At 44.6% G+C, this 69535-nt stretch overlaps 8 protein-coding genes and 1 pseudogene across 9 annotated transcripts; 3 read left to right on the plus strand and 6 right to left on the minus strand.

The window, feature by feature from the left end:
* The first annotated feature begins 312 nt into the window (after positions 1-312).
* Positions 313-3620, plus strand: LOC133921296 (glutamine synthetase cytosolic isozyme 1-1-like). The gene is made up of 11 exons (XM_062366109.1): positions 313-477; positions 1069-1108; positions 1286-1389; positions 1488-1536; positions 1971-2077; positions 2159-2246; positions 2349-2477; positions 2564-2638; positions 2727-2818; positions 2907-3066; positions 3149-3620. Exons 1-11 carry the CDS (start codon positions 404-406, stop codon positions 3299-3301), a joined length of 1071 nt encoding a protein of 356 aa, XP_062222093.1. The 5' UTR covers positions 313-403; the 3' UTR covers positions 3302-3620.
* A 4264-nt stretch (positions 3621-7884) lies between these two features.
* LOC133921297 (uncharacterized) lies at positions 7885-8844 on the minus strand. The gene has a single exon (XM_062366110.1). It carries the CDS (start codon positions 8538-8540, stop codon positions 8142-8144), a length of 399 nt encoding a protein of 132 aa, XP_062222094.1. The 5' UTR covers positions 8541-8844; the 3' UTR covers positions 7885-8141.
* Positions 8845-16106: 7262 nt separating this feature from the next.
* LOC133921298 (plasmodesmata-located protein 6-like) lies at positions 16107-17350 on the minus strand. The gene has a single exon (XM_062366111.1). The coding sequence runs from the start codon at positions 17113-17115 to the stop codon at positions 16264-16266; it is 852 nt and encodes a 283-aa protein (XP_062222095.1). The 5' UTR covers positions 17116-17350; the 3' UTR covers positions 16107-16263.
* A 4707-nt stretch (positions 17351-22057) lies between these two features.
* On the minus strand, positions 22058-23925 carry LOC133921299 (probable peroxygenase 5). Its single transcript, XM_062366112.1, has 6 exons — positions 23697-23925; positions 23491-23610; positions 23308-23393; positions 22757-22851; positions 22551-22676; positions 22058-22463 (listed from the first exon to the last, which is right to left on the minus strand). Exons 1-6 carry the CDS (start codon positions 23785-23787, stop codon positions 22319-22321), a joined length of 663 nt encoding a protein of 220 aa, XP_062222096.1. The 5' UTR covers positions 23788-23925; the 3' UTR covers positions 22058-22318.
* A 2453-nt stretch (positions 23926-26378) lies between these two features.
* On the minus strand, positions 26379-28140 carry LOC133920380 (probable peroxygenase 5). 2 transcript variants are annotated; one of them, XM_062365001.1, is made up of 6 exons: positions 27993-28140; positions 27755-27895; positions 27527-27612; positions 27162-27256; positions 26941-27066; positions 26379-26845 (listed from the first exon to the last, which is right to left on the minus strand). In XM_062365001.1, the coding sequence occupies exons 1-6, from the start codon at positions 28066-28068 to the stop codon at positions 26707-26709; spliced, it is 663 nt and encodes a 220-aa protein (XP_062220985.1). In that variant the 5' UTR covers positions 28069-28140; the 3' UTR covers positions 26379-26706. The 2 variants fall into 2 exon arrangements, with proteins under 2 accessions (XP_062220985.1, XP_062220984.1); XM_062365000.1 differs by having other exon boundaries at positions 27755-27898.
* Positions 28141-31716: 3576 nt separating this feature from the next.
* LOC133921300 (nudix hydrolase 18, mitochondrial-like) lies at positions 31717-32900 on the minus strand. The gene is made up of 2 exons (XM_062366113.1): positions 32383-32900; positions 31717-32250 (listed from the first exon to the last, which is right to left on the minus strand). Exons 1-2 carry the CDS (start codon positions 32761-32763, stop codon positions 32149-32151), a joined length of 483 nt encoding a protein of 160 aa, XP_062222097.1. The 5' UTR covers positions 32764-32900; the 3' UTR covers positions 31717-32148.
* A 10044-nt stretch (positions 32901-42944) lies between these two features.
* On the minus strand, positions 42945-44859 carry LOC133920807 (uncharacterized; annotated as a pseudogene).
* A 4945-nt stretch (positions 44860-49804) lies between these two features.
* On the plus strand, positions 49805-52004 carry LOC133920381 (uncharacterized). Its single transcript, XM_062365002.1, has 2 exons — positions 49805-50486; positions 51671-52004. Exons 1-2 carry the CDS (start codon positions 50181-50183, stop codon positions 51857-51859), a joined length of 495 nt encoding a protein of 164 aa, XP_062220986.1. The 5' UTR covers positions 49805-50180; the 3' UTR covers positions 51860-52004.
* Positions 52005-64242: 12238 nt separating this feature from the next.
* LOC133920382 (GDSL esterase/lipase At5g37690-like) lies at positions 64243-66276 on the plus strand. The gene is made up of 6 exons (XM_062365003.1): positions 64243-64615; positions 64726-64853; positions 64941-65071; positions 65148-65256; positions 65350-65599; positions 65743-66276. Exons 1-6 carry the CDS (start codon positions 64324-64326, stop codon positions 66000-66002), a joined length of 1170 nt encoding a protein of 389 aa, XP_062220987.1. The 5' UTR covers positions 64243-64323; the 3' UTR covers positions 66003-66276.
* The last annotated feature ends 3259 nt before the right edge of the window (positions 66277-69535 follow it).

Consider the following 69535-nt stretch of genomic DNA (forward strand, 5'->3'; position numbering starts at 1 on the left):
CTACCGATAAAGGCTGCCGCGAAGAATAATATATTTCGCCACGCCAACCGCTTCTGCTAGACTCTCAATACACTGACAGCGTGGTCCCACAGAATTCGGTCCCATATGTCATTGAAGAGATTGGGTGTTTCTCTGGGGTAAATGGTGTAACATCTCGCACCTACCGCGGAGATGAAATAACCGAGTTAAATATACGCGGAACTCGAAAAGAGAGATCGTGCTACGGTATTCGCACACTTATACGTATATTGTACGTATTGCTGCGCCAACTTGTTTCCCTGGGTCGTCGCCATTATAAAGCCGCCCTCCTCTTGCCGATCTCTTCGTCTCACACAACACCTCTCCTTCCTCAGTTCCTCCTTCCCAACCCGTGTGCTTCACTGTGCCACCGCAGCCGCCGGCCATGGCCTGCCTCACCGACCTCCTCAACCTCAACCTCTCCGACACCACCGAGAAGATCATCGCCGAGTACATATGGTACGGCGCGTTGTCCTGTTCTGCGCGTTACGCTTTTTTCTCTCTCGTCACTCAGGATCGATCTTTGCTGGGTGCTGGTCGCCTTTTCATGGCGTTTCGGCGTGCAAAAACGGGTTCTTGGCGACTGTCGCGTGGAAAGGAGGGATCTTTCGGGGGTTTCGGGAGACGCGCTTCTCATAGATTGTGCAGATTTGTAGCCTTTTTTTTTTTTTGCTCGTCTGTTTTCTCATGAATATTTGACTTCGGTTTCGGATATGCTTCACGAGAGAGATGGAGAGATGCAGTTCTAGTACTCTTTTGCTTGTCTTGTTGGGGAGGATCTCTGAATTTGGCAGCCTCTGCTTGCCCCCTGGTCCCTCACCGCATATATGGTGTTTCTGAGTTGTCACTGACCACGGTCAGATGATCTGTTCTTTCCCTAATCGGATGTTTCACCAGTCGAATTCCTATTATCCCCGTATTACAGTCAAAGATACAGACTTCTGTTCATAAGCACGTCTTAGATTACCCTGCTCCGAGGACATGGTAAAAAGTTGGTTAGTTTGTTTGTGATTTGATCCTATCTTAATGTGTGGATTTTTTCTGTTACAGGATCGGTGGATCTGGCATGGATCTAAGGAGCAAGGCCAGGGTAAGATAAAGATTCCCAGTACTAGGACCCCATGGTCCTGTTTGTCATGACTCAGCACTTATCACTTATCTGTGAAGTCATCCACTGAGCTGTTCTTTGGCTTATATATCAGAGCTCACTACTCTACTGGTGAGTAATTCCTTTTGTTACTAAGCCATATCGATCTGGTTGGTGCAGACCCTCTCCGGCCCGGTGACCGATCCCAGCAAGCTGCCCAAGTGGAACTACGACGGCTCCAGCACCGGCCAGGCCCCCGGCGAGGACAGTGAGGTCATCCTGTAGTAAGTGACATAGCCGGCCAAGCTTTCTAACATCATGCTTTTATTTTTACCAGCAAACATGGAATCATTCTTTTTCTTGTGCACGTGACTTCCTGCAGCCCGCAGGCTATCTTCAAGGACCCATTCAGGAAGGGCAACAACATCCTTGTGAGTGTCCACTTTTATCATCCAAGTGATCTGAACCATATGTTTCTGTGTTTATTACTGCTGCAGTTCACTGAGCCAACTCAGATCAGTGCATGAGTGCATCTCTGTGAAAAAATTGATGTCTTCTTTTCAAGTCAACTATTGGATGTGAAGTAAAAAAAATCAACTTTAATCTGGCTCATATAGGTTGAATTATTTTGATGCAGTACTATAGATACTACCGTTCCTGATGCAGTCTTGCAACTCTGAATCTTTGTCTAGTTATGCAAATTATATAAATGGAGACTCGGTGTGGTGAGCCTAGATATTTCTGCTCATTAGGTGTGATTATCCGGTGTACCTAACCATAGTTGAGGAATCCAAGTGGTCATTTTCGCCACCTTCTAATAATAGAGACTACTTTTAGGCGTTCCCTAAATTCGTTTGACCTGCAGGTCATGTGCGATTGCTACACCCCAGCTGGCGAGCCGATTCCCACCAACAAGAGGCACAACGCTGCCAAGATCTTCAGCAACCCTGAGGTTGCTGCTGAGGAGCCCTGGTATGCAAATCTCCACCAAATACGATCATGACACCGAACCGATCTTCGCAGGGTTGACCGTATTGTTCTTGCAATTGGCAGGTATGGTATTGAGCAGGAGTACACCCTCCTGCAGAAGGACACCAACTGGCCCCTTGGGTGGCCTCTTGGTGGCTTCCCTGGTCCTCAGGTACATCAACTTCTTTGGTTTGCTTCCTTAAGACTTGCTTCATTGATTCGGTCCTACATCTGTTGAAGTGTCACCCCACTGATGTCCATTTCTTGTGTTCAGGGTCCTTACTACTGCAGTATTGGCGCGGACAAGTCATTTGGGCGTGACATAGTTGACTCCCACTACAAGGCTTGCCTGTATGCCGGCATCAACATCAGCGGCATCAATGGAGAAGTCATGCCAGGACAGGTAAAATATAGCCCTTTACAAGTGCCCCCTTTTTACACTGAAATTACCATCTTTCTGACCACGGTAACATTGTGTTTGGTTTTCAGTGGGAGTTCCAAGTCGGCCCGACCGTCGGCATTTCTGCCGGTGACCAGGTGTGGGTTGCCCGCTACATTCTTGAGGTATGGAATTGCAATCAGGATTCTAGATTTCTAGATTATCTCACATGGCATGATGCTAATTAGTTCCCTTTTTTCACCCTGTCAACAGAGGATCACCGAGATCGCCGGCGTCGTCGTGACATTCGACCCCAAGCCCATCCCGGGTGACTGGAACGGTGCTGGTGCTCACTCAAACTACAGGTAAAATGCTGGAACAAACTGCTATGCTATCCTTGCGTTCACTTCACTAGGCTAATTTGCTGATCGCTGTCGCGTTGCATTTATCCAGCACCAAGTCCATGAGGAACGACGGTGGCTACGAGGTGATCAAGGCCGCGATCGAGAAGCTGAAGCTGCGGCACAAAGAGCACATCGCAGCCTACGGCGAGGGCAACGAGCGCCGGCTCACCGGCAAGCACGAGACCGCCGACATCAACACCTTCAGTTGGGTACGCGCCGTGCACGTGCTCTTCTTCCTTGATGAGCCCGAACTTTGGTCCTGGTTCTTGTATCCTAACTTGTGCTGTGCAGGGCGTGGCAAACCGTGGAGCGTCCGTGCGCGTTGGCCGGGAGACGGAGCAGAACCGCAAGGGCTACTTCGAGGACCGCCGGCCGGCGTCCAACATGGACCCCTACGTCGTCACCTCCATGATCGCCGAGACTACCATCGTCTGGAAGCCCTGAAGAGCGTTCCGGTCCTGTCCCTCCTCCAGCTCGCCGTATCATGTCAGTTGGTCCGGCGGTGCTGGCGATTGCATTCCTGCTAGGCTTTGGCGAAAATTTCGTCTTGGATTCATGCAAGCGTCTCCTTTCCGTTCCGTTATATGCTGCTGCTGCTGCTACGTCTACTACAATTTAGTTCGGTCTGGGTCTGGTCTTTTCACCTTGAGTGATGATGGTGGCGAGTGGTGTGCCAAAACATTTGTTGCTTTGCCTCCGTTTGATTGGGTGGTCTTGTGTAATCCGATAATAAAATGGCCGTAACACGCCGGTGGTACCTCAAGTTGTTGCATCACAGGTGCTCGTCTTTTACGTGCGCTGCGTTAGTGGTGTGGTTTTTTAATCGCGGAGTGCTTGCTCCGCTTCCAATGGCCGTGGCTTTTCGCGTCGCTGATGCGAGAATCGTCTGTGCGGCCAGTGGGTGGCAGCATAATCGTCACCCAGCTGCTGGAAAACGCGTTCAAAGTTGATGGATTTTCTGGTGACGAACTCACTCGATTGGTTGAGAGACGAGTCACGGAACAGCTTAACGCTTGTCTTCTAGCACAGGAGAGCAAGAGAATCAATCGTAGATTGCTATGATGTAGAGCCGGCGGTGCTGTCGTGCCGCGCGCACTGTATCACCAGGTTACCGATAAGATTAATAGGTAGGAATTAGATTAGTTAGAGATAAAATTTATTAGTTAGTTTTAAGATAAAATTGGTTAGTTTAGATGGTTAATATCGGTTTCTATATAAAGGAGGGTATAATATTTATTGTAATTAAATAAGAAGTAATAGATATAGTTTTTAGTCTGTTATCTAAGTCTCTTTTATCTTTGTTTGGATAGCTTTTTATTTGTTTTTAAAAAAGTCAGAGCTATCCAAATAGCTGACTTTTAATCCTAATTTTTACTAGATTTTAGCTGGCTGAGAAAACGGTTGTGGCTAAAATAAACTAAAAACTAAGAAATAAATTTTAATTGGCTTTTCTGGTTTTTGGTTAGACTGAAAACTAAAAATTTATTATAAAAATCAATAAACACGGCCACTACTTACTCAGCTAGAAGCTATAAAATTACAACCTATTCAAATAGACTCTTAATATATTATCTTTTTCTTAACCGTCAATGCTGCCCAACTATTCTCTACACGGATGCTTATATTGACATCGCGCTTCCGCGATTCCAGTTTCTAAAACTGTGTACGCTTTTCACTCCAAGAATGGTGTCCCACGAGGCCACAACCAAGCACTACATTTTTTTCCTTTCAGATCACGCCCACGTACTGCTACAGAACCCATCACTCAATGACACCCACACGAACATAATTCGTAGGTCGATAGGTCGGATCATGTGGTGGAATAGTTTTATGCGTGCAACTTAGTCCCTGTTTGTTTCAGTTTCGGATTCTGATTTTCAGTTTTTATAATCCGAAGCTGAAACAAACAGGCAGCTTTTGGTTATAGCTTTTTAAAATCTGCTGGTTGGATTGTGAAAATTTGAGAAGCTGATTTTCCTCAGCTTTCGATAGATTGTGAAAGTCTATTTTACTAAACTGTCCATTAAATTTTTTTAGAATCTACAGTCTAAAAGCTTTTCATAATCCAGCTTTTCACAATCCAACTTTTCACAATCCAACTTTTATAAACTACTTTTCAAAATTTCTAGCTGAAACCAACAGACCCTTACAACACCAGCACGCTATATCGTCTCGAGCTCTCAACAAGACAACAGCCAGCAATACACCTACTCCTGATACCATCGCAATGAGCCTTCTTTTTCCTGACGCTGATTCACAATGTTGACCTGTGGGCACTGGCAATCTTCACCAACTCCGGCAACGTTGTACGGGTGCAACGCAACTAGCTTCAATGGCGATGCCATCTTCTCTCAGCCTGATCAAAGCCTGACAATATCTGGGATTCTGGGCCCCTCACAGCACACTAAAACATTCAGTACTTCACCCTTGCACGTCTCAGAACTGAACTTCGTTTATTCAATGCCTCAACTCTCAACAGCATTAGTGTGAAGTACGACTATTACTTAGTCAAAATACACAGCGGACTGGCCGTAGAAGCAGAAGGCCCAAAAGGTGACCAATGGCCGCCATCCTTTAGTTGCCTGAAAGGGCGGATTGGCCGGCATGATCAGACGCCATGGTCCATGGATCGGAGAGAAAGCAACAAATCAGCAAGTGCCACTTCGTGCTGCGAAAAGCTAATCACACCTTGCTGTCTTGTAGTTCTAGATTAGCTCTAATCTTATCTTAAACTACACGGATTCCGAGGAAAAACAACATCCATTATTCCATTAGGCCTAGTTTGACGGGCTGGCCCATCACCGCCCATCCAAACAAGCCTTAATGTTGAGGGTGGATTCCAAAAAAAAGAGGAAAGGCCTATACAGGGTTTGCGATTCCGAACGAACATATGTAACAACATATGATCTGCAAAGGTAACAAAACTAAAAAAAGTAATTGCCTTTAGTAAAAATTAACATAATGTGTCGGACAAACATTGCTTTTAAAATTTACGTCTGCAAATGACTTTCCATTCTACTAGAGGATTTATATGTCGTTCCACCTTACAGAAGATTCTAATTGACCACTGCTCTATGTGGAACACAATGCACTGACCATGGGAACGTATTATACATTAAGTAAACAGGGCAAACCTATTGCCGCTATTAGTAAAAGCCTTATGCGTCTCAATTCTCAAGTTCACAACAATAGACTAGTTCACTTTCGAAATGACCTATTTTTCACATGAATCCTGTAAAAAAAGTCTGAAGCATTGAGCAATAAGAAAAATTATGGACAATTCAAACTGTCATACTGCAGATTATGAATACTTGCCGTGCAAGAAGGATATCATTCTAGACAGTTTTGGTACACACCGTAAAAATCTCAGTTATTAGTAATTTAATCTCACCTCTTACGCACCGTATAATTCTCAACATGTGCACCGTTTAGATGTAGATATGTTAAAATGTGTACTCAGATCTCTAAAGCTCTAGATTCATCCCTCAAAAGTTTTTCTTTGGGGAAAACCCAGTGGAATCGGATCAGCGTGCCAATCGGCCTGATCGAAATCATCTAGGATCAGCCCCTAATATTCCTCCCCGTGAAGTTCTGGTGGGATGTACAGTAGATTCGTGCGCACCACGGGAGCTAGGCGGCGACGCCGAGCCCGGACTTCTCGGCGAAGAACTCCTCCACAACCTACCCCGTCGCTGCCGGAGTCCCGCCCAACGCGCCTCTCAACTGGTGACCGCCGGCCGGGTTGTGCGCGTGTGCCTACTACCATCGAGGCACCAAGCAGTTCCTGGGGGATCATCAATCCATGACGGAGACGGGAAATGAGATTTCTGAACGGGCTTTCACGTCTTCCAAAGCCCCTAATCGTTGGAAACCTTCCTGCTGTGTCTCGACCATGTTTTGTGTTGCTTGGAAGCTTGTGGAATTTGGGAATGAACCGTGAGTATTTAGAGCCAGTGTTCAAGAGGTGGAATCGTTCAAAATCGCAGACACGTTACACTGGAGCATTATGCAACAGAGCACAGATGCTTCCGGCAGGACAATCCGCAGAACACACCGAACATCGAGGGATGATAACTGCTTCAAAGCTCTGGACACTTAAAAACAGTGAGCACCACATACAGAACGAGAGAAAATCACGAGCACAGAACTACGAAATGGCTTAACAAGGTTTGAAGACGAGCTGTGAGCTTCATCATGTTCTGTTTACCTTCAACACAAACCACATGCATCACCTCGCTGAAGGGCGCCGCTCAAATTTCACAGGCATCAAAATCGTTCCGGAAACAAGATGAACAACTAGAGAAACAACTGCACCCATATACAGTGCTGAAGCACAAGAGCAAATGTCCTTGTACCCAAGTTTGTTTGCAGCAGATAAGTTTAATTGACTCCACACCCATCTATGGCAGCAGTTGTTGTAGAAGAACAAGGATTGCATTCCAATGAACAATCAGGCAAACTGAAAACCTTACCAAAACAGTTCTACAAGAACATCAAGAAACTAGGTTGTCAAGAAACTAGGTTGGACCATAACTTATGTGCCGAGAAATCCAGTCTACTTCAGGAAACCGGTAGATAAACAAAAGTAATATGAGAGACTTCTAACATGATCCTCCCCCTAATTCATCTTTGTCCACCAGTCATGCACAGGCACCTTGACTAACAGAATTTACAATTCCATGACTTCCCACCTTGATTACCGATTTCCCTACAACCACCCACCTCACACAAATGCATTCCTCCATCCTGACAGAAATCTATTCACCACAAACTCGAATTATGGAATAACTAGATAAGCGTCCAAAGAACTGTTACACATACTGAGGATTTCATTCAATACAAGTTGTGATCAGCCGCCAATTTGAATGTCAGATTCTTCTGAAGAAGCACTAGCTCATTACAGCATGAGATCAATAGCATGATAGCACAGGTCCAAGCAACAACCACTTATAGTTCTCCTGTGCTAGATTCTCAAACATGGCAACTACGACATCTCACGATCTAAACATCCTCAAACATTTCCAACATCTTTCCAAGAGCATTGTTCTAATTTTAATATCATAAAGTAGAGAATTACGCGGATTAGATCTGAACCAGATACTACCACCAGCTCTCAAGTTTCGATCGAAATCTCAAGCATTCAAATTACAAAAAGAAAACCAGGAGCCGATAGCAAGCATGAATGCATGATAGCCTGTGCCCTCTCGGAACATAAACAGATAAGGAGAAGAAAAAAGAGACCACTGGACGGGATGCGACGCAATGGATGCGACACCAGAACAGATCAGTCGTCCCTCTTCTTGAGCTTGTCGACGCGCTGCTGCAGCTGGTCGAGCCTGACGACGAGGTGGGTGACGGAGAAGAGGATCCAGTAGAGCAGCAGCGCGGCGGCGATGAGGAGCGCGTTGCGCTGCGACTTCATGATGGACTTCTGATGGCGGAGGTGCTCAGAGGGGGTGCAGGAGTGCTCGTCGTCGCAGGTGGGCTGCGTCTCGTACTTCCAGTAGATGTCCATGAGCAGGAACAGGCAGAAGGGCACCACCGACATCATCGGCCTCAGCGCGCTCCGCACTACCGAGATCATGCCCCGGCGCAACCCGTCGAGGCCGGGGAGCGTCAGCAGCAGCAGCATGATCGCCTCCGCGCCCGCCGCGTAGCCCAGCACCACCCACTCCAGCGCCATCGCTGGATCGAGCCTGGATTTCGATTTGGGAGGGGAGAGGGATTTGGGAGATGGGGATCAAGCGGGCGTGTGCGATGCGTTGTGGGATTTCGCCTTTAGCGAGGGGAGCGGAGAGGAGGGCGGTGGATCGGTGAGTTTTTGGGTGGAATTGGTCTATGGAATGAGGTTGTTGAGGGAAGGGAGGGCTTATGAGAGGTTCTTGTGCACGCGGTGTAGGCAGTTCGGGTAGATTTGGATGGACGACACGTTCGAGGAACCGACGGCTGAGTCATGGTGTACGGGTCTGCGGGAAGGGGCGAATGGGGAAATCCGCATGCTCTTTCGCACGTACGCCCATCGTCGCCGTCCATTTTTTTCATTTAATATTTATTTATCTATTATTTTTTAAAATATTCATAATTGTTTGTCATCGATTTCAGTACAAATTTGAGTACAGATGAATGGTTCTGATAAATCATATGTTTACATAGTTTAGTAGAATTCTCGTGAAATCCTCGTGGAGGGGTCAGATCTCGCGAATAGTGACATGCGGAGACTTTTGTTTGAACACGTCGAAACTAATGCAAGTAGAAAGTAGAAGAATAGGGATATTAAAGGACAGAGAAGGAACAATAAATTATATTACTTGATGAATAGTAATTTACACATTTATATGGGATGAAGAGATGCTAAGGCACCTGTTGTGATGTCGATTGCCTCTAACAGGTGTCTCTTCATTACTAACTGCTAATTACATGATAATTGAGTATTATATCTATTTACAACACTCTCCTTGATCAATTATCCTAATGTAAATTTTTAGTTAAAAACTTCTCTAAAATACTATAGGAAAATATGAGAAGAAAATAATAAGTTGATATGTTAATATACTATTAAAACTCCTTTAAAATATAATAAAAAAATATAAGAAGAAAATGATATGGCATATATTGGTTATTATCTTGTTGTAAACTCATATGAGAAAGCTAGATAGGAAAAAACTCATTGATGAGCTTAGAGAACAATAATTATGATCTATGAATCATATTAAAATCTCCAAAAAATTACTTAAAAATAGAAAGAATAAGTTAGATATTGTCTCATTAAAAACCTCATATGAGAAATCGCATAGGAAAAATTCATTAAAAAATGTATAATATAATATGAATAGATTATTATTTAGGGATCAACTCCATCTAAACCTTACAAATCTCGTAGTCATCGTATACCAATTCCGTGAATACTTTTTTGAATGCGGAAGTTGGTAATGACTCAGTGAATAAATCAGCGAGATTATGTAAACATATGATTTATCAGACTGATATGTGAAAGTAGCCACTAGAATCTATTTATGATTCCTACGAGAATGCAATATCACCATGAAATTTGTTTGTGATCTGGTGTCACAGGGATCAATTATATAGCTAATATCTAGATATCCTATTATGTTCATGTCTAATTTTTCTGATAGAATAAATCTAGATCTTTGGTGTCATAAAGATATCAACCGATATCGTCTTTCACTCCCACCTAATAGAGTTGTTGGTGCTACACTATTTGAGCTAGTAAGTTATCTGCAAATACAATATCAGGTCTGTTACGGTTTACAAGATACATAAGTGTTTTGATGGTACTAAGATATATAATTTTTTGTTCAATATCTTTTCATGGTCAATCCAAGATATATATGGATCTTGATTCATATTTAGGGATTGAATAACTATATGTGCTTTGATGGATAGGATTGTTTAATATCATTTGGATATCGGTGGACTGATGGATAAATATTCTTATGGAAATATGCTCAAGTTATAGACTTAAGTAAAATTTGGTTTGTCATGTGTGGTTTGGAGATGATATAAATCCAATTTGGGATTTCACTATGAACACACGTATGCAATCATCGTGGTTGGAGTAACCCTTCTGCAAAAGGAACTCAATAAGTCGGGTGTACCATATTATTTCCGATTGCTTTAAGCCATATTGTATTTTTTTAAGCTTTACACAATACATGTTCCGGTTTGCGTTTGGATTTAGAATGTTTAGTCCTTCAGGGATTTTCGTATATATGTCCGAATCAAGTGACCTATATAGGTATGCGGTCACTGCATTTATCAACTACATAGGTTGATGATTTTGAACTGCCAATAAAATTATATATCAGAACGTGATTCCATTCATTACTAGATAATATGTCTCATTGAAATCAATATTGGGTCTCTATAAGAACCCTTGTGCTACTAGTCCTGCTTCATATCTCACCACCTCTTTGTTTCTATTCCGTTTGTGAATTAAAACCCACTTGTATCACATAGGGAAGATGTTACGAGGAGTATGTATTACTGATGTGAATAACTCTCTTTTGAAGACCGAGCATAATTCTATCTGGATTGCATCCTTCTATTGTGCCCAGTCCGATCGCCTGCAACAACTCTGCCATGGTCTTAGGATATATCATTGTGAAGGTCATTTGCAATCTTTGTGGAGAAGTAAGTGTCAACAATTGTAGTCTTTCGGTCAAATGACTCCAGAATTAATATAAATGATAGAAATTTTATCTACCCTTTTTGACCAATCATGATTTACCATTATGATAGAGTTAGTGTGTTCCGATATCCCAACATCAATGTTCGTGTGCACAGTTGGATTGGGATGTGGGTGTTGGTTATCCACCGGATGTATAATATCCATAGGGTTGGGGTGTTGTTCAACTTAGCGTTGATTTTCATTTACTGTTTTGGAGGAGGGATTTCGCTGTTTCCACTGTAACTTGTAAGAAGTTTTATCCTTTGTGACTGTACCTTTTCTCCTTTTATTTTGATTTGGGAGTTGACCTCTAATTTAGTGGATTAACACGTTGATGGTAGTCACCAAAAGTGGTGTAGAAGGCACAGTAGTGGGTGACTAATTTGGTGTTATGAGCATAATCTGTAAATATTGTAGTAGATGCCATAATCTCACCACATTGTGTTGTACCAATATTAGTTGAGGCAATCTCTTAAAATTTTGCATTAAATTCCACTTTTAATTAAGCGCTTGTGCTTTGATGAAGCAATTTTGGGCTTAAATCAAAATATGAGTGAGGAAAGTATTAACTTGCAATATAAAGTAAAATGCAAGAATTTAAAACTATGGAAAGGTAAAGATAGGTTTTTGGGAATGCGGGGGCACAAACACATTGAACATGTTGCAAATCTAGTACTCATGAGGTATAGAAATACTTATTCATAAAAATACATAAACTGGTATAACTATAAACAAATACAGGGGCTATAACAGAAATAATACGTATAATACTATTTATATGAGCTATTTAATGGAACTCAGGGGGGCAAATGGAAATAGCCAGTCACTGATTTTATTTTATTTTTATACAAACATGTAAATATGCAGAAAGATTATGGCTTTTCTACAAAATGGTTGAATGCCTGTTGCATTTTGGCCTAGTCGAGTGGGCTAAGCCAACCTAGGCCGTAGCCTAGGCAACCTTTTTAGCCCAAGTCCCAGGCATGCTCCCCCTCCCGCCCCATAGAAAAGAGGAGGCAGCCGACGGTTAGGGTTTGCAACCCTAATCGCACCCCACCGTGTTGTCGCCACCTGTCGAAGTGCCGTCGGGATGGAGGGTCGCGCCACAATGTGTGGAGGGCGAACCGATGCATGCTCGTGGCCGTGCTCTATGAACGCTGCCACCGTAGTTGGGCGTTGTTGGTCGGAGCGCCGCCTACCGAAGTTGGAGCGGACGCCGGTTGGCAAGAGATAGAGCGGTCGCGTCTTCTAGGACGGAGGTCGTGCCACCTTAGTGAGCGGCTTCGATGCGAGCACGTCGCCACGCCGCGTTGGGGGCCACTGCCAGAGAGGCGCTAGTTGCCGGTCGTCGTTGGGTGCCACGGACCGACGGATAGAGGCCACGTCGTGGCCATGGGCGTGCAGCACCGATGCAGGCACATCATCACACCGCGTGGAGCACCGTTGCCGGAGATGGAGCGGCCTCCATGGACCGCCATGAAGCCGTGCCGGAGTCACATTACCGTGAAGCCGCATCTGCCGCCTTTGCCAGTGGGGTTGCCAGCCATGGGGGTGGTCGAGCCCCTTCCCCTTTCTTACGCTTAGGCGCCGTCATCGCTGCTGGTGGTGTGTTGTTGAAGAAGGGGGCAACACTAGTGCAGGCAACCATGGTGAGCGGTGGGCTAGAGCCAGCCGCTGTCGTGCTTTTTTTTTTCTTCTGATTTTCTTCTTTCTCATTCGCGGAGCGAAGAAAGCGGGCTTTGCCCCAGCCACATGCAGGGCTGCTGTTGCGGCCAAATTGGTGATGAGCAGCACCACGGTGTGTACGATGACGGGATCGACGAGGGCGTGGACTCGGCATAACGACAATGACGAAGGACGAAGATCCAGGTATGCCGTGTATTCCATGGATCAGTGATGCCATCGTACTCACCTTGGTTGGATGTTGAGATCGATTGGCCACTATTCTTGATGGTCAAACTCAGTAGTGGAAGAACCAGTGTGGCTGATAACGCATTGCAAGTAGAAAGTAGAAGAATAGAGAGAGATTAAGAGATAGAGAAGGAACAATAAATTGTATCACTTAATGAATAGTAGTTTACATATTTATAAGTGGATGAAGGAATGACAAAGCACCCGTTGAGATATCAGTTGTCTTAACAGGCATCTCTTCATAAGTAATTATTAATTATATAATAATTGAGCACTATTATCTATTTACGATAGAAACAGATCATTTATGTAGTCGCAGAAACAAATTGCTGTATTGTTGTTAGATGACTCGTAGGGATTAGCAGACGATGCAAAGAAAAGGGGAAATTTTGCTTCGTTGCTAAGGTTGGAATCTCAGCACGGCCGTACCATGTAGCACCAGTAGTTTCGTTCGATCCTCCGAGAACGTCTTTGCGTCAACGGTTTCATGGCTTCCCCAGGACAGAAAAGGAGAGTCAATTCCAGCTCGACGTGGCGAAATGACTCGCGAATCCCTCCAAAACCATTTGCCAGGAACATTAAGATGGTGGTTAGCAGTTCGATGGTGGTTAGCAGTTCGATGGTTGCCAACTTGCCATCCGCCAACCCTCCGTCTCAGTGACTGCTGATGGCCGTGCGTTTGGTTTGGGCCGGGCCTGATATACGCAAGTGGTTATCTAATTGGTAGATTTAGGTCACTGTTTAGCTTATTTTTCCTTTAGCTTAGTTAGTGAATATTTTGTTTATGTTTTAGAAGTTTTTTATTAACCTAATAATCTAAAAAATATAGAACTTGCATCACCACACCCTTCCGCCGACCGCCATACTTCAAACGGTCAAACGCCGGTCGGCCCACCTGTCCGCCGTAAATCGACCCGGGTCGTCGTGCGCCGGCCGTGGCCGCACGGCTTGTGCGCTCTGAGCTGCGCGGGCACCGGATACGCTTCGTGCTGCCCCGCGGCTTCCGCCCGCCGCACGGGGTGACAAACCGTCAACTGTGCCGGTGCGCCCTCTCCCCAGCATCGCTCGCCTGCACTGCGTCTCGCCGCCACTCAGCCGCGTGTGGCACAGGTGCACGGCCCTTCCGGCTCTCCACCAGCGACGCGGCTCCACCTTCCGCGCTAGCCCGACACACATTAGCGTGTCTCCCTTTCGCGCTAGCCCGACACACCTTTCGTGATTGGCAGCTTCACGAAGTCACTGGACGTCGAACAGGCCAACCAACAGAGAGCTGCCCTGGCCCGGCCGGTCTTCTCTTACCCAGCATGTTAAAGCTGTGCACGTACGATCGAAGTTTCCTTGAACAAGTATCAGGTACGGCGAGCTATCATCTGAGCAAAAGTTTCTCGGCTGTCCATGGCTGTCCATGGCTGGAATCTCTTCGCGTCAAGTACCGTGCAGTGGCGTGTGATCTTTTAGCTTTGTCACGGCGAAGCATGGCGCTGGTGCCCGTTCTTTTGACCTATATGAGGGTGCCAAAAAAAAGAGCCCCAAATGATAAGAACAACGACAGGCAAAGCAAAGGCGGTGTTCGAGCAAAAGCCACGGCCGGTTGATCCAATCATGGCAAACTGGCGCACTAAATCCTGCAACCAGCCTTTCTTTTCTGCGGCATTCCAAAGAAGCTGAGCTCACTCTGCACGCCTGCAAATGAAAGATTAGAATTGTGTAACAGTGTAAACAGCAGGAAATCATAAGGGCGAAGTACTTCACCGAAGAATCACCAGCTCTTCTGAAGGAGACAGAGGTGATAGAAGGAGCTACTGCTGCCATGAGACCGCTGCTGATCGTCAGTATCGATCCTTCGATTTTTTTTATTGAATTTTCAATTTTTTACTGAAAAATGATACTACAACAATATGGGACTCAAGCTAGGATGACATCTAGTGCAATACTAACTTAATTCAAAGTAGTGTCAAGCCTAGTAACAAGTTAAAGTTCACGGCTACTACCAGAAGCTTGCAAAAAGCAAAGCAACACACTGCTATCGTACATTGGATACCACTATACCAGAGAGATATCCCTTCATTTCAAAATCTAATCACGCAAAAGCAGAATTATTTGGATCCAGTTCGAGATATTCTAAAACTCAGGTGCACTTAGTGACACCAATAAAGTGAGTCCACATCAAAAGCTAGCAAGGAAAGCTCAGAGCAAAGATAAAGCCAAACAAAACTAAAGCTATTTTGATCACTTGTGCCTGCTATGAGTACCTTTGAGCACAGCAAGCATGATGAGTCGTTCAAGCTTCAGACCAGGATCATTACGGCCTTGCGTTGTATCTATGTGCGTTCAAATTATTGGCGATACTGGAGATTATAAACAACTGCATGGATGCTTTCTCTCCGCACTGAAAATGTTGTTATGGATGCTTTCTCACCGCACTAAAATTTTTGTTTTGATTTTACATGCGTCATTCGCATTATGGTTTTGTGTGGAGTAGTCGCAATGCAAGTTCACTCATCTTAGTAGTATCTGAATGTTTTCATTGTCTGCTTCAATGATTTAGTTTTTCTATATGGTTAACGACGAGCGAATATGATCAAGGACGCCTCGTTGTGCCACCCTAAATCATTGACAATCTATCACTATGAGAGATCAGATGTGGGCTAGGGTCATGTTTATGCCAAACTTGCTGCGTAGATAAATCGCATGGACAGCCAAAGTTAATGCAAATTCTGATCTGCATGGTTGTTTGCAGGAGCTATAAGGGTATGAACAATGTTATGTGCTTATGATCAGGTATTTAAGGAGAGAGAGTATTAAGTATATACATAAAAATTGTAATTTTCAATACAAACAAAGGCTATATGGTTTAAAATTGTTAAGTATCTTGTTAGCACTAATATAATCAACGTGCTTAAGTAAACATCTTGCCCTTCATCAAAGTATTTGTGCTAGTATAGTTGAGAAAAAATATCGGTTTTTTCTATAAACACCTCCTCTAAACATCCTATTGTACATGCTTTAGACTAATTAAACAGTTACTGACTGACATAATGGCATTGCCACGACTAATGATCAGATCTTGATGATTGTAAGTTGTGATAAAAACCTATGTAAAGAGGAATTCATGCAAAATTACATGCTCACAACATAAGAAATTTACAGTTACAAACTTGAGAAGCCCAGTTAAGCTACAAGAACATCCTTTTTCTTTAGCACAAGAGAAAGCTAAAAAGTGTACTGCGCCACAATTCATACATGCATGATAACTAAAAAAAGCATAGCTACTACTCAAGCGTCAAGTCTCGAAGTCACAATCCCACTATAGCTTTACGGCAAGTGAGACATAAGCCAAGGAAACGAAGAAACCGGTGGCGAAAGCATGGACTAGCCCGAAGCCATGTCCATGCCCGCCGGCGCTGTTGCTGAAACCTCCGCCCCCGTTGGCCCAGAAGCGCGCATAGCACTTGCCGAGGTAGACCTCTCCGGCCGTGGCGTAGCCGCACCCGACCTTGAGCTGCCCTGCCGCGGCCGAGACGCAGTCGGAGCACGACTTGGCGCCGAGGTCCCCCACGCACTGAGACATGGCTTGCACGCCCCCGGAGCCCCCGGCGCGGTACCCTCCCCCGGCCGGCGCGGCCGCTGCCACGAGCGCGCCGAGCGCCGAGTCCCGCATAGCCACCCCGCTGGAGTCCCCGGGCGTGCCGCCGCACTTCTTGAACAGCACGGTTGTGTCCTGCTTGCCCAGGAACGAATCGTTCCCGTAGCGCACGAAGCATGCGCGCAGCTGCACCGCCCCGCCTGTGGCCCAGGCGCAGAGCGAGGAGAGCCTGGAGATGGCGGAGCGGACGCAGCCGCTGCAGACGGAGGCGGGGAGGTCGGAGCGGCACTGGTAGAGGCCGACCACGGACGAGTCGGCGGCGGACGGCGGGGTGAAGTTAGCGTAGGGGGTGTAGGGCGCGCTGTTGGCGACGGAGGTGAGCACGGAGTCCACGCCCGACGCGTACTGCGAACCGGCGTCGTAGCGCCCCTGCGAGCACCCGGCGTACACGAACGCGGAGTAGTCGTCGGCGCAGGTGCCCGTTCGCAGCAGGAGCAGCATCAGCGAGAGGACGGGGAGGAGCGTTGTTGCTGCTGGAACGGGCGTGGCCATGCTTGTTCGCCTTCTTGGCATGCGCTTGCTTTCAGTGAGCTTTTACGGGAGAAGTCGAGAAGGCGAGCGAGCCGAGCCATGGGAGCGCAAGAGTTTTTAGAAGCAGCGCCCGTGGAATGGAGGAGTCGTGGGTTGGGTGGGCTACATCGGTAAACGTTCGTGGAGGCAAGCAGGCTGAGATGGATCGAATATGTTGAAAGGCCCAGCATTTCTTCGTGTTTATCGTGGGCAAAAAGTATATTGGGATGGTATCAGGTTTTAGGAGCACCGATTTCGTTTCTGCTCCCTCCGTATTCAATTCAGTCTGTTGAAATGGGTGAAACGAAACTCCAAGAGGTTGAGTTTTCTACTGCAAGCAAATCAGGTGCTTGACATGATTCTTGGACTGCCTGCATTAGGCTCTCTGTCGCCTACCACCTCGATTGTACGAAACTGCACACGTTACACTTTCAAATTTAAATTGCATTCTGAAACCTTGTTTTTTTTCCTCGCCAGTTCCGACTTCCGAGCAGCTACCCGCTACGTTGTTGAAACAACTACCTTCTCTAAGCTTTTTTGGTTTGTGTCGTCGGGCCGTCCGGAATCATCCGACCCAAAAACCGAGCCTAACAAGTCATTTGGTTCGGGTCACGTTAGACGTTGTGTGAGAGCATTTTCAAAACACTCTCTAAATCACATTCCATATATTCTTATATAGGGAGTTATACCTAAAAGATTCTCTCCTTAAATCACATTCATCTTCAACAGATATCCGATATATGGTGTGTGACTAGGAAATCACTACGAAGACTTTACAAAGAATCATCCTAGTATATATCACTATCACTCCAGGTTTTATCGCCAGGGTATACGTGAGTCTAATTCCTAGTCAGAAGCCCCCTCTTATGCCTTGTGAAATCTAGAAATTAACTTCCCTTATCCACGCCTGCAATCTGGCACACACGATACTGGAAGAACCTTAATTAATCATCTAAGCCTATACATATCGGTCTCGTGTTTGTACGGATCTTCTTGGGTTGTCGCTCCATGAATCAGTTCTTATTTAGATCACTTGAGCAAAGATTAAACCATCGATATATCTATGATCACCTTCACAATCACCTATTTGCTCAAGGCCTAGGGTTTGTGTTGCTTTATCAAATCCATCATCATATTAACCATCATGATTATATGTTCATTAGTCAAGTATATAACACTTTTCAATATCTCGACAGCATGGCTAAGCAAATCTATACAAAGACTCATACCAACCACCACTTAGGCTTCAAGAAATGTAAAGGAAGATCTAGCGTAAACGCTAACATAGATGACTACCCATCAAATTAATATTGCATGCAATTTTATAAAATAAAATATTTTTAAAATATAGATTCAAGATGATCAAGGACACTTGCATTCTCCTTATTGTTGCTCAATGTACTCTAGCTCTTGGTCTTAATGTTCTTCAAATTGATTAAGAACGTTGTCGACTAATCGCACAATTACCGATAAAGAACACAAACAAACATACTAAGAACAGAGCACAAAATAGAAGAATAACAAGACAAAACATATCTAGAAAGATAGAACTCGGGAAAACAACTCTAACGACGCAAGAATTGCTGAAAAAGGAGCTACGACAAAAAAGATACGCTAAAAACAGGATTAAGGTTTAATTTGGAAAGAAAAGGACTACATTTGAAATAAACAGAAAGTTTAGGGATTTTTTTTATAAAAATAGAGGAATCTATTTGTAATTATATAAAAGTTTAAGGGCTAAAGGGTAAAATATAGGGGCTGTTTTGTAAAAAAATGGAGAAGTCCATGGGCCTATTTGCAAAGTTGCTAATTATCAGGATTATTTGAAAATATTTTTTATTGAAAAACCTTCTTTACTGCATGACTGCAAACTTGGCTAACACATAGGCTACATGTGGGATAGATCGAGTGACATGGTCGGTGATGTGGATGTCCATGTGGCAAAGGTTGTTGACTAGATTTAAAGAGGACACATGTCGGTATGGGGTTAGACACTGAAGAGGTATGATCTTGATCTAATCTAGACCGTGTGCTACTGATCAAACGACTGAGATAGAAGGGCAGAAAGGCCGACGGCACTATAGAGACGGCGGAAGCGCTAGGAGGCGACAACGCACAGACGGGCTTCCGTTGAAATCGAGCTTCGGCGGGCTAGGTACTCCGGTGAGTGGTGGTTCACAAAGAGGGAAGCTCGGGAAATTCACCTAGGGCGTCTGCAGGGCCGTAGGAACACCGAAGAAGCTCGGCGACGTGCATCGACGGCCACCGACGGTAGAGCTTTGATGAGAGGGCTTTCTGGCATCAAAAACGACTCAGTGAGTTGGGGAAAAAGATCGACGAGCTTCAAGGAGAGCGTAAATGCACATATTTATAGGTGGGGATGCTCTAGGAGTCTGGGACGAGTTCGACTACGATTCATGGCGGTGACGGCACAAATCCGAGCTCGAACTTCCTCATTTAAATGTGGATTCGAGGAGATATGGCTGACAATCGAGCATGGGGATCATAGAGACTATATCCCGCGAGCTTCTAGAAGATCCCATGTTCGGTTTGGGCGTGGATTCGGCGGCGATGTGATTTGAGCTCGGTGGCACGACAAACTCCGGGTTGGGGACAGATCCGACCAGTGGGTCCCACACGGCAGAAGCACGGGCGAAGGCAGAAAGGCTTAAGCGTCTTTGGCTGTGGTAGGCGGAAAACAGAAGGGCGCAATTGCTGGCTTGGCTGGCTCAGGCACGCTGGTGGGCTGCAGCGCAAGGCTTGCTTAGGCCGGCGCTGCTAGGCTGCTCAGTCGACAGGGCCGGGGCGGGGAGAGAAGGGGAAGAGGAGGGAAAAGGCTGGCTCGGGCCAAGTCGAGGTGAGGGAGGAAAAGAGTCAGGCTAGATTTAGGTTTGCCTTTTTCTTTTTCTTTTCTTTTTTTAATATATTTCTATTCTAAAATAAATCAAAACAAAAGAAGACAAATAAACTCCAAACAAAAAACCAAAGAAACCCTACATGCATATTTTCAGCATGAATACATTCAAACAAATAATAACCTAATTCAAATTCAAATTTAAATTCAGAAAATAGGCTTTTTCTATTCTAATTATTCAACCTATAATCTAATTTTGGAAAATTTTAGAAATTTACGAAATATGGAAATCAGGGTGTAACACAGAGCCAAGTGACAGCGCTCATCGCCCGCCTCGACGCACTCACCACTGATGACGCCGCGCTCGCTACCGCCGAGCGCATTGTGGCGCAGGCCGCCCTTGCCATGCCCTTCGCACTGTAGCGGATGAGGTTGCCACTCTCTGGTGATGATGACGGTGCTAGAGAGCATGAACTCCGAGCTTGTGCACAGTCAGACGAAGATGAGATTGAGGCCAACGGGTGAGGCCTAAGCTGTTGGGTGGATAGGGAGTGAGGAGGCATTCCCCAAAAGAAGCTAGCGACAGAGGAATTTTTGGGCTTGGTAAGGATAAGGGGTGAGATAGAAAGACTTTTAGAGATGAGTTTTAATCAAAATCTTTATAGAAGATTATTTAAGGGATCTTTTAAAGATACTGTAAATGTATAAATGCTATGACGATAATATGTTCCTGCATTTAAAAAGAAAGTAGTCTCGCAAGCTGACCGGCAAGTTCATGCCCGCGACCCACAGACCCAGTCGCTTCTCAGAAATCAGCGGACGACGCTGTCCTCCTCGACTCAGCGCATCTGAGGAAAAAAAAAACTCAGAGAGCGGGGTCGTGCTCGTGCTTTCACGAGCGCTACTCCATCATCCTCTGACTTCTTCTCCTTGTTTGCTTCTGCACTCATCTCTGCACTCATCTCCTAGTAAAGATACACGAAACCTTCTTTTCGATTAGGATGTGTCAAGTTTCCTGCAAAAGATTGAGGATATTTTCGTGTGTTCTCTGGTGATTTCATCTAGACATTCTTCACCCATCCATGGATTGTATGCACATGACTTTTTTTAAAGATCTGGGCATGATTTGTGAAAGATCGGTGGTAATGCTATTGGATTTGGATTCCTCCCCATCTGCTAGACAGGTTCCTATGACGTACTGCACGCCCAATCCCCGTCCCCTTCTGCTGGCATCTCCAACTCTCAATTGGAATCTCTCGTCTCGTCCCCTCTGCTGCCATCTCCAACTCTCAATTGGAATCTCTCGTCTGGAAAGGTCGAACTTGTGTTTTGGCCCTTGATAAGCGAGGGTTCTATTTGGCTGCGATTACAAAATTTTCAGATTCGTGATTCCCATTTCAGTTTATTTGGTGTGTTTGAGGTCAGATCTTGGTAAATTTTTTTCTTTTGGAGCTCTTCACAATCCGCTCCAGGTGCTCAAGAACAACGGCTTGAGCTTATTGGCTATTTCATTTGCTGTGTTCGTGAGATCGATGGCTGGAACCAGTTGCAGCTTTGATAATTGGATTGTCTTGTCAAAGTACAAGGGCTTTGTTTGTGAGAGATCACAGTTTATGTTGTCACTGTGTACAGTTTTTATGTGAAAAATGGTCACGAGATCACTCTATTCCTCGTTCCTCAAACCAAAACAAGGTGCAAGACCACTTCATTATTCAAACCAAACAAGGTGCTAGACCACCCCATTCCTCACACCAAATAAAATCGAAGGACCATCCCATCCAACAAAGGATGATGCCATGAAGGACCAACTAATCCTGGATGGGATCCCCTCTTGACGCTGAAAGTGGCATTGCCTTGATACACGCAATTAGCCAGCTAATGCCAACAAATGCAATCAGTTAACAACACAGGATCACGGATGATTAGATGAACAAGATGGCATCTGAACAGTCACGATCTGCAACAAAGTGGAAGTTCTCTGAGCAGACAGACAAGTACGGCAAGATAATGCTGCAAACCTAGTTGGCTTCCAGCGTACTAAACGGGTTTGCTTACAACAACGACAGAGACAAGCATCGATCACGGACGAGAAACGTCGAATATGCTAATCCATTGCCAACCACTTGCACGTACAGAACCATCGTACTTTTAGGATGATAGGAATATAGGATACCAACAAACAAAATCCATTCGTCATATCTGCAGATTTCGTTCACACCTGTCCACACTTGTTCACACAGCTAATACAGGTTGCTTGACGGCATATTCAGAGTCCGGTCGTTATCTTAGTCGCATCTGCTTGCACCGGTAAGTAAGAAAACGAGGACGGAGATGCTCCTCTCGGTTCAGTTCTCACTTGTCACCAGATGCCTTCTCCTGCACCAACTGGTGGAACAGGCTCCCGTCGTAGGCGCCTCTCGCGACGTCCTTGCGGAGGAGGCCGTCCTTGTCCTTGCCGAGGCTGTACAGTATCTTCCACTCCGACGTTGCTCCGACCCTGCAAGACAGAGCGAGACACTGAGGCTATAGGAATAGGAGCACTGATAACTGTTGAGGTGTTACGAATTTTGGACCAGATGATTACCATCCTTTGTAGTCACCAGGCACTCTGTTCGCGAGGAGCAGCTCGTCGATCTCATCTGATGTCAGAGCGTCAGGGACAGTTTTCGCGTGCTTGGCGAATATCTCATCGAACTTTGCAGGGACAAACCTACAGAATTGTAGTGTCAGGCTGTTCGGAACCTACTGAAGGAGAGCTGATGGCCGTCAAAGAATCGATGGCTTACGTACCTTCCTTCAGCGTCATAGGAGCCTGTATCACTTCCATGGATCCCCTTGTGGATGTTCTCTATGTAGATATCCAAGCGCGATGACGTTGCATTTTCCTGCATTTGTACCGTGATCTAACACCATTTATTTATATTTCATTTGCTGAGTGCGTACAAAGCACGAGTACGTAAAGCATGTGTCTCCATGTAGCCGTTGGCCAGCTAATCAGGTAAGCAAATCATGTACTAAATCACAGGCCTGTGCTGTCACAATCTGCAGCTGGAACCACCATGAATGATGAATCTTAAGGAGCATCTCATAATTTGAGTGACCATAGTCTCACCAGATTCCATGATCAATTGCCGTACTACTACTCCTGTCTAATACTGTCGAGAACTGAACTTTCATGGAGTTGCTAGACTAACATAAAAATGGCATGATCAGCTTTTGTGCAGTTCAACAGCCTAACCAGGCACCTTAACTCCGAAATAATAAAACAAAGACGTAAAAAAAGATTTTTTTTTTCTAGCTGCACACGCACAGAGAGAAAGGGGGAGGGGGAGTGGCCGTACAGGTCTGGTCATGGAGCCAAGGGCGCCATTGATGAATGCAGCGCTGATGCTGGACATGCCAATCCCAAATCCGAGGGCCCGAAACGCTGCCGCAACGCCCAAACGCGACCGCATGATCAGGCCAAGAATTGCTGCGAACAACGAGCATCAAAGGAGGAGGGAATGGGGACAAAGAGAGCTCACCATCGTACGTCTCGGATAAGGAGACGATGCCGTCGCCATCGCGGTCGAAGAACGACGCGTGCTTCTGCAGCGCCGTCATGCCGGCGCCCTGAGCGTCGCCGTACGCCGCCGCCCGTCCCCCTTTCCGGAGCCGGAGAGGGGCAAGTAAGTAAACGGGTGGTTCGCAAAGCAAAATCCGACTGATGTCCCGGAGCCAAGGGACTTACAGAAGAGCATGGCGAAGAGAAGAAGCAAGGGAGGCACAACCCCCGTCCTCGCCGCCGCAGGGGACGACCGTCGTCGTGGAGTGCTGCCCATCTCCGGCGATTTCTTCCCGATCCTGTCTCGTGCGCTAATTGACAGCTCTCCCCTTTCTGCCCGGCCCTCGCCCCTCGGGGCCTTTAAGTACAGGTGGACAGTCTCGGAGTCGCACGATAGCTGAAGTGGAGAGACCCGCACACTTGAACAACTGAAGCGTGCCGTGCGGTGTCCTCGCGCCCCAGGACCGGCAGCTGCGAATGACTTCGATCGACGCCACTCTGTCCTACAAGAATTTGGATTTTTGGCGATAGGAAGAGTGGGCTTCGCAGATTTGTTACTCTAAAAGTTGACTTCGCAGAATTGTCACTCAAAACATTATCTTCTTGATTTTCATATTATTATGTCAATTCATGATACTAATGGCATTTAAAACATTGTTTTAAAATTACATAATGACAAAAAAATCAAGGAAGGAATGTTTTAAATGGCAATTCTACAAAGCAATGTTTAGAGTGAAGAAAATACAAATTTCTCCTGTGAAAATGTATCTGGAATTTATTGAGCGATTTTTCAATTGAGGAACATAGGTTCAAATCCCTGAAATTTTGTTCAGTATAATTGCGAACATTCAAGCGATTAGATGGGACACGAAACTGAAATCTCAGGTGGTAAATGGACGGAGCCATTGTTGTAACTGGCAGAATCAAGAATGGCCCTTTGCTCTTTCTCAACTCATACTCAAATACTACTCAATTCATACCAACTGTTAAATGCAAATGTAACATCCCAGCTTTCAACAAAACCTAGATTACTACCGACTCTCAACAAAAACCTAACAAATTCGAAAATTATAATTTTTTTGATAGAGGTTCTCTGTATCTACTGGTTTCCTAGATAGCAAAAATGTATTTGTCATATGCAGGGTATATATAAACGGAAAATAAACATAACAGTCTAAAACTAGTACTGAAACATCTCACGGACTCGTTACATTACACCAAAAACATCCACGAGCTACAAACTGACAAGATAACCAAGTACGATGCTAAAGAGTTATGAATACAACTATAAAATAATTTAAGTGTGATCACTTACTACTACGTGATGCTATTCCCCCTTTCGAACATATCATAAGCAGAGGTACCTAAAAACCAAATAAAACACAAGTGTAAGTAAAAACACTCAGCAAGTATAGTTATGAAACCGAAAGAACGGACGCATCAACAACGTCAAAGAAGAACGAGAAACACTGAGTTTTTTTCCTTTTTCTTGAAAACAGCAAGAGGACGATAGTTTCCGTCGATATGAACCGTCCTGAATTTTCTTTGCATTTACTGGTAAAGTCAAACAAGCAGGGCCAGCACTCACTCATAGGATCATGAACAAAAGAATCAAATTACCTGATAACACCAGACTATGAATGATAGATAAAATGGAACAATTTGAAACTAGAATACTGACATAAACTCATTCTTGAACTTGAATCATATAAATAAAGGAAAATTCAAAAATTGAATAAACACATTGAAAGAATACACTTGTCAAGCAAAGCAAGGTAATCATGGGTTTGTCATGCACTTGCCTTAACTGTGGTGAGAAGTTGGTCTCGCACTGCTAGCACCGACGCTTCCAAAACTTGAGGAACAAGATCGTACTCAGAAATTGTCCCAAACGACCACGTGACTAAACGTTGGATGTCAGAACTTCTCTCTCTAACCGAACCCCAAAATCCTGAGTGTACCTTTTTTTTCTCGGGAATTCAACTAACACACATGGTTGCTTGCTGACCGAGCCGTAACACTCGTTTCGCTTAACCAACGATAGCAAGGGATTACAATTGAAACATCTTTAGAGAATTTCCTACAACTTTACGTTTATGACTTAGGCGACATCTTACTCTAAGTAGGTCGAAAACCGATAATTGAGTTACTGCGTCGAGTAAAACCTACTATATAGCACACTGTTTTGAACGTTTCTCCGAATCGAACAATATCGCACCACTAGAACGATGTCGATGAGACCTACAGCTGTCGCTTTAAACATAAAGCCAAAACTGGCTCCACTCATTACCAGCCTTCGAATTTACTCTCATGACTAGACGGTCAAGCTTCCACTCTCGCGTCCAATGACAAAATTATCAACCAAGCTATCGCTAAGCATCTAGGGATTACAAAGATATTACCCTCGCTGCGTGAAACATGAACTGATGACAAATCTGGTGAAATCTCCAGAAAAATCCCCTTCTCTCTCCTTTTTCTTCTTTCTCTTTTTTTTTTCTTTCTTTTCTTCTCTCTCCTTTCTTCTGTTCTGCTCCTCACTACTCGGCAGCATGACTCAGCACTAGCGGCGCGGTCCCGATGGCGTCGAGTGGTAGTGACAACGGTGGGAGGGGGGAGGGAGGCGGCCGACGGCCAAGCTCGATGGGAACGACGCTGGGTCGGCGACGGCGCGGCAGGATGACCGAGCGATGGTACGACGTGACGCAGGCGGGGCTGCGACCGGCGGTTGGCGGAGCAGCGGTGGCCAGCCGACGCGACAGGAGGCAGCGCGACGGAGCCGAGCTGCGGTAAGAACGGCGTCAACCTGCTACGCAACTGGCCGGGCAAAGCACGACGTGACGGTGTCATCACAGACGATGACGATGGCGTCACGACGATAGGAAGCAGCATGTTACAGGCGGAGACGACGCGGTCGGCACTGATGACAAGCACGGAAAGCCAAGGACGGCGGCGACTGGTGCAGGGGACGACGGGCAGATGAGCTAGGATTAGGGTTTGTGGTATGGCCGATCTGGGCTCGGGGCGATGGACAGGTCAGCCCAAGACCCTTTTATGCAGCGGCCGACCACTCGGTCGGTTGCATTTTTTTTTTTTGATATTACAGCAAAACAGGGCCTTACTAGTATTGACCAATTTTCTTATACAGGTACATATATAATCAGGCAGCAACTAAATCATGCTTGTTTCTCGGACGCAATCAGCCCTTCTTCCTCAGCGCCGCCAACTGATAAAAGAGGGTTCCATCGTAGACGGCTCTCACGGTGCCCTTGGGAAGATACCCGTCCTTGTCCTTGGCGATGTTGTACAGCATCTTCCACTCCGCCGAAGCTCCGAGCCTGCATTACCATTTGTGGCCAAGAAGAAAGACAGTTAGGAAAAATTAAAGGGCAATACTATCTTGTTAGCTTCAGTTCAGACTAGTAGAAGTTACCATCCTTTGAAGTCCTTGTCCTCTCGGTTTGCTTTGAGCATCTCGTCGAGCTCGTCTTTCGTCAGGGCATTGGATACATTTTTGCCGTGCTTGGCGAACATCTCATCCAACTTCTCGGGAACGAACCTGTAAAATCAGAAAAGTCTAGCCGATTACACATTGCAATGACCAAACATTTTAGTCCTAATTGCATTACGCGTCGGAGGCATATATGTGCGTACCTTCCTTGAGCGTCGTATGCGCCTGTATCGCTTCCATGGATCCCTTTGTGGATGTTCACAATGTAGATATCCATGCGTGACGAGTTCGAATTATCCTGCATGCGTTTGGATAGAAGCGAAAACTTTATACTAGAAGATTTTATGGAACATCACTGTAAAAGAAGGGTAGCAATTGGTCAGATGCTAAGCATGTCTACAGTAAGGAAAAACTGCAGCATTAGAAAGTGCTGATCCGGAACATAAAAATGTCATGTTATGCGTTGTCGTCTAGAAACAAGCAAGGCTTCCCTGCAAGCCACAAGCTAACCAGAACCAGACTCCATATCAAGACGATAGGGACGTTGAGAGAGATAGAGAGAGTGTACAGGTCTGGTCTTGGGGCCAAGGGCGGCGTTGATGAAGGCAGCACTGGCTTTGGCCGTGACGGTTCCGACTCCAACCTCCTTCAAGCCTACCACAATCCAGAGACACACATCACGAACATAGAATGCATGGCACGATGGCACAGCGTGAACGGAATCTGCGTGCATGAATGCTCCATATGTAGAAGCGCGCAAACAACGACGGCGGAAATGGAGAACGATCGAGCTCACCTTCGTACGTCTCGTCGAAGGTGACGATGCCGTCGTGGTTGCTATCGAAGAACGCCGTGTGCTTCTGCAGCGCCGTCATGCCAGCGTCGCCTGAAGGAGCGCCGACGGGCGCGGGCGCGGCCGCGGCGGCCGCATGACCCCCTTCTTGGAATTCACGAATGCAATTATGCAACAATAAGGGAACATGCCGTATGGATCAAATCTAACATGCAGTACTGCGTCTCCTTGTCTTACGTACCGAAGGACGCGGCAAGCACGAGCAGGAGCGGCACGGCCGCCCCCGGACACGACGACCGCCGTCGCCGAGCGTCCATCGATCGGTCTCAACTCTCAAGACCTCGCCGACCGCTAGTCTCTCCCTCTCTGTCTCCTGTGACGCTGCGTTTTCCTCGGCGGTGTGTGCAGCTCTGTCCGGAGGTGCGCCTCATTTATAGGATGTGGTTCGGCACTGGGCCAGCAGCAGCATGTGAGATATCCTCATTCATTTTTTAATTACATGTGAGATATCTTTATTCATTTTTAGATTGTATGTGAGATATTCTCATTCATTTTTTAATTACATACGAGATATCCTCATTCATTTTTAGATTGCATGCGAGATATCTTTCTTCATTTTTAAATTACATGTGAGATATTCTCATTCATTTTTAGATTGCATGCGAGATATCCTCATTCATGATCTCATACATTGCCAATGCACGGGTGGTTGGCAAAGGTAGATTTTCCGTGTAAACATGGGGAAAACCATTCACCACGAATTGGATTTGGCTCAGTTTTTCGGTGCTGGTAGAGTTAGCGGAGAAGATCGACGGGTCCCGCTCCGAGACAGGGAGAAGCAACAACAGCTGAAGGCTGAAGCCGAGAAATAGCAGGGGCCAGGAGGTGGCTTGTCCCTGCGACACGGGCCATCACCGTTACTGAGATGGCCGTTCCATTCGTGTGCCGCTGCCTTCCACGGTTCGTTGATCACTTTCTTGTAGCGCGTGCAAATGCAAAGTCACCGCTTCACGTTTCGTGAACTTTTTTCATATATTTTTAAATCAAAAAAATTATAAATATATACGCTCATTTTAACAAATTGCAAATCTAGATTTTTTTTTTACGGCCATTTGAAGAGCGAGAGGAACGGGCAATGGGTTTAAAATAATAAAAAGATTGCATTCCAATGCTCTTCAAATTCAAAACACTATCAAAATAGCCATGAAAAATTATAAAATTTTTATGTGGTGTGGAGGATGCTATCATCTAACTCTACAAAAATTTCCAATGGGCGACGTGAGTCTTGATATGTAATTTTTCAAAATAAGCGTATATATTTATATTTTTTACTTTAAAAATATAAAAGAATAAAAAAATCCACGTTTCGTTCCCCCGAACTTGGTCTATTTGTATGTGGGCCGAACTGACACGACGGACCTAGTAATTGGACCCAGGCCTGCTCGTCAGCTCTTGCATACTGGTAATTGGCCCGATTCTCTCGAGCCCGGTCCATTGGAAATAAGATGAGCCCGTGCTGCCTACGACACGGCAGAGACGGGCCGACTCGTTCGAACTCGCACAGCCCACATCGGAGGCCGGCTCGGTCCAGGCGCAGCGGGGGCGGCGGCTTGGTCACAGCCGTCGCAGCGTCGGTGTAGTTGATGCGCCAACCGCGCCGCCGAAGACGCCGTCCTACAGAGTCGCGTTGCGTCTCCGGGACTTGAACGTGTCAAGTGGCCAGTAGGCCGGGACTAGGACCGCCGGAACTGTCTTCGGAACCACCCACACACTGTCGCCGAGCTGCCTTAGCTTGAGCAGGCTCCCTCCGCCGGACCAACGACGCTTCCGCTATGAATTGAATCAGCCCATCTGAAGCGTCATCTGGCAAAAGACGCTGACTGCAACGACGCGAACATTTCGTGCCACGCAGCTCTGCCAGTGAAGGCAGACTCGTGACGGAGCTGCTGGATGTTCACTCCTGACGAACAGTACTACTATTTGGAATCGAGATTGTCAGGAAGGAGAAGTAGAAAGATATTCTTGACGTGAGCGTGATCCTTCTGTGTTCTAATGGCAACCCGAATAATCTTTTTACTACGTCGAGACGCCATCGCCGGCGAGGCGGTGACGCGCGATCGATTCGTCTCGTCCTTCTTCTGTATCCGCCAGCAGCACACACCGTAAAAGCGGATGTCATCGAGAGGAAAAACCGCCGGCGCGCGCGGATAAACGGCGAACCCGCTAGCCAGAAAGAGCTCGCGCACACGAGAGCAACAAACATGATTTTGTCACTGATACGTGAAGCTGACGACTCATGCTTATATGTTACTTCTTTCGTTTTATAATGTTTGTTTATAGTCTCGGGATTATTATCTTAAATTATTTGTTTATTACGGTAATCAATGATGTTTTATAGTTCATTTTACTGCTATGCCCTTGAGTGTATGCATGCATTTACTCGAATGTTGGTGAGTTATTTATTTTCATCTCTGCATTGATTAAGGATAGTATGGTCATCTCTATGTATTTTTTTCACTCAATTTTAATATTTTTTAGTCTGTACGTAATGGTGAGTATAGATAAATATTACGAAACAGAGGTAGTAGTTATAAAATCACGATAACGTTGCTGTTACAGCAACCCGGTTTGAGCAACAACCGAAGCGCGCGCCCCCGGGTCTCCTCGTCTCGCTTCGCGTGAAATTTCCGGCGGCGACAGCTTGTTTCATCGATCCGGCGCTGCGCAGGCGAAGACTCGTCGCTGGTTTGTGTTTATCTCTCTCGTCGCGCGCGCGCGTCACCTAAGGCTTTGACAAACTGCGCCCGCGCACACATGGACCACAGCCACTGGCGCGCGGATCAATCATCGCCCGATAATAAAAACGCAATAGTTTTTACCGTCCCGGGCGTCACCCTCCTATTGTCCCGGGCCCAGCCGGGTCCAAGTCAGTCTCCGCAAAATAAAATCGGAGGGGCACCATGGACGAGCGGGTGACAGGCAGCGCGGGGTCGCCGTGAGCGCCAGTAGTTTACTCATTGGCGCAGAGAAATGCGGGGGCACATGGCCGGGCCGTTCTCACCGGCGGGCCACGCTTTAGAAAAATCGCGAGCACGACGTCTCGGCGTACAGCTAGCTAGGTGATGGGCATAGGCACGGCGGGTGGGGGCGGCAGCAGTCGCTGCTCGGGGACAAGTCAGTTTCTGTCACGGCGTGGTTCTTGCACGGGATGGATGCTAGGATGGCAACGGGCTAATTCCCGGAATTCTTTCTCATCCCTGTTTCTATTCAGGGAAGATTTTTTTCATCCTCACTTCTGCGGAGAATTTTATCAGGATTGAGTCTCCAATAAAAATATAAGATTGAATTATATATGATTATTTTTATATATTAACAATATGTATATAATATAAATAAATAATTTATTGATGTATATGAGAATAATTAATACGAAATATAGTAGGTTAGATAAAAAAGAATATAAATTATTTATTATTTACTCTGTATAATATAATAGTTGTATATATATACATGATATCGGGATATAAAAGCTAGCATGAACACGTTCCCACTCATACCTATCTAAGTTCGTGGGGGATAAAAACTCCTCATTCCGTCTTCTAATAGGGAAAATTTCTGTGATGAATCAGGGATCAGGTCCCATTGACATCGCTAATCCTACCCGACCATTAATCGACGAATCGCGAAAATGTGTCTTTCTGACCTCGAAAGCTGATTAATCCGTTGCCATGCTGTTTGATCTACTGCTCTAGAAGACTAGAACACCTGCTTGCTTCGATTAGCTGGAGTACCTGTCACCTGTAATGTAAGACACGTATATGTGCTTTCTCAGTAATGAAATGGAGCTTTTTTTTAGCCTGTTAGGCAGCGAAATGCTACATGGAGAGCACACACAGAGGAGCTTCAGATGTTGCCGTCGTTGAGTGAGCAACTTGACTGCTTAATTGAGTAGTAGTTATGAGTAATTAGGTGTGAAACTTTCTTGAACAGTTGCATTAATTTTCACCTCCAAGAAATGGTTGCTACAATTTACACTTCTGTTACTCCAAAGAATCGTGAATTGTTTTGCGCCGCTGTTCGTGTCATGTTCAACTTTTCTTTACATTTTCTCTTTCTCCAATCATTTCCTCTCTAAATTCATGAAATTATTTGCCGCAACGAAGACTCTACGCCTCAAGAAAGCACCGCGAGCATCGAGCCACGCAGCACGTCGCGCGTCATCTCTCCGGTAAGGGCGACCAGATGTGCTCAATCCGAGACCGGCGACGGGCGCCGGGCGGCCGGCCTGCCGCTGTACCGAGAGAGACATAACGTGCGCACGACACCACTGTTCGACCGTGCTCCCAATCCTTTCTTGCGAGAATCGTTCGCGAGCTCCGTCCCGCTTGGTGAACCAATCACAGAGCAGACTGCGGCTTCGCGTGCCGGGCGACGAGCTGCTGGAGCGCCTCCCGCATCCACAAGTGCGGGCATCCGTCCATCACTTGCTGCACCGTTGCCTGTTCCATTCAATGGCAAGCGCGCGGTTAAATGACATGTTCTTGAAGTATTTTGCAATGAATTTGCAGCTGGATGTGCTGCGAGCAATGGTGTTTGCGTGCGTGCGGGATTGATCTGTACACTGTACTCACCCAGGTGCGCTTGCGGGAGGCCATCTCGGGCCACTGGTGGAGCTCGTCGGCGACGCGGAGCGGGAACATGAAGCCCTCGTAGGTCTGGTCCACGTAGCGGCGGCTCTTGTAGTGCCAGAAGCCGAGCACCGGCTCGGTGTCGCCGAGGACGCCGGCCTCCTCGAGGGCCTCGCGCCGGGCGGCCTCGTCCATGGACTCGTCCACCTCCCACCCGCCCTTGGGGAACATCATGCCGTGCCCCTTCTGCGACGTGATCACCAGAACCTCCAGCTCGCCGTCGCCGCGCACGCGGTACGGGATGCAGCCCACGACGATGCGCCCGCCGGTGTTCTGGCTGTACCGCTGCAGCTCGCGCCCCTGCCTCGCCACCAGCACGGCCATGGATGTTGGCTCGCTTAGATTAGCTGCAAAAGCCGGTTTGGAGCTGCTGTGGTGTGGTAGGATGGAGGCTGCAGCAGCTGGGATCGCGGGGTATTAATAGCGCGCCATGTCAATGGAATGCTTTTGGGTGTGATTGTTTGCTTGTATGCCCTGTTCCCCGTATGAACTATATACATAGATTGAGAGGAAGTAGTCTGAATGGATGTAAGAGTATTAAAAAGAAGAGTATTTGATTGGTTGTATCTGTCTGGACAGACTGATCTGAGTTTCTGTTTGGTTGATTTTTAAGGTCGTATGAACGGATGTAAAAATTAAGATTGTAACTGATTGCTCGTATATAAATAATTTTGTGATACTGACAAACGAATCTGTCTATATGAGCGGGTGTAGCCTATTGCATTCGCCCGACCAAACTACGGAGGGAAGCTCGAATCCCAAACCAAGATGTGAACGTACAATTACACCTACTTATACAAAATAGAACAATACATATAGACAATCAAACACATATCTATAAAATTATACATATTCACTAAATTAGTATCCGTTTATAAAGACAACCAATCACGCTCGGTGATGCCGAGTCAACGATAGGTAACATGGGCGTGGAGTATGACGAGCAGAGGATTGGTTGGGGGTGTGGACACGGCGACCGGATCTTATGTGGCAGATATCTCGCTGGGTAGCTGCCCTCACTTCAAAATCAGATATGCCTCCGAGGTCTGAATCAGATAGTTCAATTTTCATGGAAGGGTTAATTCGCTGGATATTTTTGACTTTTTGCGAGCGTGATGATTTATTGCGCGAAAAAGTGGCTGATATGAATCATTCTTTCAGTTGCGGATACGTTACAAGATCAATTTGAACGGGCTCTTAGCCATTTACACTAGCGTTCTAGATTTCTATAATGATAATGTTCTATTATTGGACCATGCGAGACTTCTCTTGTTTGTGGTGGTTCAAATAGTAAATATATTGCTCACAGAGACTATGTAAGTCGTGTCTGTTAAGCCAGCTATAGTTTGTGCATATATGAGAGTAATAGTCAAAGTAATTTTTTGCAGGAATTCGTGTCCGCCGTTAAGGCAGCTATGGTTTGTGCATATATGAGAGTAATAGCCAAAGTAATTTGTTGAAAAAAAAATGATTTATATAGAGTATGGTGACCATTCATATAGAAGCATCAGGGAAGAAAGAAGAAAACAAAACCACCATGCACTCCAACTCCAAGGATTAAACGCTTAAAGCTAACAGTAAGAACACTATCAGGTTGAAGACGTAAATCTATCACCAACCACATGGACAAATATAGTCAGGATCATACTGGCCGGGACAAAAGAATTCGGTTGCAAAATCTCTTTTCCCGTTTCGTCCCGTTTCGTTTGATCATTGCTTATCCCATTTTTCCTTAAAAAAAGGAACTGAAAAAAGACACATAACCACCACCTAAAGGAAGCATCACCATCATCTAATCAGATTGGCATCACCTGCAGTCCATAGACCGTGTCCACTCAAGTCACAGAGCAGAAGATGCCCCTGAGTCTGAGTGCAAGGAGGAGATGATAGCGGACAAAGCGCGTATCTGCACTGCAGGCGAAGGCGATTGCCCGCTCCCGCCCGTCCTTCGCAGCTGCTTCTCTCGCGTCCTGTCTCATCTCTCGTCGTCGGCCGGGCGGGCGTCTACGCGCATGCACGCTCTCTCTGCTGCTCTGCTCTCCTCCCCTGCGTATCAGGCTACCAGCATGCTGTATTGTCGTTTCCTTGCCTTAGTTAACTACTGCTACCACCAGAAAGTCCATTGTCCCATTGATGCATGGCCAAGTCCATCTTTTCCATCTGTCAGCGTCGTTAGCGACGTCGCTGCTGCTTGTCGCCGGAGGTAATGCTGTGCTTATGCATGGAAGTAAACGGCCGCGATCGTACTTGCGAAGCAAGCTGCATCGTCAGCTATGGCGGCGATGTTCACACACTGCAAGTGTTGTGCCCGGTTCTCCTTTCTTGCTTGTGAAAGTATAGAACCAGAACACTTGCTGATGACACCAATTCACACGAACTATATGCCGTTCTTTCCTTTCGCGCGCATTCTCGTCATTCTAAACAAATCTCATTAGCAATGGCGAAAGAACTACAATATACTACGACGCGATAGATTTCATTTTGCCACGTGAGAGATAGTGTGTAACCCCGGCCGTGACGCCTCCCGACCGGCCCGGATGTGAAGAGCCCTCTCGTTCGAGATACACATGCGTGTGTGCGTGCAGGGGCGATGGTCCGGCTCTCCCGCATGACAATCTTACCACCGTCATTCTGGCGTTGTCACCGACGTGAAATCTTGTAGAATTGCGTGGACACAGACGCTGGAAATCTTGTAGTATGTTACAGCCAGGTTCTAGAAGGTGAAAGCAATCACAGGAGAGTCCAAGTAGGCTGGTTGCTGGTGAAGAGCTAGTCGGTTGGGCGTAGTATTTCAGTCGCTGGTTGGTCCCAACTGATTTTCCGTTGGTAAATGGCACCGAAGTTGCGGGAATCAAAACTGCATCAAGTAGAAGCGATCGAGTGACGAACTGAGAGCCTTGCTGAATTCACAGGCCGCACAGCAATACAGGCAGACAGGTAGCCTTTACACGATCGAGCAGATGTGAGTGAGAGTGAGAGCAGACGTCTTGTGTCCGGGACCAGGCCGGTCAGGGACATGTCGCGGGGAGCTGCCATCCAACGGCGCGACCGACGCAGACGTACGCGCGGCCGGGCGGCTCTCCCTGCAGCTCCAACAACCGATATCGAATTGAACGCTGCCGTCGCCGTGGGCGCCAATCAGAGCGCGCGACGGCCGGAGTCGACAGGCCACGTTCAATCGCTCGCGTCCAGCCATGTTTGGGCCAGATCGCGTCGTGCATGGTCTCCACCGGCATGGGCATGCATTAACTCAAGCTAGCGAGACAGGACAGGCGCTTGCTGGGTTGCTCAACCATGAGACGATCCAACGGGCCACCAGCGTGCAGTTGTCCAGCTGTTGGGGGTATCTCTGCTTTGTTTTCTTTTGGTTTCAGGTCTCGTCGCGTCCTTTGATGTGTCATCTCGTGCCTGTTTGTTTCCCCTTTTCCCCGCTCCCTCTAATCTATCAACGACACCCATGGAAAGATCAAACCTCATGGCTTGGAACGAACCTTCTTGACGATTAGTAATACTAGTACATTGTTACTTTGCGACCTGCAGCAGTTGTTGGGAGCTGCAACCAGACGACTATTGACGAAGATAGAGAAAGGTAGTGCCGTGCGGTGCCCCACGGTTGTTGGGACGTCCATTCCGAGTGTGTAAACAAGATGACATGCATGCATGCATGCGACCGGTGTATGTATGTTGTTTATCCTATCGGATAATATGCCGTTCAGATCGACCATACTGGGAAGATTTGCAGTCTTGCAGATATGTATGTTGCACAATGTATGTTGTTTATCCTATCGGATAATATGCAGTTCAGATCGACCGGTGTATGTATGTTGCACAATGCAGTTCATGGCCACCAATGTTCAGACATATGTGGAGCCAACAGAGAGCCTGAAAAGTCTTCCATGGAATTTCCTCGCACGTACAGCAGCAACTCGTCGGTTCAGGCTGACAAGCCATGCGTATGCATGCACTGCTCAAAATGTTCTTTGTCTCTTGATCGAGTTCAATGTACTGGTTGGGTTGTTGGCTTACCTTCTTTTATTTTTCTCAACTTATCCTAAGATTGATTGGTTTTCCACCGAACCTTCCATTGTCACGAATAATCTCTCGACAGTTAGTCCCTAGTTCCATGCTGAATGGTCTTAACTCGTGCGTCCTACTGATCAGTGAAACGTACTAGTGGGTTGTTCAGTGATGTTTCAAGACCAAATTTCTAAGAACAGATGTGTAATTTATTAGCTGTTTCGGTTGCATGACTGCATCCATTTCACCATTTGGCATTTTCATCCTTTTAATAGACTTGATTATTCTCGCATATGATATTCGTGTGACGTTAGCTGAGAGCTTCAGTTTGGTGATCGCTCCAATTCTCCTCAGAATCTCAGCACGTAGGCGTTACGGAAGGTAACCACCCAAAATGCCTATATGCGAATTAGTTATGCAGCTAAACGTCCATGATTTATGATTGAGATTCGTACGAAATGATGATATTTAATGATGCGCCAATAATATATAGCCATTTTTATAAATATAAGCATATGTTTCGAGTCTAAAACTCAAATATGAACGAACAGGTCCACCGCAAATGATCTATCCAACTAAACTATGCTCTTTCACACCAACGGTGCCCCTGGCCCTATGTATAAGTGAGATTCGGTCAGACCATCGACTCCCAAATTCTTAAATCGGTTATAGATGCTCGGGAACCTTAACTGCTCACCTGTTCATGTCCCATGCATATATATAGTCGATCTTGTCAACATCCAACTTAAAATAAGGAAATTTCTTTATGATCGTACCATTTATATATATACTATAGTCTGAATGATCACTGAGTAACAACCCCTGTATATACACTATCATGTGTAAATGTGTAATGTTCTTCATGGTGCACGTGGGTTAGGAAGTCTTATTAACGTACGCTATTTCGCGTAAGAGTGATTTCAATGAAGCAGAAGTTATATTACGAATTTGACATGCTAGCTTGCGACTTTCCATGAAACTGCGAGGCTAACAAACAGTCATATGCAACTCTTCTTCATTGGAGAGATATATTGCATGTATTCCTGATCAAACTTGAGAAGTTTCTATGTAAATATTTAGGTCTGTCGCTAACCACAAAACGCAGGTGTAAATTAGACATACAACCTCTCATTGATAAGATGACTAGGAAGCTTCTCGGGTGGAAAGGCAAGCTCCTCAATAAGGCAGGTAGGCTGATCCTTATGGACTCGATTTTGACATCTCAGTCTATCTAACATCTCTCATTTTCCAGTTGAAAGAATGGGCTACAAAATATATGGATCGGATTAGGCGAGCCTTCCTTTGGAAAGGGACGGGTCAAGTGAAGGGAGGATATTGCCTTGTTAATTGGAAACGAGTATACCGACCAAAGCAGCTTAGTGGACTTGGTTTGAAGAATCCAGTGATGTTTGTGAGAGCTCTTCGATTGCGTTGGCTTTGGCTAGAATGGTAGCACCCGGACAAACCATGGCCCAGTGCTACATTACCTTGTGATGAAACTGATCAGCGAGTGTTTGCTGCTTCTACTGAAGTCACTATTGATAATGGGCAAATTGACAAGTTCTGGGACACCAGATGGCTATAAGGTCAAGCACCAAATCTATTCCGTATTACTACCAGGAAAAACCGATCAGTAGCTTCTGAGCTACAGGATGGTAATTGGATTCGTATGGTGACCAATATTACAATAGAGATTCAGCTAAATGAATTCATCCATCTTTGGACAAAATTGCAAGGAGTAGTGCTGCAGGACAACATGTCGAACTCAATTGCTTGTAAGTGGACACCATATGGTACATATAGTACAAAATCTGCTTATGCGGTTTAGTTTCATGGCTCCTTTAGCCGCTGCAAAGCCAACATTGTTTGGAAATCCAAAGTAGAAAACAAATGTAAGTTCTTTGCTTGATTACTCATCCAACAAAAGCTTAACACTGCAGACAACCTTGCAAGAAAAAATTAGCCACGTAACGCCTCATGTTCCCTTTATGATCAAGCTCCTAAAACTGCGATTCACCTTGGCTAGTAATATGTGTATTCCAAAGAGGTGGGAACAAGTTGCTAACTGATTGGGTAGGTCAGAGTTCAGGAACATACACTTGCAGCATCACACATCAGTTCGAGATTGATGGGAAGCGACAATGGTGAGTATCCCCAAGATTGATCGAAAAATAGCCAACTCTGCTTTTATCTATGTGTGCTGGAGCATATGGAAAGAAAGGAATCGAAGAATTTTTCAGAAAAAAAGCTTATAGCCATTCCAGGTTTCGTATTTGGCGAATGAAGAAATGAGAACCAAACCGGGAAAGAATCTGGAGATCACCTAGATGATTTGTGTTGCGGCTCCTGATAGTGTGTTTTTGAACTATTTTATGGTGTCATATGTTATCTCTTGTAATTAACTTACTCTGATTTTTTATGGTTGCTCACAACCATATGTCTTTTGGTGTGTGATATATTTATGTAAAACTTCTTTCCTACTTTAATGAATGGTAGAGCTCATGCCCCCTTTCAAAAAAAATTAAAAAAATCATGGCGAATCGCGAGAATTTGCAAAATTGGAGTCGAGGCCAACGTGATATGACGAAGGCGATCGATCGAGCGAGCGAACTAGTGTGTGTTGACAAAATTTAGCTGTTCACATCGACATGGGCATGTGCAATTGATATTGTGTGATTTGGCGAGTAACATGCGTTATCGACCGAGTTTCTTTGCCTCTGGGATTGTCAGATATCACAATCCAATCTGATAGTTTAACGATGCATGCATGTGAGTTGCTCGGAAGCTGATGTCTCGATCGATCGCATTATACTACGTGCATGCAGTCCAGATCAAAACTGTAGAGATCTTGACCGGTTTCATTATTCACATCGATCTGAAATGATACTACTACCTCATAATATTCCCCACATTTCTTATTACCTCTGAATGTGTCACTGACAGGTGTGTTTCAGCCTACCTGGTAAGCCTCACAGTGAGAACTGAGGAATCTCACATTTATTCAGTGGCATATATAAGGAGTTTTATCCTCAACATTTTGTCACCCTTTCTGGACTAGTGCATTTGAAAACAGGCACTAAACAATTTTGCTCTTCACACTGAAATCTTTCAGAATTGCTAACTGCAGCTACCGCATACTAATTAAAAACTTCTTCCAACACAACATGTAGATCATCCTAAATGAAAGCAAGAAATGAGATATGGACGAGTCCTTGTCATCAGCAGAGAGTGCCTGAAACGAAGTAGCCGGGGACAGCGACACGGACAAAAAGCAGATCCCTGCGACCACACACCTGGAAGCGAAAGAAGATAAACACGATTCGTTGATCGATCGATTCTAGAGAGGAACTGAAGCAAGCAGGACCCGTCACGGATCGATCATTGTCGATGTTGCCAAAGATTCTCAAAGGATACACATTAGTTGACCTGATGTTTGTGGGTCTAATTACTGCTCTTGCTTACCCTGGACATGTGTGTGTGTCTGATTAATCTGGCAACCTCCCTACCCTCTTCATCATGATTAAAACAGCTCAGTTGTTTTGCTGCTGCTCACGGAAAATTAATGGGCAATTAATCTTTTTTATGGATGAAATTTTTTTTATTAACTTTTATCGTCATAACAAAAAGATACAAACAGGTAAGAGTTTGATCCGAGTTTTGGTATGACTAAGATGCACATGGTTCGAAGGATAAAAAAATCAAAAACAAAAAGAAATCCTGGAGAAACTCCAAACAAAATCTGTTTTATATGTACGCATAAATAAACAACTAAAAAACGGTAGAGACCAGTTGAGAGGTCCCAAGCGATCTCTTTTGCAGGCCACGATCACGAGAGAATATACTCTTCCACTGCTAGCTGTTCCGGCCGAGCTCACCATACAAACGCATGGTTCCCGCGTGCTCACGTGTCCGCGCCGAAATCCAGCCTTCCACGGTCCCGGCCGTCTCTGGTTGCCGCTGCTCCGTATGTGATGGCCGCGCCGAGTCCATGTCATCGCCACGCGCGACGTGACAGCGGCACCACCGGCACGTAGCGGCCACCAGCAGAATCCTACCATGGCCGGAGAAAGGCACGGCGGATGCTCGATACGATCCAAGTAGAAGCAGCCAACACGTTGCGCACACTTTCGGATACGGCGAAGTCCACAGTCATCACGCAGCAGCGCGGTTGGATTGGAACAAAGCCTGATTCGGCTTGATTTGTCCTGTTGCGTGCTTGGCTTTCGCTTTTCAGCTCCTGGAAAAGTAAGATCGAAGCTGCGTTCATGGCCAATGGCTTGTCGTTTGGGTGAGGAAGAATCTTTACCGACTTGGGACGCGCAGATAAAGCTGTGGTGTGACAGATTCAGTTCGAGACTAACATCCGGCCGACTTGGGTAGGAAGATATTTTTTAAGTCCAAAAATTACAAACACATGCGTCTGTTTTCTAATTTTGTAATTCTGTACACTGCAAAATTTGAAAGCTGACGTATATATTTGTATTTTTTGGATTTAACAATATAAAAACAAAAAGATCTCAACGCGGATATCTGTGTGTGGGCCGTAGTTGAAAGCCTGAAAAGCCCCATGGGCGTTCAATTCACCCATCTAGCACATAACTAGAGAGAACCGTGGAGATTTCCTCTCTTTAGCAATTCGATTCTCTTCTTACTTGCCCGTGCCAAAACACAAACGCCCTCACTTAATTCATCCAACACGTTTGCTTCGCATCAACCAGCTCGCGTCGTACATAAGGATGCAAATTTTGTATTTTTTAGATTATTAGACCAACCTAAAACTAAAAAATAATTAAAGATTCATTCTCACTTAATTAAGTTAAAAAAAACTAACAGAACAGTTATTTAGAATTACCCATTAGGTACTTATTTACATTCCTAGCTACACTGTACCCAATACCCATCTAAAAACACTTGAGGAACGCCCACGTCGGCCGTTCCAATTGTGGCCGTTTCGCTCGCCTCTATCCATGTTTCACATGTTTTTTTTTTTTTTTGAAAGACACGGATTAGCTATACCGGATACTAACTAAGAAGAAGCGGGGGATTCAAACACGGGCTAACCAGGCTTCACATGTGCCTCCAACTGGTTACATCACGAGAAATCACATGATGCGTTACCCAAGTGCAGATCCTAAGGATTGAACTCGGGTGGATAGGCTGGACACGGCCATCACTACCCGAGCTAGAGGTTCGTTCACTTTTCACACGTCTCCCTCGTGGATCACGGCTCGTCGCTCCATTTTCTCAACTCCTCCGGCCTCGCACCGCAACAAATCCGACGTGCTCCTTCTCTGCCGGTACAGCTCGGCCAACGTTTACCTCGCCGAGATCCAAACCGACCCGTCCAAATATTGCAACCAAGCAACGGCAGGCTCGGGGCGTCAACGTGTTCGTACACATGGACGAGCGTACATGCCGACGCCGGGAAAAACTCGTGGACAAAGCGACACGATCACGCGAGGCCGAGACGAGGCGAAGCCCAGGTGCGGATGTGGTAAACGGCCGGGCGGACACGTGTGGCACCGCTCCCCACTCGGGCGGACGGGGAAGAATCGGTCAGTTCCTCGTCCCGTATTTATACGCCCCCGGCCTCCCATGCACGGCGATGTTCCAAATGCTAATTTCATTTCTTCCCTGTGATCGCCACTGTCTCCAGAGAAAGTCTTAGATTCATCTTCTGAATGAAAAGATCCGAGAAGGTTTCGATCAGCGCTGCAAAGGAGGAGAAGGTTGCAATGGAGATGCAGAGAGATCAGGAGCAGGTGGCCGTGCGGGTGGTGCACAGTCAGGTGAGACGGATCAAACAAGAGGACGACGAGAAGGTGAAGGTGCACGAGACGTACCAGCACCAGGTCTCTGAGATGCGCCTCGTCCTCTGGGACATCGCCAGGCAGCGCTCTAGGTCGCCGCTCGGCCGGGTAGGTCCCCCGGCCATCTCCATCGCTAGGGAGGAAGCTCTTGCCTCTTGATCGCCCCCCTCGGGGTGGCGGGAGGCGGCCTATCGTGTCTAACCCCTTCCCCTCGTCAGGCGTTAGGATCGATTGATATCGTTGTTCGGATTTTTGTTTGATCGTCTTCTTGGCAAGTTCAGAGTGGTCCTTGGAATGGGAATTCAGAGTCGTTGTTAGGGTGATGCTCCTTCTGGATCATGTAAATATTCCTTGTTGTAGGGTAATTAAAGTTTTATGTGATCCCCTTGTGCAAAGATTCCCCCCCCCCCCTAAAGAACCAGTTAGTCAGAAGAACACATAATTTCAGATTCAAGAACATGAGAGCGTCTCATTTTCCCTACATTGTTGAAGTCTTTAGGTAGAGAGATCAGTTGCAACTTGGGCATGATAACCTGAAGACCTGTTCCAATTTAATGTTAAACATTGCACATGTGATGACAAGGAGGTGGTACAGAGTTAAAATTAGGGTCTATGTAATTTGCAGTAATCAGTACAGAACAGTTTGTCTGATGAAGAAATTCCAGAATGTCAAATATCCTACCTGGCAGATTTCTGTGGCGATAGCGTCTTGATTCTCTGGCTGAGATTCTGCATCACGTCAACGATCATGACCTTCTTCTGCAATCTAAACTGGACAACTAGTTCAGTAGTAAGAGGCGGTTCTCCTTTTAGAATGGCCTCGTCCTCCATTATCTTTGTGTGGAAGTGCTGAAGAGCAATGGCATAGAGTACAAGAACCGTTCAGAGCACTAAGGCTTCAACAGTAGGGTCTAAAAGAGCTCGCATGTCAAGGGACATCAAAGTTTTGAGGTCCTGCTTGTACACAACCTCTGGATCAACCGCAAGCAGCATCCGTAGAGCAGCTAACAAGCGTGCGTCAACTATGTCAGGGCCTCCTAAACTTACCTGAAAGAAACCAGGTCATGCCCATAGCAAGCGTCAAACTTTCTGAAACTAAAGTTAAAGAGGTTCAGACTGGTATGTGAATAATGCATTCAATAATCAGTACTTCAGTAGATTTGGATTCGACAATGTTCACAAGAAATAGAGGATGATTAGAATGTGGGAAAAACCTTCAAAACGGTGCCCTCTCCATGTAGATTTAGCTGTGACAAGATATCTTGTTGCCACTTGGCAGGTGCTAAAAAGTTGGTAGAAGAGACTCTTGCCTCCATGCTAGCAGCATCAAGAAGGGTTCCATCATAGCTAAGTTCCACTTGATCGTAAGGATTCGGTATTATCACAAATCCATAATCAAGAAGAAAGAAATCATTGGGGTGGAAACCGTAGTTCAGTGTTATTTCTGCATTTTGCTCAATCTTTGTCTCAGCAACAACCTGTGTGTGGAAATATAAACGTAAAGATAAGTAGATAGGCTTATTCTGCATATTCCCCAAGCAAGGAGATTATAGACTAAAACCGCTATTTACCTACCAAATCAGTCAAATAAATGCACTTCACTGTGCCACATCTTTGCAAACTATGTTATTATTAATTAAAAACATTAGTCACCTCTAGGTCCAGAAGTGGTAATAGTCTTCCATGCAGTTAAGTATTGCTCGCTAGACAAACAGACAGTGCCAATTGCACAAAGTTAGCGTAAAGAGTAGAGTAGTGATATGTCGATGCAAGTATCGCATGGCTAACAAATGCAAGCCAACATAAGAATTTGTAGTGATAATGCAGTGAAGATTGCAATTGGCACATGAATGTTATGAATTGTGATCGACCAGAGATGTCAGCAATGAGTGTATCGAATGACAAGAAGTAATAAGATATCCAGTAATTGCATCAATGCTTGCAAGCGGATATATGAGAGAGGAAAAGACAACGACTGGCATTGAAAATATTTAACTAGGTTATGAAAATCTAACATTTCAAGTGTATAAATGGAAAAATCAGAAGTGCAAGGACATCACAGGATACTTGCCTTAATGGACATGTCTGAGCTATTTACACTTTCTTCCTGGACGATCCTAGAATTTGGGTTAAGACTATGGTTACACATATCAATAAGAGGCAACAACATTGGGATTTCACCATGCAAACGGAATGCTCGAGAAGATGCAGTTGACATAACCCATCCAAGGGAAGATGAATTTAAACCTTGCCCACAAAAAGGATGATCTTGCAAGGGCACGATTCCAAACTTATGTTGTACCTCGTTCTCAAACTCAAGAAGGAAACATCTTTTATTCACTTGAAATAGAATGAGTCAGAAAAGAAAGAGGGAAATAATGAACATCCTTTAGATACGAGTATCACCATATATTTTTAACAACCTGTAGAGGAGAGGGGTGTACAGTAAGTTTCTTATGTCTTCCTCAGGAAAGAAGATTGGTATGGTAAACATCTCTGCCAGACTGGAAATATATGGCCACTAAGATGAATCAGGTTTGGCCTTTTCTTGAAGCAATCTCAAGCCCAGCTTCATAGCCCATAGTTCCTCCGTTAAATGCTTCCAACATGATTGAATTTACTCCATGTTCACTTTCCAAGATTAAAAAAAATCCCCTTATAACTAAAATTAGGGATGTTAGTAAAACTTGACACATAATTTTTTTTAGCAGATATAAGTTCAATCAAATGACAACATCGGTTACAAACAGATTACCAAACAGTTCAGTAACAGGAAAACATGACTAAAGCTTATTCAACTCAATGTACCATCTCAGAAAATGTAACAAAAAAAGGAACTAAACTATGAAATGCCTCTAATTCCATATATTGAGCTACATGAGTATGGTATTTATTCTCAAATGCAATATCTAAACCTTGAAACTAAATCCTTAAGTTGATTCGATGAAAACAAAAATATTATACACCGCAAGCGGCACGCGTACACAACACTATACAATATTGTATATACTAACTAGAAGCCTAAGTTCCGAACTCTTTGGGCTCACTTTGTCCATTTAGGCCCTGTTTGGAAGGGGTGTTTTAGGACCCAAATCATTAGAAATTAGTACAAACTTAAATTAAATTCTAAAAACTCCTAAGTAACCCCTCTCTTCCAAACAAGCCCTTAACATAATAATCCTTAGTCCCTACAATAATGTTGTAACTATTGATATCATTTATTATTTGCCATTTTCTTTGGTTGTGTTGTCATTAATCACTAAAAAGGGGGAAATTGTAGCAAAAATGGCCATATTAGGCTATAGATTGTGATTTTGATAGTTAATGATAATATAGTCATTGCGAATAACATATTTGTCAAGAATATATGTTAGTAAGTCTTATGGATGTAATATATTAAGAAGCCACCGCAGCTGAGATAAAATTTGATTGAATTGGAGAAGTCCTGGTAGAATTGACCTTATTGGATGGTCCGGTGCAGAGGATTTTGCACTCATCGGAGTATTTTGTTAAGAGGCAAAGTGAAGGATGATGACTTCATAAGATGGTCCGGTGCTCCATGTGTTGAACTCACCGGAGTATTTCTGACAAAGAGGGAGAATGCTGAGAACTTCATCGTATAGTCCGATGATCTACATATGGTAACACCAGAGTATCTTCTACAGAGAAGAATGCAAGTGCAGAAGATTGAAGATCAACCCACCAGATGGTTTGGTGTTTGGTTTTGTGCACATCGGAGTATAGCACCAGAGCATTTTTTGTAAATGTGACTGCAAGTGTTCAAGAATGAAAAACAAACCACCGGTAGGTTCGGTGCTCCGAAGATCAATGCATTGGAGCATTTCTTGCAGAGAAGAAGTGATGCGGTCTGGCTCAAGATAACTCACTGGAAGGTCCGGTGATAGATTTGAAGGCACATCGGAATGTCCGGTGTCCACATGGCTTTGAGTGGAGTTCCAACGGCTAGTTTTTAATGCTGTACTCACCGAATCATCCGGTGTTAACATATTTTCCGAGCCGTTGGGAAAACGGCTAGTTGACGGGTTTGAGGCTATAAGTATCTCTCCACTCAGTCATTTGAAGGTGTGATATGTTGCTGGAGTTTATAGGAACCTCATATACACTTGAGAAGACATTCAAGCCACCAAAATGCTTAAAATAATTATCCAAGACAATTAGGCACAAGATTAGAAAGTGTTTAGTGTTTATAGGGCTAGAGTGAGTTGTAGCTATGTGCTACAGCTTGAAGAAAGTATCAAAGAGTGATTCTAACTTGTACCAAGAGAGACATCAGCACCTTAAAGTATTGGTGACTCACTGGCAAGTTTGTTGACCATCTGACTTGGTGTGAAGTGGCGGCAAGATACGTGTATGGGGACGCAGAGATCCTTGTCTTGGTGGCTCAAGCGCCGAAGTGATCATAACAGTAAGTGACCGGAAGAGAGGCTAGTGGTGAGATCTTGTCTTGGTGTCTTGGTGGCTCATTGTGCTTGAGATATTATCTTGGCGACTTGGTAGGTTAAGAGCCGTGACCGAAAGAGACTTGGTGATCATGAGCGTATCCTTTGTGAAGCTCGAATATGGACTAAGGATGACATTCATACCATTGATATTATGGGATAAAAATCTCTTGTGCCGAGTTTATCTCTTTAACTTATTTACGTTTTCGCATTTACATACTTACAATTTACCTTGTTAGAGTAAGTTATATTCCTTTTGAGCGATAGAGTAAACACACTAGATAAACGTAGAGTATATTTAGATAGAAATTGAGATATATTTATCATATAAAGTTTTTAGAGTCAATTTTTAGTTTAGATTTCTAATTATTCTAATTCACCTTTCCTCACAGCAACAAATTTTTTCGACAACTATTTGTTTGACTGTCACAACTGTGACAAATTATATTTTGTTAGTCCCTGACACGCACATCATATGTTTTTTTTACTAATTTTATCACATTTATAACTAAAAATTTATTAGCTACATTTTTATAATAAAATATATTTAACTAACTTGTATGATAAATTTAAACGTGAATCAAACTGACCTAGCGTCGCATAAGCGAGTGGAAGTAGAAAGTTCGCACACCCTTCCCTTCGCCGGCACAACGCCACCGCATGCGCTTCCCCGCGCTCGCCTCCTCTTCGCCTGCTCCGGGGAATCCCTATGGCGTCCACGCTCCTCACTCAGGCCCTCCACGAAGGCCTTGCTCGCGCGGCTCATCCTGATTTACCCCGCGCGGTGGCCCAGATCATCGGCCCAGCCCAGATTCCTCGCGTGACGGCTGCTATAGTGGTGCTGCCGGCCGTCCGGCTCGACGCCAGGGCCGCACCTCTTCCCCGCATGGCAGCTGCAACATTTTATAAATATTTGAAATTTAAATGCACAATGAGAGTACTTATACAACGAATCAAATCCTTTCATAAATGTCAGGTGCGTAGATCTTTGGTTTCCTTATTTGCGACGCCATAATTGATGTAGTATGTGTTACCTCTCAAGAGGTATTATAATTATCAATCATTGGATCATCCTACAATGGACGGTCCATACTAATTTTAGAGTACCTTAAAAAAATCCTTGATTATATCATGCCTGGCATGGATTGGCTTCTGCTTTATCGTTAGTGTTACACTGGGAAATCGTTTGTGCACTGTGCACTGTGCACTTAGGATCCTTAATTGTCATTGACCAAAGGTTTCGTTGCAATATTTTTATGTAATTTTTTGCCTTGGCATTTTTCTTTTAATGATGAAGCAATGCTCTTTGTATCCAGGTTAATGAGAGAGTATTATTGTGATGGAATGCGTTTTTTTAAGAACAGGGCCCTTTCCCAGAGGTTTTGTTGGAGACTTTTTGACGGAGTGTGCGGCGCACGGGGCTCGAACCCTGGTGGACGCGGTCGAACCGAGCGGCTTTACCATTGGACTCCATGTCCGTTCGCAGCCATGCGTTTTGCTTGACTGTGATTTATGTTTGAAGAAAAATTCAACGTCCTTGCGTCTTGCCAGTGAACACCTTAAGGATGTGTCTGGCATTAACTCTCAAGATTGGGACTTAACGAAACTTGCTACAGCTCTGAAGATGATATGTTACCCTGAAGAAAAGAATTGTAGTTGGCGATCCTCAAGAGGTAAATCATAATACTTTGTAAATGTGTTCTCGGCTGCTCCATTCGGTGGAAACTTGTCATTCATGTAGGGTCCGTTTGGTTGGGAGATAAAGTGGGATGGGATAGGGTCATCCCTGTTTTTAGGGATGTGATGATCTCTTTTTTGTTTGGTTGGTTGGATGGGATGAGTCTCTTTTTTGTTTGGTGGGAGGGATGAGGACGGATGGGAATGAGAATCATCAACTAATTATTTTTTTTAATTTTAAATAATAATTATTAATAATACACTAATCAACATGCACCAACATATATTAATGTTACTCTTGCCATAGTCATTACTAATTAACAATAAAATATACTAATTAACCATAATCATACTCTAATTAGCTCATTAATTAGCAATAATTAGGACATTAACCCTTACAAATTCTAATCTTATATTAATATGTACTAATAAGTAATACAAGCATACTAATATTATTAATCATTTTACTAATGTGCATGATTAGCAAAGATGGATGGTTTCATCTCACCAATTTTGAGGGATATCTTCATCCAGCATATTGAGAGAATATTCTTTAGAAGGGATCATCCCATTCCTGCTGCCCCTGAACCAAACACCACAAAAATAGAGATCGTCCCATCCCATCCCACCTCATCCCTTGAACCAAACGGACCCGTAATGGGCCGAAGCGTGTTTTTTTTTTCTAGATGTTTCAGTAGATGAGCTATCAAAGTTGGTGGCCGATGCACATAAATATGATGGTAAGATCGTAAAGGGCATTTGCTTGACAATCTAAAAAGAAATGGCGTTTCTCTGTGAACTTAGGACTGCGAATCAATTAATATTGGGGTCCTTGGTTAAGGAGGCTAAAGAAGCGTATGAAGCTGAACAAGCGGATGTGCTGAGAAGCCATGAGTGATAAAGGAGAAGAGCTAACTCAGAATCGGCAAAAGATCTCATTTTTTTGGTACTGTGAAGGAGAATTGGCCCAAAAACTGGATCATGGGGCTGAAGCTGCCATGCAGGATGTCGAGCATTTGATGCAGATGGTTGGACGACAAAAGTATTAGATAGACCACACTGCGTCCGTGTTTGATTATTTTGACTATGTGGTCGCATTTCGAGGTTTCTTTTCTTCGAATCACCTAAAACTGCATAGTAGTTAATTAGTTGATAATTACGGTGGCAAGTAATCGGTAAAGCTCTACTGTTATTTAATTGTTTATTGGGGGTTAACTTTTTTTTTTTAAAAAAGTTAGTGGGCTTATCTATGTATCTGCAATGTTTTTGTATCTGGGCTCCTTGAGGATTTCAAAACCCAACAAATCTCGAACCGACACGGACTGCTATGTGTTCCTGCCACTCCAACGGCTCTAGTACCGTAAAATGCCAGTACAGCAGTGATGGCGAGACACTGGCACGGGCTGCTGGCTGCGGTGTGCCGCGCGGCCCGGGCAAACCTCCTCGCAACGGTCGCGGCTCGGCGGCTCCCCCCGCACGGTGCTCGCCCAAAGGTGCGCGACTTGCTTCGCCCGCTCGTGCCCTGCCGTGCCGCGACGCGAGCCCCGCTCCCGCGCGTCGGTGATCCCACCGGCGGGCTTCCCGGGCAGCGGAAAAACGATACAAGGTACGCCCGCTTTAACGGCCCCCAACGTCCTCCCCGAAAAGCAAAAACTAAAGCCGCCCAAGCCGCTGCACAGCACGGCGCTAGAGGCAAACGCACTCGCCTCTCGGCCGGCTCCATCCTGGTCAAAACTTTCGGCCCGCTGCGAAGCGAGGGAGAGGGCCGAGCCCGAGCATGAGGGAGCAGCAGGAGGCCGGTGAGGTGGCGGGGCGCCGGGGCGGGGTCATCAGGTCGCTGCTCGGCGTCGAACGCCGGCTCGCGGAGGGCGCCGAGGGGGGAGTCGGAGTCTCCTCCGGGGAGAAACCGTCGGGCGCGGACGCGGGCGGCGAGGAGAGGAAGGCCGTGGTGAGGGTTGTGGCCGTGGACATGCCGCCCGCGCTGCAGCGGCGCGCGTTCCGCTGCGCCCGCGACGAGCTCGCCGCGATGCCGCACTTCCCGCGCCGGCTCGAGCCCAAGCGCCTCGCGCTCGCACTCAAGAAGGTAAGTTCTAAGCACAAGCCAGCTACTTTACTGGCACTTCACCTTCGCTGCGCTGTTTCTGCAAATTGGCCGTGGGCAAATTGCTTATTTGGAAAAACGCATAGTTAACTGAATACATTCTCCAATGATAGTACTTGGTCGTGTCCTAATGAAATGCTCTTTTTATTAGTCGCGGATTAGAGTATCTGAGGTTGTGAGGTTGTTCATACTTGGGCCTGAGACATCTTGCTTGTTACGAACAAGAAATGGTTGCTACAGCCCCCAAGAACTACTCCCATGGAGCAGTTTTGGTTCTTGGAGAGCATGCATTGCCACGATATTGTGGTTGCACCCTCTCGTGCAGTGCGCGTTCTCACAGCAATACAGTCATAAACTCATAACTCGTTACTGGTTTATGCTGTATCCGTCGTTGCGGCCTTGCTGACGAGGATTGTGCCAAGTGCGTTCATGTCCATGCTGATAGACGCTCTGCATTGTTTTGTACCGTTTTGTTTTTGCTGCCTAAATGGTGTTCTTCAGATTGCCCCTGAACTGCCCTCATGCGTCTGAATCGAAAAATATGCTTGTTGTTTGTTTCCCACTCAGCTCACCTGGACAGGTCTGGGAATTGCTGATCCCATCATTGGCAGTTGAAGTATCGGTTTCTGAACAACTAGGCAATGGGGTCAAGTTGAATGAAGTATGTCTTGCAATTGTGCTGAGACATCCTTATGCAATCTATGTAGTAGCTAACTACCACTAATCCTACATTAGCATTGAATACATTGCGCAATCAGAAGGTCATGTCATCATGTATTCAGGTGGTTGTCATTTCACAAAAGGACAGACAAGTTTGACTGTAATGATGACCATTGAATCTTGAATTTGCTGCATGTATTGAAAAATTTCAACCTGTCACTTTAGAATGTTTAATTAGTGCCCGGCATGGTTATTGCTCGTATCAGTTCATCCTACAATTATATATGGTAAAGACTGTATGGATCTTTTCACTTACCTGAATCTAACAAAATCTCTAAACAACCAAACAGATGAATCTGGGTCCATCTCACACATTTCATTCCCATGCTTAATCAGACAACCACATATCCCCATTATTTGTCGGCATTTTTCTCATTTTGTCTGTGTTATTCTGTTTTTGGATGCAATCTTGTACATACTGATAATATCTCATCCTTTGCTGACAGGAGTTTGATACTGCTTACGGGCCAGCTTGGCACTGCATCGTAGGGACGAGTTTCGGTTCATATGTCACGCACGCCCGGGGTGGATTCTTGTACTTTTCTGTTGATAAGGTCTACATCCTGCTGTTCAGGACAGCGGTAGAGCCCTCACCCAGTCACCCCATTGACGACGACCGGACAAATGGTTCATGAATATTCACTCTTGGGGCAGGCCAAATGCAGGTGTTCAGAAAGCCAGGCTTTGCCTTGTAAATTGCACTGTTCCTACCATGGCAATGGAAACTCCTGTTTTCCTCGCTGCTTATGATTCTGATAGAATTTTACGTGGTTGGTATCTTCTGTTTCAGCTGAATGCTGTGCTTGATGGTTGTGTGTTATAGTTGAAAGTGCATCTAGGTCTCTACATGGGTTTTGATGATTGATGATAAGCGATTAAGGGACTAATATGTTCAATAAGTATTTGAATAGGTAAAAGTTCTAATGATGAAAGTTAAACGATGTTGGTGATCTATAAAAATGAAGAAAGAAGATGGCGCTAGGATACGTCTATGGTTATAAGAATTTTATTTTATATTGAATATAGGAATGCCGTACTACTAAGAGGGATGCAACATTAAAAACTTTGTTATGAACTTAGTGCTCAAAGATTATCCTTAGAATAAGAGACACTATTCATAATACGAATATTTGGGTATAATTTTTTTTGGAAAAATTGGAAGTTCCGATTGGTTCGATTAGAAGTTTTGGTCATAGTCGGAATGCCTGATGTTTTGGGTTTTGAAGGCTCTTGGGTTTCTAGTTTTGATTTAATCGGAACTTCCGACATTTTGGTCGGAAATTCCGATGTAGATCGGAATGTCCGGGTTGTCTCAATCCTCGAGTTCTCAGGTTAGAATTCTTTTGCTAATCAGAAGTTTCGGTTCTGTGATTAGAAGTTCTGATGTAGATTAAATAGTTTGGCCTTGTCAAAATCTTGGGTTCTCGTGATGGAAGTACTTTGCTAATCGAAAGTTCCGATATGTGAGGTCGAAAGTTCTGATGTTTGTATTCTTCCAGTGGTTTGGATGGAGTAGGTCGATGCTGTTACTTTGCATAGATCGGAAGTTTCAATATATATATCAGAAGTTTCGATGAGGACTGAAAAATCACATAACGGCCAGTTTTTTGGGTACTCTATAAATACCCCTCCACCTCAACAAAGATTGCTGCCGATCCCTTTGTCTTATGAAAAATATTTAGAGCAATGTTTCACCTCTCCACTCTCCCTTCTAAGTGATTTGAGAGGAGGTTCAAGTGCTAGTGAAAGCGTTGAAATCTTTGAGCACTATGATTCATCTCCAAGCATTCTTCATGCACATTTGTTACTCTTGAGAGTGCAAAAGAGATATGGGACACACACCGTGATACCCATGAGGGTACTTCAAGCGTCTGAGAATCGAAGATTGAGTTATTGAGGAGCAAGTTGGATCGCTTCACCATGAGCGATGATGAGACACCAAGTGATATGTACAACCGTCTAAGCCTACTCGTGAATGAGATAAAAAGGGCTTGGATGCAAGGAGATGATCGATAACTTCATAATCAAGAAAATGCTTCGAGCCATCACTCCAAGGAATGTCAGTTTAGTGACTCTCATCCATGAGCGACAAGATTTCAACACACTCAAACCTCATGACGTCCTGGAAGAATCCTAGCACATGACTTGATGCAACAAGAGTTGAAGGAAGTCTATGATCTGCACAATCAAAGCTCAAGCTTAAAGAAATAAGATCTAACTTTAAAAGCAAGAAGAGAAACCGAATCAAGCACAAGTGAGCACAAGAGGATGTTACTTTGCATAGATTGGAAGTTCTGATCTATATATCGGAAGTTCCGATGTGGGCCGAAAAAGTACATAGCAGCTAGTTTTTAGGGGGTACTCTATAAATACCCCTCCACCTCTCCCAAGCCGACTGCTACTCCCTTTGTCTTGTGAAAAACATTTAGAGAAACTTTTCACCTCTCCTCTCTCCCTTCTAAGTGATCCAATCTCTGGTGAGAGATTTGAGAGGAGATTCAAGTACTAGTGAAAGCATTCAAATCTATGAGCATTAGGGTTCATCTCCAAGCATTCTTCATGCGCATTTGCTACTCTTGGAGATTGAGGTCTCCTAGACGGTTAGGAATCGCTTACGAGCCATCGATTCATCTGTGGTGCATCGTGAGAAGTTTGTGAATGCTAGATTTTGCCTCCGTAAGGAAAGAAATATGAAAGGAAGATGAGGAGTACTTCATGCTATCTCGGGAGGAAAAAGGGTTAAAAGAGACCCAACTCAAGTGTGATCGACCCCCTCAACAGAGACTTAAGATCCCCTTAAGGATCTGAACTTCGGGAACAAATCCATCTTGTCTCTGCCTTCGATTATTTCTCACCTCTTATGTGATTTCAAGCAGTTCGCTTATTATCTTGAGTCAGACTTTGTGATTGCTAGTTCTACTTCAAATTAAATAGCATCATATCATGTTGCATCCTACTTTTCTTAGTTTAATTTATCTTTGCTTGTAGATCTAGCTAGATTCAAATTTCAGGCAAATAGGAACTTCCGGTGTCAGTCGGAACATCTGATATTTAATATCAGAACATCTGACCTGTTCTCGCTGTGCTATTTTAATATTTGGAAAGGTGCCTATTCAACCCCCCTCTAGGCTGGTATCTTGGTCCTTCAATTGGTATCAGAGACTAATCTTTCAATTAGGCTTAACCGCTTGGAGAGTTCCCATACGGAAAAAGGGGAAAGAACTAGAATCCCATATGAATATCCAAATGCATCTTCTACATACATATCAAGTCCTTCCTGTAGAGCTCCATACTTTGATGGTACACCTTATGCCGTATGGAAACATAAGATAAAAATACATTTGAAATCTATTAACCCTTCTATTTGGCGTATAGTGGAAAATGGCTATACCATGCATGATTCAAGTAAGCCCACCCCCGAACATGATCTCAATGAACACAAGAACACTCAAGCCACAAATGCAATCTTTAACGTGGTGAGTGGAGATGAGTTCAACCGGGTGGAAGGTCTTGAGAGTGCAAAAGATATATAGGATACACTTCGTGATACCCATGAGGGCACTTCAAGCGTCCAAGAATTGAAGATTGAATTATTGAGGAGCAAGCTGGATTGCTTCACCATGGGCGATGATGAGACACCAAGTGATATGTACAATCATCTAAGCCTACTCATGAATGAGATAAAAGGGCTTGGATGCAAGGAGATGGCCGATAACTTCATAGTTAAGAAAATGCTTCAAGCCATCACTCTAAGGAATATCACTTTAGTGACTCTCATTCGTGAGCGAGAAGACTTCAACACACTCAAATTTCATATCGTCCTTGGAAGAATACTAGCATATGACTTGATGCAATAAGAGTTGAATGAAGTCTATGATCTCAACAACCAAAACTCAATCTCAAAAAAAAAAAAAAAACAAGATCTATCCTTGAAAGCAAGGAGAGAAACTAAATCAAGCACAAGTGAGGATGATAGTGAAGATCACCAAGACAAGGGAGACATGACACTTCTCATAAAGAGATCTAGCAAGTTTCTCAAGAAGAATGGCCACAACAAGGGTGGTAGAAGGAAAACCTTTGGCAAGTCAAAGGGAAGACACTCATTAAGAAGATGCTATGAGTGTGGCGAATCGGATCACTTCATAGCCGATTGTCCAAACAAGAAGGACAAGAAAGACTATGCGAAGAGAGAGAAGTATAACAAGAAGGAGAAAAGCAAGTACCACGAGAAGAGCTTCAAATGTTAAGCTCACATTGGTTAATAATTGGACTCCAACGACTCTGACACCAACTCTAATGAGGATGAAGGTGTTACCACCATTGCTTTTGCAACCACTCCACCGACCAAGTCGCTCTTTGATCATTCAAGCGATGATGAGGCATCCATTTGTCTCATTGGAAAAGGGCGCAAGGTACCATCTACTAGAAAATCCCATGATATTGATATGACTAGTGAACATAGTAGTAGTAGCGATAGTGATGATGATTTGCTAGATGATTTAAGCAAAATATCTTAACCTAGCATGTGTGAATTACTTGAAATAATAGAAGTTCAAGAGTAAACTCTTGAGAAGCAAGAAGAATTACTCATCTTTGAAAAAGAGAGAAACTTTGAACTCGAGAAGACCCTTGATAAAGAGAGGGAGAAAAATAAAAATTAGGCTAAAATGCTTGAGTTAGCCAAAACTTCAAATGTTAGTCCTGAGAACTCAAGTGAAATATTTCTAATTAGATTGCTTAGATAAAGTCCATAAAACTCTTGAAGTCGAATTTGAAGGACTTGATAATATCCTCACAAGGGAAAAAAGGGTTGAAACCTTGGTACAAAAGCAAGGATTCATCAACTTTATCAAAGCCAAAAGTATCCAAAACCATGATCATGCACCTCAAGCCACTTTTGATGCATCGTACATGCTTACAAAAGTGCTTCATGGTAGAATTGTTGCTAAGTATGTTGGTGTTCGAAATAAGTATGTTTCTATTAAGAAATCTATTTGGGTACCAAAAATGCTTGTGATTAACATGAAAAGATCCAAGCAAGTGTGGGTACCAAAAATGCTTGTGATTAACATGAAAAGATCCAAGCAAGTGTGGGTACCTAAAAAAAAAGAATTTGACCTATTTTTGTAGAACTATGCCTTCGGTGGAAGAAGTTGAGTAATCGATAGCGGATGCACTAATCATATGACCGGAGAGAAATCCATGTTCTTATTAAATAATTTCACCCGAACAAGGTATGGTTAATGGCGGAAAGATCTAACCAAAATATGATTGGCACTAAATGGGCTTTCCGCAATAAGCAAGATGAAAACATGACAGTGACGAGGAAAAAGGCAAAACTAGTTGCACAAAGCTTTACACAAATCGAAGGTTTGGACTTTGGTGAGACTTACGCCCTCGTTGCTAGATTAGAGTCTATTAGTATATTATTTGCTTTTGCTACTCAATATGATTTCAAGCTTTATCAAATATATGTAAATAGTGTATTTCTTAATGGACCCTCTTAGAATTGGTATATGTTTGAATAACCCCTAGGTTTCGAAGATCCCAAGTTCCCATCTCATATCTATAAACTCTATAAGACACTCTATGGGCTTAAACAAGTTCCTAGAGCGTGGTATGAGAGCCTTAAGGACTTTCTAGTGAAGAATAAAAGTCGATACTACTCTCTTTACTAAAAATCTTAATGATGTTTTATTTATGTACCAAATATATGTCGATGACATTATATTTGATCCTACTAACAAATCTTTTAGTGAAGAGCTTAGTAAAATGATGACCAAAAGGTTCGACATGTCGATGATGGGGGAGTTGAAGTTTTTTCTAGGATTTCAAATGAAGGAACTCAAGAAAGGGACGTTCATATATCAAACCAAGTATATTAAGGATATGCTCAAGAGATTTGACATGGAGAACGCCAAACCTATTTGCACTCCCATGCAAGCAAATGGCCATCTCGATCTCAACAATGACGGTAAATCCGCTGATCAAAAGGTATACCGTTACATGATAGGCTCTTTGATTTATATTTGTGAACCTAGATCCAATGTTATGCTTAGTGTGTGCATGTGTGCAAGATTTTAAGCTGCTCTGAAGTAGTGTCACTTAGTGGTCGTTAAGAGAATTTTTTAATATCTAGTTTATACACCTAACCTAGAGCTTTGGTATCGTAAATGTTCAAGTTTTAATCTCATTGGATATTCCATTGCAGATTATGTGGGTTGTAAAGTGGATAGAAAAAGCACCTCGGATTTATGCTAATTCTTGGGTAGGTCTCTAATGTCATGGTCTTTCAAAAAATAAAATTCCGTAGCTCTATCCAACGTCGAAACGGAATATATTTCCACGGGTAGTTGTTGCACACAATTGTTTTGGATGAGGCAAACTTTGAAAGATTATGGAATTTATATGAGCAAAGTGCATCTCTTGTATGACAATGAAAGCGCAATCAAGATAGTCAACAACCTAGTCCAACACTCCCGAACCAAGCACATAGATATCTGACACCATTTCCTTAGAGATCACTCCACAAAAGGTGATACAGACATACAACACATAAGAATGGAAAAATAATTAGCGAATATCTTCACCAAGCCCCTAGATAAGTATAGGTTTTGCAAGTTGAGAAATAAGCTAAATATCCTAAATTCTCAAAACGTGGCTTGACTCTTAGCATACAATGTTTGCATTTTCCCAGGTGTTTGACCTAAGATGGTGAATATATCTTGGCAACATATTGCTCTCTACTTGAGCATACAAAGACCACATGATGTGAATAAATTGATATTTTTGTAATTAAGTGACCTTTGGGTGACTTATGCGTGAAATGTGAATCTATGTGCTAAGAGATCTCATTCTAAATTAATTTTGGTCCTAGTACAATGATTGGATTCATACAATCCATTTATCTTAGTTAATTCACTATTTTTGGTTCTATTTGTGTTTTTAACCCTTGTTAGATTTATTGGTTATTCTCATACCAATTTATCCATTTTAATACTCGGATCGTGTTGATTCGCTTGTGATCATAGCTTTGATTGCTCGTTTGTTCGCTGATCACAAGTGGAAAAATAACCAAAGTGTTTGACTGATAAATCTCTCTATAAATCCGTTGGTATCTCAAGTTTCAAATCTCTCAAGCTTCAATTTTTCTGGAATTTTTCACATATCAGATCATTCGGTTTTTCATACTGGAACATCCGATCTGTTGAAATTGCCAGATTTATCCTTGGAAAAATCCTCTTATCGGAATTTCCAATATTCCAATCAGAACTTCCAATCTTTAGTTTTTTTAAAAATTTTCACATATCGGAACTTCCGATGTGGGAATTTTGACAACATCTTTAACCTCAGTGAAACATTTTTTTCTCCTCATTCCTTTCGTTTCACTGCCGGCCTCTCACCGTGTCTCACGACTCTCTCGGCGGCTAGACGTTCTGAGCGACCGAATACTCCGATCTACCTCTGGTTAGGTCATCCTTCAGTTGGATTCGTTGTTTCCCCTCCAGATCGAAGCCCTACTTCATCTTTTGGTCTCTCTCAAGGTAATCTCATCAAGTTTCCTCTCCTCTTCAAATCTTAGGTTTCTTGCAAATCCCTTTAGTGAAAGTCTAACTTGTAGCTCCTTTCAAGGTTATTTGTGAATCTTGTAGAAATCTTGAGTTTGGTGCTAGGGTCTAAAAATCAGAACCTCCGATCGGGGACACCAGAACTTCCGATTAGATCGGATCTTCCAGTTGAAACTATCAGAACTTCTCATGTTTAGAATTTTCAGCACTTAAGTCTGTATTTTCATCTTATCTTCTTTTCGGTTGATCCTAAATCTTTATCTATATCATATTTGTCCTAGGATCAGTAGAAATGGAAGATAGACATGCCTATGAGAGGAGAATCAAAGCTAGAACTGATTCATCGTTGTCGGAAAGCTTAAGGGGAATACTCAAAACAAAGCAAACAACTAGAAGGAGCAGAAATCTTGATCCTACACCCATTCCTGGCACTGAGCAGAGTGCTCAAACATCAAATGTTGGGAGAGGTGTCTCTCTACCACCTAGAAGAGGAAGTACCTCTAGTGCCCAAGCAGAAATTGAGGAAGATATTGAGATGGAGGAATAAAGGGAAATTGGACCCTTAAGGATGCAAGTACCTGAAAGGTCCAATGATTATATAAGACATTGCCTCAACTACAATGGTAGATCTTCTATTGTAAAAAAGCAAAGAGAATCTGATTTTTTAAGTATGACAGATTCTCCACTGACAATCGTTTCTGAAACTTCTTTCAGCAGGAAGTATCCCACCTCTCGTATGCAGTGGATTGATTGGAGCTATTTGGAGAACCAAGATGATGATATCCTCAATGAAGTGATAGTAGTATGTGGCTTTTATATCTGAAAAGGATAATGGCTTTTGAATATCCTTGGTGTGATGAAGTGATTTCTCAGTTCTATGCTACTATATACGTTGGGAAGGATACTATAAGGACTATTCATTGGATGACCAATGATACTTGGTACAAAGTCAAGTATACAGCTTTTGCCAGACTCATGGGTTTCACTTTAGATGATCTTCGTAACACAGAGCAGATCCACAGTGAAAATGTTCTGGAAACAGGTGATATGGAATTCATGTACAATATGGACGATGAATACAAACTTGGCGAAACAAAAGGTCTTCTCCCTTTCTATGCTATCTCAACAGGATGTTCAGGAAGACCATTGTACCTAAGGATGGAGATGCCAACTGAAGGTTCATTTAGCCCTAAGTGTGATTTTGGTAATTAATGATAATACCTATGAACTAACAATTGTGTTGAGAATTGTAAGTAGGTTGTTTCATAGGTGATGCATGGTGGATTGAGCATGGATATATTGATGAATTCCATGAAGATTAAGAGAGATGTATAAAGATCAATGTAGGTGATGCTCATGTGATGAAGAAGAAGTTAGAGTAGAAGAGACCTCGAAGATTGAGTATGGTCTCAAGAAGATAGACAATATGCATTAAGACTAAGTCACTTATGGAACTAAGTGACTAAATATATGATATTGTCAATAGAGTTCTATGGATCAACTCATGTACTTTGTGCTTGAGAGTGAGTTAGAGTTAGGTTCCATAAGAAGGCATGAATTAAATTAAGATATTCAATATACCAAGTTAGAAGAGCAAGATCAAAACAAGTTTAGTGGACAACTTGTGTGCTTGATGCTTATGGTTCATACCTAAGTGGTGAAACAGATGAATATAATGTGAAAAGAGAAGTCTTCCACGCTTAGTGCATGGGAAACAATCAAGTGAACTTCATCAAGCTTTCTGAAGATCAAGTGAAGATCAAAATGGAAGAGAGGATGATCATCGTCATCAAGAGAAGAAGAGTTAATGATAAGCCTTGAAGAGTTATGAGAAGCGTCAGGGCGTGGATGATGTGTTCGTCAAGTCCGATGGGATTGTTTAAGGCAAAAGTATAACTAGAATAGGTTTTTTTGTTTTGCTGGTCTCAAGGAGTTTGGTGGGAGATTGGGTTATAGGATCAATAGCTGTACAATCAAGAGGGGCTGCCGAAAGTGTTGCTCGATTGTTGTGTCAAGTGCTCAAACCATGTGCTTAGTGCGGGATGTGTTTGTGTTGAGAGATCGCTTTATAAGTCCACGGTATCTAAAATGTGTTTTAGATTTAACCATTTGTTGTTGTTGTTGTTGTTGTTGTTGTTGTTGTTGTTGTCCTTTGTGGCGTGTGGTGATTAAACTCGTGGAAGTATCAGATGTGTGTTTATGAAAGTTCCTAGAGTGTCTTTGTTGGCAAAAGTTTGTGTGTATCGGAAATTCCGATGTTAGGATCGGATGTTCCGATTGGGGTCGGACAGTCCAGTCTCTGAGAATTTGGTGTTCTTAGGTTACTAAGTGATAGGTATCTGAAGTTTCAATGTGTCGATCGGATGTTCCGATATGGGTCAGACATTTTGGTTTGTTGAGAACTTGGTGTTCTCGGTTAACTGTGTGGGAGTCAATTGGAAGTTCCGATTGTGATCGTAATCTCTGGTCTTGTGCCGAGTTGGGGTTCTTAGTTAGGAGTTTGTTTTTAATCGAAAGTTTCAATGTCTGGATCGGAAGTTCTGATGTGTAGTTTCTGCCAGATCTAGGTTGGTCTGTGAAGTTCAAAATCTGTTGTTTTAAACTGATCAAAAGTTTTGATGTGGAGATCAGAACATCTGATGTGTGCTGGAAAAAGATGTAACAGCTTGTTTCCGACCGTTAAGGTTTTAGAGATCGGAAGTTCTGATTTGGGGATCGAAAGTTCCAATCAGTGAAGAATTTGCCCAACAGCTAGTTTTTTTAGAGTGAAGTATAAATACCATTTAGCCTCATTTTATGGGGCTAGTTGCTCGGCTAGCTTTATGTTTCCTGTGTGAGGTGTTTGAACTTAGTGTTTCACCTTTGAGTGCTCCCCTTCCCTTTCTATCAACATTTGGTGAGAATCAAGCTTTTGTGGCTTAGTGAATAGAGGAAGAGAGGTGTGAAGAGTGTGGTGCTTTGGTAGCTCACGGTTGTCGCATTAGTTACATGTGTTGAGCACTCAGCGTTGATCGTACGTGAGTTTGGGAGTTTGTTACTCTTGGAGACACCATCTCCTAGATGGCTTAGTAGTGGATTGTCGGCGATCTCCTCAGGTGAAGATTGTGAAGAGGCCCAGAAGTGGTAGCGGAACTCACCATCTCCGGGGTGGAGGAAGATTTGGTTATACTGGGGATGAGGAGTGCATATGTGCAATCTCGTGAGAAAAATGGTTGACCGAGATTACTCAACGGAGACACAAGATATTGATAGATATCTGAACTTCGGTAACAAATCATTTATCTTCATGTTTCCTTACTCTTGTGCATTACTTTCATATTTATGATTGTATGCTTATTTGTATGCGTATTGAGTTAATTTCGTGATATTTAAATCTACTGCTTTGCAATTGATCAGAAGTTCTGATGAACAGTATCGAAAGTTTCGATGAACAGTAAAATTGGAAGTAGCGATGAGCAGTAATTAGACCATCCGATGAACGGCAATTTCAGCAAGTCTTTTTAGAGTTTCTTGCTAAATTTGAATAATCTTTTTCACACTCTAGGATTATGACATTCACATTTGTTTAGCGTGTTTGTGCACTAGTTGAGCCTAATATATTTAGGTTTTTCTATTGTGAAAAATCTGTTAGTTTTATTTCCGCTGCAAGTTTAGTCCAAATAGTAAAAAAGGTCGAAGTTTTGTAAAAACTCCTATTCACCACCCTCTAGGCAACATCATTATCCTTTCACCAACGGTATTCTATCTTACACAAGGAACTTGGTTGCTCAGATGAAGGAGAACACAAAGTTTGATGTGTTCAACTTTATTTGGTCGCATTTGAAGGTGACACCAATATCCCAGAATTTTGCGTGTTGCGTAGGTAGCATTAGGCGGTCACTCAAATAGCAATGCATGCATCTAAGCATACTTCTCCCATTAATTTGTATCATATGCATCATATGTGATAAACTATGCTTTATGTATGTTATGCATAAGTTCGAGTTGATGTCAGATTTATGATGGGTAGAACCTATATTGATGCACTAATTCTCCCGTCTCGAATAATTATTGATGCGTATCCTTGTAGCCTGGTTTTAATATGGTGTTATCTAACTTAAAATGCTATTTGTGATGCTTAGCAAGTGTTGAGGTCATCAGTAGAAGTCGAACGGTGAAATGTTTCATCGTTCGCGAGTATATGCTTTAATTACTTGCACAATGATCATAATGATGGGTTGATGGTGTTGGTTGGATGACTGATGATGATAAGACGAGATGTGGGCGGTGTTATGTGTCTTTGTCCTTCTCGAATGTGGAGTTCACCTAGGTAGGTCGAGAAAGAGACCCAAACACCATAGACCGCTTGCATCGTTTAAACATCGATAGTTGTTACAGTTGGCTTTAGCACTTTTTATACTTACTACATATCTAAAATTATCTTCTACCCTATGTTATTGGTGAAAAAATGAGTTTCTTTGTAATATGCATTATTAATAAATTAATACATCACATTATAATAAATGGGCATTACAAAGGAATTTACTTTTTCACCTTATAAACTAGAGTAGAAGATAATTTTAGAAATTAGTACATCACATTAGAGGAATATTAGTGAATTTTACCTGATTTTTTGGGAATTTTTATGAGGTCTTAAAAATTGCTAGAAGTTGCAAAATTAGCACATTTTGGGGAATTTTAGTTTGAATATACACAAGATTTTTAGGTGAATCCAGTTAAAATAGGTTTCCTATGAATTATAGAGCACGTACAAAAACCGACACATTTTTTAGCATTTTTTAGTTTGAATTACACAAGATTTTTAGCTCTCATTACTGTTTTTTCAACTCTCGGTACTGTTCTAGCAGTTACTGTTTATGCTTAGTCACTGACATGCGGGCCCAGTGGCATTTTGGCGATGTCTTACGGTAGGATGGCAAATGGGAGTGCACCATCCAGGAGAGTGGCAAATAGTCAATTGCCCCCTATTCGTCGGTGCACGTCGGTGCAATGGGATAGAATAAACTACGTGAGACTAAAGAAATACACCTCCTTTCTATGATCGAGTCTTTGAAATTTATTTGAAATTATACAAATATAATGGGTTAAGCTCATATATTCTGACAATTTCTTCAGAATTTGGTTCTCCAATTGTAGATTTCTAAATCCCAACCACTCATGCACTAACATCATTTCCATAGTCATTTCTCAAGTTAAACCATCGAAGAGGTTCAAGCAAGAAGGCCATAGGTTCTTCAACTACCTCAGCTACCACGCAACGCTTGTTCCCATGCCGATTCCTCCTCTCCATTTTCTTACACGAATAGCTGTATCAGTTCATCACTACACTCAAGCTGGAAACTTAAACCGTTATACTGGAATAACCCAAACTTGAAGAAAATGGCACGGCGTGATGCAACCACGCTTGGGGTATAAATTAACGCCTCGCCACCCCGTTACAAACCATCGCCACTCAGCAGCTGCAGCAGCCAACAGCACAAGAAACACGAACACACACAGAAAACTGCAGATACTTCAGAGGCAAAGCAACAATGGCATCTCTCGCCGTTGTCTTCGCCATTGCCGTCCTCGCGCATTCAGTCATCAGCGGCACCGCCGACACGACTACGACCGGCGAGAGAAATCTTACAATACCTTCTGCTCCCTCAACGATCAAGGGTCCAGTGACCTACGTGTTCGGCGACTCGATGTCGGACGTGGGGAACAACAACTACTTCCCCATGTCCCTCGCCAAGTCCAACTACCCTTGGTACGGCATCGACTACCCCAACGGCGAGCCCACCGGGAGGTTCACCAATGGGAAAACCATCGGAGACTACATGGGTAAGTGCAAATATCACCTCAACAAACTGTATGTACGCAGACTACTGGTTGATCAACACGGCACGATCGACCAAGTGGCATGACCTGCGGCGTCGTTTCTGTCGACGCAGCTGACAAGTTCGGCGTGGCGTCCCCACCGCCGTTCCTGTCCCTGTCGATGTATGGAAAAGACGTGCTCGGCGGCGTCAACTTCGCTTCCGGCGGCGCCGGCATCCTGAACGAGACAGGCGTCTACTTCGTAAGACACGCCGTTACTTCACTGATTCTCCACCTGGAATGCTCCCGGTTTGTCTCCGTAATGCCATGAAACATTGTGGTGCTGCAGGTTCAATACCTCTCCTTCGACGAGCAGATATCGTGCTTCGAGATCGTCAGGAAGGCGATGATCGCTAGGATCGGCAAGAAGGCCGCGGAGGCCGCGGTCAATGCGGCATTGTTCCAAATCGGACTTGGCGAGTATCGGCGGTTTCTTCATCTTACTCACATGTGCTGGGTGGGCATTAACGTGAAGTACGTACGTATCTGCAGGGAGCAACGACTACATCAATAACTTTCTGCAGCCGTTCATGGCGGACGGCAAGACGTACACGCACGACCAGTTCATCCGCCTCCTCATCACCACTCTGGACCGGCAACTCAAGGCAAGAATTGGCACTCACGCTGTCCCAGAACTCAAGGCAAGGGTTGTTCATAAAATGGATCACTCACATATAGATCGATTGGCTTCCCTGCAGCGTCTGTACGGGCTGGGCGCACGGAAGGTCGTGTTCAACGGGCTGGCCCCGCTGGGTTGCATCCCGTCGCAGCGCGTCCACTCGGCGAACGGGCAGTGCCTGGGCCAAGTGAACGAGTACGCCGTGCAGTTCAACGCGGCCGCCAGGAAGCTACTCGACGGCATGAACACCAAGCTGCCCGGCGCGCAGATGGCCCTCGCCGACACATACTCCGTCGTCATAGAGCTCATCGACCACCCCGAGAAGCACGGTACCATCAAACACAGCGCACGGTGGCAAAGACATATCACTTCCTGTGCACGGCCGGCCGGCGAGCCGTCTCGTCCTGGTGCGCCATGCACGCGCGCACGCGTGCTCAACTGCTCTAACGCGTGGCACCTTTCGGTTTCGCAGGGTTCACGACGGCTCACACGTCGTGCTGCAACGTGGACTCGGAAGTGGGGGGCCTGTGCCTGCCCAACACGAGGCCCTGCCTTGACCGCAGCGCGTTCGTGTTCTGGGACGCGTACCATACCTCGGACGCCGCCAACAAGGTGATCGCCGACCGCCTCTGGGCCGACATGATGAGCGCCGGGCACTGGGGCGCTTCGGCTCCTCCTCTCGCCGGGGCGTCAAGCCCAGCCCCGGCGCCGTCTCCGTCCCAGGGAAACTAAACCGACCGTGCCAGTGCACGGTGCGCCCAGCGGTGTGTTCTGGGTATTGCCAGTGCCGATATACGATGTTGGTGTCACCTGTTTCGTTCAGACTTCTGATAGTGCAAGAATGTTGAGTTGAAACAGAGGGCGAGGAAAAATATTTTGTGCTTGTAAATTTGTATACACACTATACACATCTCATAGTGAAAAGGAAAAATGTCCCCCGTAGATACGGTAAATCGCTTGAGAGCTTTATTTTGTTTTTGAAGATGATCACTTGCGAGTTTGAACTTGATGCGAGTTATCTCAGCTATCCTTTTCCACCATCGTGTAAATCTTTTTCCGCCATAAAAATCCCACCATCATGCTCTTAGGGTACAAACCGGTGAATCTAAAGATATCCAACGACTCTCTTTAATTTAATTAATGGTGAAGACTAATTTTGGAACGTGTACGTGTTTGTCTTCCCGCGCACACCCGCTCTGCCGTTGAATGCGTATCCATCGTGGCGCCGCATGGCGCCCTCCGTGGAATTTTCAAAGCAATCCTGGGCCTGCGATGGATGACGTGATGGAGGGGAAAAAAATTCTCACTATTTTACGCCTGTAGTCCCTCTAGTTGTGGTCTCACGCATCATCGTCTGTAGGAAACTGGCTGATGAGGCAGGGAAGGGGTTGTTTCTGGACAGGTCAGGAGCCACACCATTTGGAGGCATCTGGGCGCTCACATGCTGCAGGTACATTCAAGACAGAGGAACTCTCATGCTCTCATATCAGGCACGCAGTAGAGCAGGCAGGACAGGGGCTCCATTCTCATCCACTTCCTTGCTCGACCTCATGTGTATCCTCTGTTCTCATCTCTCCCCACCCATCCATTGCCATGATAAGCAATCCCCGCAAGGAACACCTCTCTCTCTCTCGTTTTCGTTCCCCACTCGCAAAATCGACTGATTAAGGTTTGTTTTTGCATTTGATCCAGCGGAAAATTGAAGCGTGGTGGGGGAGTGCTTCCAGGAAGATGAGTTCCATGCATGAAACCCATACTCTCGTGGTTTGGAGATTCGATTCTGTTGCCTTCCTGCAAATAACTCGTGTCGAGGTTAATCTCTAATAATAATTTCAGATGTACTGATCGATGGGTACGTGAACACATTGGCGGTATGTGTTTATGATGAACTCAAGAACATATGAATTATCTAGGTTCAGATCTCATTAAGAATAACTAGTCATACGTCATGTGTATTTTGTTATTAGTATTTGTGAACTAGTTACAGATGAGTTTTTTTTACTCCTGCTTTTTCCCCCTTATAAATCGGATGCTCCTCTTTTTATATGTTAGAAACAATTGAACTCTGTTTAGTAGACCTATGTCTGACTAGATATTCTACTATTAGATTATTATCGTAGAGAATCAGGTGAACCCAACTTGCTCTAAGAACTCTGCCTATCTGTCCCATCCGTGGAACGCCATCGCACCTGCCTCCCTCGGTCACCTGGCCTGTCCCATCGCCGTGCGTCGTAAGTTTGTCTGCCAAGCCGTCTCATCCCTACTTTCCGTGAGTCTACCTGCAAAATCATCTATTTGTCCGATCGTTATGCAGATCCTGTCTCATCCGCCACGTGACGCAAGTCAGTCCGCAACATCTCATTCCGTAGCACTTAATGCTACAGGACAGAGCATTGCCCATCTACGCTGGCCACGACTTTGTTCACTAGAGGAGGTACTTCATGAAGGAAAACATTGAGTAGACACTAATAAATACGATTAGATAGATTAGGCATAAGCGTCCAGCGACCAGCGAGGGCTGGTCACGGGACCGTATTATATCGTAAGAAGATTGACCGCGCAAGCCTTGCACTGGTCGTGCGAGTCAAGGGCTGGTCGCATGATGGGCTAAAGTTCAGGAAAAATCCCCCGCTACTCGCCACATTTCTCGTGGGGCCCGTTAGCCAGAATGCTCCCTTACTCAATACTTTGACAATAGCGCCCAAGCTTTCTCGTGGCTGTGGTCAGGTCTGGTCTCGCCATCTGGGCTCTGTGGGTACATAGTCCATCCAGAGAGTTGTCGTTGATGTCGTTTAGCTTTCAGATTTTGACTCTAAACTCCACATCACGTAGGGAGGTTAAACGTCCTGAAAAAGAAAGAAAGAGAGAAACATTGATAGTCGCTGAGCTCGAGGGACTTTCAGTTCCCCATGTGTGCCCCCTTGGATTTCGAGCGATTTAGATGCCACATCGGTTGAGGTTCCTCAGTACTTCTGAGAGTGAGGTGCTTAAGATGAGATAGGTATAGGAAACTAAGGTGTTGGTGAGACGCAACCACACATGCATGGTTTTTGACCGGGAAGCAGCCATAAGCCCCTAGGGTGGTAAATGATAGGATCGGGGGTATTCCCCGCGGTAGTTCCACCCTTCACCCAAGCGTGAATCAATGGCTGATCGGACTATAAAAGTAGGAGTTCACCCAGCCGACCACCCATTGAAGTTTTTGCAAGGTGATAAGGCAACTCTTCTTGTGGATCATGGTGTCCTCCTCCCATTCCTCGTCGGGAAGGTCAATGATCTTGGAGGATTTGGCAAGGGTCGAGTCGCCTCTGACGTCGGCTCCGCTCGCTGTGGTGCCCCTCAGGAGCAAACAATCTCAAAGTCCTTCTTGCGAGGTTGGAGCCGATCGCCGTCGTGCTTCCCACGTTACAGAGAGTGTCTCCTTCTATCGCTCTCACTCGATCTCCGACCCGTGCGGTTGCCCCAGTCGAGATTATTGACATCTTCGACGACGAAGGGGAGATTGACTGAAACCTTATGGAGGAGGAGATTGATAGAGAGGAGAAGGCGGAGGAGGTGCAGAAGGAGGGTCAGTCGGGTTTGCCGGCGCCGGTCAGCAACTCTGGCAGGGTCTTCACGTCGGTCACCGTCCTTGGCCCCTATGCAAGTCATCGTCCGATTCTTGGTGCGACCAGTTGCCGCCTCAAGGATGAGTACAAGAGATTCATTGACTCGTTCAAGGGTAAGTAGGGGTCCACATACTTCAGAATTCTTGGAGGTGGTGGATCTTCACGATATGCTAGAGTTAGGTGGAATCTTTCCTTCAACCTGACTCTAGCCACCAGAGTCGAGAAGGAAAGAACAAGCATGTAATAGTATAGTTAGCCTAGTCGAATTCAATTGACCCGCAAGTAACCAATCTTTTTCATGAATGAAAATATTTCGGCCCTTTCTGATGGCCTCACCGATGGCTGGAAGACCACTCGGGAGCCTTGTGGGTTTTGGACCGTTCGATTCTATCTGTTGTTTGGAGTGTTTAGAGAGGTTTCCCTATGCTGTCACGGCGAGCATGCTCTGACTGGTCTGCCCTATTTGCTAGTTAGGCTTTCGAAGCACAGGACGACCCATAGCACAACAAGTCCTTCTGTGGCGACCAATGCCCGGCCCCAGTGGGGACTTGTGGCATTATGGTCGTTGTCCCGAATTGTTTGTACCTTTGACATTGTGTGAGCAGCGATCCCACACCGTTCATGATCCTTCAGCTATCTGGTCATTTTAACTTCTTG

This window comes from Phragmites australis, chromosome 6 (assembly GCF_958298935.1).
Source record: "Phragmites australis chromosome 6, lpPhrAust1.1, whole genome shotgun sequence".
Classification (NCBI taxonomy): Eukaryota; Viridiplantae; Streptophyta; class Magnoliopsida; order Poales; family Poaceae; genus Phragmites; species Phragmites australis.

Coding starts and splice junctions, on each gene's coding strand:
- LOC133921297 (XM_062366110.1), bottom strand. CDS start 8,540: ATGGCGCTGGAGTGGGTGGTGCTGGGCTACGCGGCGGGCGCGGAGGCG.
- LOC133921298 (XM_062366111.1), bottom strand. CDS start 17,115: ATGCCAAGAAGGCGAACAAGCATGGCCACGCCCGTTCCAGCAGCAACA.
- LOC133921300 (XM_062366113.1), bottom strand. CDS start 32,763: ATGGCCGTGCTGGTGGCGAGGCAGGGGCGCGAGCTGCAGCGGTACAGC. Junction 32,251..32,382: donor CCTCCCGCAAGCGCACCTGG/GTGAGTACAGTG, acceptor TGAATGGAACAG/GCAACGGTGCAGCAAGTGAT.
- LOC133921299 (XM_062366112.1), bottom strand. CDS start 23,787: ATGGGCAGCACTCCACGACGACGGTCGTCCCCTGCGGCGGCGAGGACG. Junction 23,611..23,696: donor TCTCTTCGCCATGCTCTTCT/GTAAGTCCCTTG, acceptor GGCTCCGGAAAG/GGGGACGGGCGGCGGCGTAC. Junction 22,852..23,307: donor TTGGCTCCATGACCAGACCT/GTACGGCCACTC, acceptor GTACAAATGCAG/GAAAATGCAACGTCATCGCG.
- LOC133920382 (XM_062365003.1), top strand. CDS start 64,324: ATGGCATCTCTCGCCGTTGTCTTCGCCATTGCCGTCCTCGCGCATTCA. Junction 65,072..65,147: donor TTCCAAATCGGACTTGGCGA/GTATCGGCGGTT, acceptor ATCTGCAGGGAG/CAACGACTACATCAATAACT. Junction 65,257..65,349: donor CTCTGGACCGGCAACTCAAG/GCAAGAATTGGC, acceptor GCTTCCCTGCAG/CGTCTGTACGGGCTGGGCGC.
- LOC133920381 (XM_062365002.1), top strand. CDS start 50,181: ATGAGGGAGCAGCAGGAGGCCGGTGAGGTGGCGGGGCGCCGGGGCGGG. Junction 50,487..51,670: donor TCGCGCTCGCACTCAAGAAG/GTAAGTTCTAAG, acceptor CTTTGCTGACAG/GAGTTTGATACTGCTTACGG.
- LOC133920380 (XM_062365000.1), bottom strand. CDS start 28,068: ATGGACGCTCGGCGACGGCGGTCGTCGTGTCCGGGGGCGGCCGTGCCG. Junction 27,613..27,754: donor CTTCGACGAGACGTACGAAG/GTGAGCTCGATC, acceptor GGATTGTGGTAG/GCTTGAAGGAGGTTGGAGTC. Junction 27,067..27,161: donor GCATACGACGCTCAAGGAAG/GTACGCACATAT, acceptor CTGATTTTACAG/GTTCGTTCCCGAGAAGTTGG.
- LOC133921296 (XM_062366109.1), top strand. CDS start 404: ATGGCCTGCCTCACCGACCTCCTCAACCTCAACCTCTCCGACACCACC. Junction 2,078..2,158: donor GTTGCTGCTGAGGAGCCCTG/GTATGCAAATCT, acceptor TGCAATTGGCAG/GTATGGTATTGAGCAGGAGT. Junction 2,819..2,906: donor GGTGCTCACTCAAACTACAG/GTAAAATGCTGG, acceptor GCATTTATCCAG/CACCAAGTCCATGAGGAACG.